Source organism: Coregonus lavaretus, assembly GCF_964263955.1.
Source record: "Coregonus lavaretus genome assembly, contig: HAP1_SCAFFOLD_756, whole genome shotgun sequence".
In the NCBI taxonomy this organism is placed as follows: Eukaryota; Metazoa; Chordata; class Actinopteri; order Salmoniformes; family Salmonidae; genus Coregonus; species Coregonus lavaretus.
Window position 1 is genome coordinate 46,132 of NW_028160146.1, and position 61,761 is coordinate 107,892.

The 61,761-nt window shown below is 43.8% G+C and overlaps 3 protein-coding genes across 3 annotated transcripts; 2 read left to right on the forward strand and 1 right to left on the reverse strand.

The window, feature by feature from the left end:
- Nucleotides 1-26,152: 26,152 nt before the first annotated feature.
- On the forward strand, nucleotides 26,153-27,269 carry LOC311122078 (arylamine N-acetyltransferase 2-like). Its single transcript, XM_084196490.1, has one exon. The coding sequence runs from the start codon at nucleotides 26,350-26,352 to the stop codon at nucleotides 27,196-27,198; it is 849 nt and encodes a 282-aa protein (XP_084052616.1). The 5' UTR covers nucleotides 26,153-26,349; the 3' UTR covers nucleotides 27,199-27,269.
- On the reverse strand, nucleotides 27,231-55,229 carry LOC311122077 (E3 ubiquitin-protein ligase MARCHF6-like). Its single transcript, XM_084196489.1, has 26 exons — nucleotides 54,908-55,229; nucleotides 54,192-54,291; nucleotides 52,057-52,130; nucleotides 51,620-51,763; nucleotides 50,134-50,206; nucleotides 49,752-49,923; nucleotides 49,468-49,636; nucleotides 49,256-49,317; nucleotides 49,107-49,139; nucleotides 48,140-48,191; nucleotides 47,955-48,013; nucleotides 47,674-47,754; nucleotides 47,493-47,561; nucleotides 47,190-47,264; nucleotides 46,922-47,056; nucleotides 44,989-45,108; nucleotides 41,522-41,622; nucleotides 38,961-39,098; nucleotides 38,350-38,566; nucleotides 36,757-36,826; nucleotides 35,499-35,680; nucleotides 31,751-31,885; nucleotides 31,539-31,628; nucleotides 31,178-31,310; nucleotides 28,411-28,564; nucleotides 27,231-28,165 (listed from the first exon to the last, which is right to left on the reverse strand). The coding sequence occupies exons 1-26, from the start codon at nucleotides 54,924-54,926 to the stop codon at nucleotides 28,078-28,080; spliced, it is 2,745 nt and encodes a 914-aa protein (XP_084052615.1). The 5' UTR covers nucleotides 54,927-55,229; the 3' UTR covers nucleotides 27,231-28,077.
- A 380-nt stretch (nucleotides 55,230-55,609) lies between these two features.
- cmbl (carboxymethylenebutenolidase homolog (Pseudomonas)) lies at nucleotides 55,610-60,534 on the forward strand. Its single transcript, XM_084196481.1, has 6 exons — nucleotides 55,610-55,997; nucleotides 57,887-58,101; nucleotides 58,236-58,343; nucleotides 58,785-58,927; nucleotides 59,359-59,450; nucleotides 59,696-60,534. Exons 2-6 carry the CDS (start codon nucleotides 57,887-57,889, stop codon nucleotides 59,876-59,878), a joined length of 741 nt encoding a protein of 246 aa, XP_084052607.1. The 5' UTR covers nucleotides 55,610-55,997; the 3' UTR covers nucleotides 59,879-60,534.
- The last annotated feature ends 1,227 nt before the right edge of the window (nucleotides 60,535-61,761 follow it).

Sequence of the window (61,761 nt, forward strand, 5' to 3'; positions counted from 1 at the left end):
AGAGTGACTGACCAATGTTGCAATACCAAGACTGACTCCTGTCTATCCCTTTCTCTCTCAAACTCTAGAACAGTTGTCAGCAACCCAGTTCCTTGAAAGCTGGTGTGCCCTTTTCTACTTATAGTATGCTAATTACCTGCAGTGCCATGCTAAATTGTGACTCACCCAAATATAAGACGTAGAACGGACGAGAATGAAGCCTGGAGATTTTAAAACAAAACATGTATTAATATTTCTAAACCATAATAGTTTATAGAGGCATGGACTTCATTCACAAAATAGGAACAGGAAAACATAATCAGACAAGAAAAATAGATAGGTGGATATTATTCTGTTTTCATTACATTGTAAAACATGATGTTAAAAAAAATTATAGATCCAAGCTTGCAATAAGCAGAGTACAAATACATGCAGTATGTTCTAAATATGTAGAAGGCTGTGGATTAGTAAAATCATCCCCCTAAAATAAGACAAGAATGATCCAAATCTTCCTCCATTTTGACAGGAGTTACTATTATGGCTTCATCAGGTATAATGGTGGGAACACGATGAAGGAGTCTTGTCGGGTAAAACTAAATGTGTATAGTTGTAGTTAAACAAATAATATGGCTGTTTTAACATCACAACCTCCCATGTATCCCATTTACAGCTGAGCACCATGCTGATGAGCATTAGCCACATGTTATGCACACAGAATATGCATCTAAATCTCATGAAAAGGCAATGTATATCGAATGAAGGGTTTTCTCCCAGAGATGAAAACATTAAAAAGAGCACTCATGTTAATGTCAAACAATGAGCTCTCAGTCTCTGGGTCAAGTAGCTCAGAGAAAAAAGACCAGGGCTCACCAACCCTGTTCCTTTAGAGCTACCATCCTGTATGGTTTTCCTCCAACCCTAATCTAGCGCACAGGATAAAAAAAAAAAAATTATATATATATATATATATATATATATATATATATATATATATATATATATATATCCAAACACACCAAGACAGTCGTGAAGAGGGCACGACAAAGCCTATTCCCCCTCAGGAGACTAAAAAGATTTGGCATGGGTCCTCAGATCCTCAAAAAATTCTACAGCTGCACCATCGAGAGCATCCTGACTGGTTGCATCACCGCCTGGTATGGCAACTGCTTGGCCTCTGACCGCAAGGCACTACAGAGGGTAGTGCGTACGGCCCAGTACATCACTGGGGCAAAGCTCCCTGCCATCCAGGACCTCTATACCAGGCGGTGTCAGAGGAAGGCCCTCAAAATTGTCAAAGACTCCAGCCACCCTAGTCATAGACTGTTCTCTCTGCTACCGCACGGCAAGCGGTACCGGAGTGCCAAGTCTAGGTCCAAAAGACTTCTCAACAGCTTCTACCCCCAAGCCATAAGACTCCTGAACAGCTAATCATGGCTACCCGGACTATTTGCACTGCCCCCCCACCCCATCCTTTTTACGCTGCTGCTACTCTGTTAAGTAAGTATTTATGCATAGTCACTTTAACTCTACCCACATGTACATATTACCTCAACTACCTCAACTAGCCGGTGCCCCCGCACATTGACTCTGCAACGGTACCCCCCTGTATATATAGCCTCCCTACTGTCACTTTATTTTACTGTATATATAGCCTCCCTACTGTCACTTTATTTTACTTCTGCTCTTTTTTTCTCAACACTTTTTTTGTTGTTGTTTTATTCTTACTTTTTTGTTTAAAATAAATGCACTGTTGGTTAAGGGCTGTAAGTAAGCATTTCACTGTAATGTCTGCACCTGTTGTATTCGGCGCATGTGACCAATAAAATTTGATTTGATTTGATTTGATATATATACAGCACCCGTCAAAAGTTTGGACACACTGTTGTGGAAAATAACCACTATACTTTATTACAAATAAGGTCTTACAGAGTTTTTGTTGCATCAAGAAATGACTTTATTAAAGTTTTCAACAAAGCCGATACCAGTCTGCAGAATGGCTCCCCCTTACAGTCTCCCTCCAGTTTATATAGTCCTCTTCAGTTTTAATAATATAATATGCCATTTAGCAGACGCTTTTATCCAAAGCGACTTACAGTCGTGCGTGCATACATTTTTTGTGTATGGGTGGTCCCGGGGATCGAACCCACTACCTTGGCGTTACAAGCGCCGTGCTCTACCAGCTGAGCTACAGAGGACCACAAGTTTTCCAGCTCTTTTATTGCTCCGCCCACTTCCTTTGTCTCTGAGAGCGGCTAAACTCAACTTTCATTAAGTTCAGAGTACTACAATTAATCAATCCTTATCTTGCAAAAACACTCATGTTTAGTTTAAACTCTGTTCAACCCTGGCTCTTTTCACTGTGTTTGAAGACAAAAACAAACGGCCCAATTCAGTTAGCCACAAAGAATGTTAACTATATGTTCATGATTAACTCAATTTTATCTGATAATCCATTAAAAATACACATCAACACCTACTCATTCAAGGTTTTCTCTTTATTTTTACTATTGTTTACATTGTAGAATAATAGTGAAGACATCAAAACTATGTAATAACACATATGGAATCATGTAGTAACCAAAAAAGTGTTAAACAAATCAAAATATATTTTCTATTTTAGATTCTTCAAAGTAGACACCCTTTGCCTTGATGACAGCTTTGCACACTCTTGGCATTCTCTCAACCAGCTTCATGAGGAATGCTTTTCCAACAGTCTTGAAGGAGTTCCCACATATGCTGAGCACTTGTTGGCTGCTTTTCCTTCACTCTGCGGTCCAACTCATCCCAAACCACCTCAATTGGGTTGAGGTCGGGTGATTGTGGCGGCCAGGTCATCTGATGCAGCACTCCATCACCCTCCTTCTTGGTCAAATAGCCCTTACACAGCCTGGAGGTGTGTTTTGGGTCATTGTCCTGTTGAAAAACAAATGATAGTCCCACTAAGCGCAAACCAGATGGGATGGCGTACCGCTGCAGAATGCTGTGGTATATATACACTATTAGAAATTAGAAATGTCCTTGTTTTCGAAAGAAAAACACTTTTTTTGTCCATTAAAATAACATAAAATTGATCCGAAATACAGTGTAGACATTGTTAATGTTGTAAATGGCTATTGTAGCTGGAAACGGCTGATTTTTAATCGAATATCTACATAGGCGTACAGAGGCCCATTATCAGCAACCATCAGTCCTGTGTTCCAATGGCACGTTGTGTTTGCTAATCCAACTTTATCATTTTAAAAGGTTAATTGATCATTAGAAAACCCTTTTGCAATTATGTTAGCACAGCCGAAAACTGTTGTGCTGATTAAAGAAGCAATAAAACTGGCCTTCTTGAGACTAGTTGAGTATCTGGAGCATCAGCAATTGTGGTTTTGATTACAGGCTCAAAATGGCCAGAAACAAATAACTTTCTTCTGAAACTCGTCAGTCTATTCTTGTTCTGAGAAATGAATTCCATGCGAGAAATTGCCAAGAAACTGAAGATCTCGTACAACGCTGTGTACTACTCCCTTCACAGAACAGCGCAAACTGGCTCTAGCCAGAATAGAAAGAGGAGTGGGAGGCCTCGGTGCACAACTGTGCAAGAGGACAAATACATTAGAGTGTCTAGTTTGAGAAACAGACGCCTCACAGGTCCTCAACTGGCAGCTTCATTAAATAGTACCCGCAAAACACCAGTCTCAACGTCAACAGTGAAGAGGCGACTCCGGGATGCTGACCTTCTAGGCAGAGTTGCAAAGAAAAAGCCATATCTCAGACTGGCCAATAAAAATAAAAGATGGGCAAAAGAACACAGACACTGGACAGAGGAAGATTGGAAAAAAGTGTTATGGACAGACGAATCGAAGTTTGAGGTGTTCGGATCACAAAGAAGGACATTTGTGTGATGCAGACCAAATGAAAAGATGCTGGAGGAGTGCTTGATGCCATCTGTCAAGCATGGTGGAGGCAATGTGATGGTCTGGGGGTGCTTTGGTGGTGGTAAAGTGGGAGATTTGTACAGGGTAAAAGGGATCTTGAAGAAAGAAGGCTATCACTCCATTTTGCAACGCCATGCCATACCCTGTGGACGGCGCTTGATTGAAGCCAATTTCCTCCTACAACAGGACAATGACCCAAAGCACAGCTCCAAACTATGCAATAACTATTTAGGGAAGAAGCAGTCAGCTGGTATTCTGTCTATAATGGAGTGGCCAGCACAGTCACTGGATCTCAACCCTTTGAGCTGTTGTAGGACCAGGTTGACCGTATGGTACGTAAAAAGTGCCCATCAAGCCAATCCAACTTGTGGGAGGTGCTTCAGGAAGCATGGGGTGAAATCTCTTCAGATTACCTCAACAAATTGACAACTAGAATGCCAAAGGTCTGCAAGGCTGTAATTGCTGCAAATGGAGGATTATTTGACGAAAGCAAAGTTTGAAGGACAAAATTATTATTTCAATAAAAAATCATTATTTTTAACCTTGTCAATGACTACATTTCCTATTCATTTTGCTATATTTCCTATTCAAACTCATTTCATGTATGTTTTCATGGAAAACAAGGACATTTCTAAGTGACCCCAAACTTTTGAACGGTAGAGTACAGTGGGGGAAAAAATTATTTAGTCAGCCACCAATTGTGCAAGTTCTCCCACTTAAAAAGATGAGAGAGGCCTGTAATTTTCATCATAGGTACACGTGAGTCCTGGAGTGGCCTAGCCAGTCTCCAGATCTCAACCCCATAGAAAATCTTTGGAGGGAGTTGAAAGTCCGTGTTGCCCAGCGACACCCCCAAAACATCACTGCTCTAGAGGAGATCTGCATGGAGGAATGGGCCAAAATACCAGCAACAGTGTGTGAAAACCTTGTGAAGACTTACAGAAAACATTTGACCTGTGTCATTGCCAACAAAGGGTATATAACAAAGTATTGAGAAACTTTTGTTATTGACCAAATACTTATTTTCCACCATAATTTGCAAATAAATTCATAAAAAATCCTACAATGTGATTTTCTGGATTTTTTTTCTCAATTTGTCTGTCATAGTTGACGTGTACCTATGATGAAAATTACAGGCCTCTCTCATCTTTTTAAGTGGGAGAACTTGCACAATTGGTGGCTGACTAAATACTTTTTTCCCCACTGTATATTCACCCTGGATGCCAGGTGGTTTTGGGAATGGAAACCCTTTATGAAACTTTCCAATTCGTTCAAATCATGTTTAAATGTAAATAAGACACGGTCCAAATTCCCATCTGTAGCCAATCTCTCCAGAATACCGGTCTGTGATTGGTTAATATGTGTGGATTTCTCCAGATGGTTGCTTGAAAAAGAGGTACATAAAAAGAGGTACACATTTATTTCCAACAATTTTGAGAACATTCCAAGAAGCAGATATTGTTGATTGGTCTTTTAGATATTCAGGTAGTGTTCTGTATGCTATAAATCTAAGTGGCATGGGGTGAAACATTTCTTCTTCAATTGCTACCCAAGAGGGGGGTTCTTTTGGTGGGTAGAGACAGTATATGGTTTATCTGGTTACATGTAATATGTTTTACTATCCGGAAGTGCCATGCCTCCTTTGTATTGTGGCATCATTCGTTTCTCTAAGGCAATGCGAGGTTGCTTTGAATTCCATATCAATTTAGTGATCATTTCATTGATCTTCTTAAAGGATTGCGGTACATTAAGAGGTAACATGCTTAGTTTGTAATTGATTGTTGGAGACACTGTCATTTTTATTAATTCAATTCTTGCTCTGAATGTTAAAACGAGGGAGGACCATCTCACAAAGTCTGCTTTCAAATAATTCACAGTAGCTTCCAAGTTCTCTTCAACCATTGACAACCAAAATACCCAGAGATTTCAGACCTTCTGGGGCCTAAACAAAATTGAAATCTGAAATTTCTTCTTCAGTACATAGATCCTTTATCGGAGTAACCTCTGACTTTTTCCAATTTATTCTGAAGCCAGCATTCTCTGTATACTAATTGACCGGTAATTGACGTTTTAGGATTCCTAACAAACAAAAACATGTAATCTGCGTACATTGACAGTTTATGCTCATGCATTTCCACCACAATACCTTCAATATCACTTTGTCGTCTTATTGCTTCTGCTAATGGTTCTAACGCTAAAACAAAGAACAAGGGAGACATCGGACATCCCTGCCTTGTGCCCCTCTCCAACGTAAAGAAAGGAGATATAATACAATGTGTTATAACTGCTGTTCCAGGGCTATTGTATATACTGGAAACTAGGGGTGTAACGATTCGTTTTAACAACGATTCGATTTGTATCACGATTCGTGGTTGTCGATACGATTCAAGGACGATATTGGTTCATTTAGAACGATACGATCCGAAACGATTCAGTGACTTGAAATCGATTCAGTAACCTTTTAGCCAAAAATTCAACCAGTGTGACTGAAATAAATACCTGGATACTGGACAGTGCAGGTGAAGTTTCCTAGATTCCTGTTTCTTGTAAGGACCGCAATGGTGGCTTGATAATTTCTCGCTCGTCGGCTTCTCCTCTGTCGTCCGCCATGCTATGTTTTGTTGTCTTTGCGCCTTTGCGCTGCTGCTGGCGCGGGGCGATGACGTCACGGATAGGCAGACTGAATCGAGTAATGTTTAAAGCCTTTATCATTAAAAGTGCTAAGAAAAAACATCCATATAAAGTCTGACGTGCTTAAATCCAATGGGTTATTTCCTAGTATCGATACAATCGATTTATTACATTTTAAAACGATGTTAGATTGATATATGTTGTCCAAAAGGCCAACTCGCCGAGCACAGATCGATGTAGTTGGATCATAGGAATATAAATCGATACATCGATGTAGTAGATGGATCGTTACACCCCTACTGGAAACCCATCTTCTAAAAAAAGGACCAAAGCCAAATCTTTCCATTGTATAGAATAAATATTTCCACTCTACTTGATCAAATGCTTTTTCAGCAACAAGTGATACATCTGGTACCTGCAACATCTTAGCTCTATGCACCATATTATAAAATGTCCTCGCATTATCGGAGCTATATCAATTTGAAATTAAACCAACCTGATCAGTTGAAATCAAAGGGTGAATAACTAAGTCTGTTTGCTAATAATTTTGAAAGTATCTTAAAATCAACATTTAGTAAAGTGATTGGTCTATGGTCAGAGCATTGAGACAGGTATTTTTCCCCTTTAGGAATGAGTGTGATAATTGCCTCAGCAGTAGTTCCATTCACAATACCATGATCCCCCCCAAAATATGATACAGTCTAAGCAGTATTGGTTAAAGTATAGTTACAAACTGCTTATACAATTCTGAGGTATAACCATCACTTCCTGCTGCCTTTAATTTTGTTATCTCGAAAATGGCATTGTGGATTTCCTGTATTGAGATTCGTTCATCCAATTGAGACTTAGGCTTATTGTGTAACTTAGTAACTTAAATGGAATAAAAGGTATTTCTCAGTACAATACGTTTTTGACTTGTTGGTACAAATTAAATAATGATTTGTTAATTTCAGCTGGTTCAGTTATTACAGTTCCAATGTTTATGGAAGGGATATATGTCACGCCCTGGCTCTGGGGACGCTTAATGTTGAGCCAGGGTGTGTAGTGTCTATGTTAAGTTTTCTATGTTTAGTTTCTAGATCGTGTAGATCTATGTTGGCCAGGGTGGTTTCCAATCAGAGGCAGCTGTAGCTTGTTGTCTCTGATTGGGGACCATACTTAGGCAGCTTGTTGGCACCAGTTAGTTGTGGGATCTTGTTCCGTGTGAGGTATGTTATTTTGTCTACCTTGGACTTCACGTTTCGTTTGTTGTTTTGTCGTGTGGTCAGTACGTAAATAAATATGAATACATATCACGCTGCGCCTTGGTCCTTCTCGTTAATGAACGATCGTGACAGAAGATCCCACCAAGCCTGGATCAAGCAGCGTGATGAGGAGAGAGGATGGACTTGGGAGGAGATGAGCGAGAGTCTGGCAAGAGGGATGGAGGCCATGATCACGGGGGAGAGACAAGCCCAAAACATTTTTAGGGGGGGGCTCACGCCGTGGACGACGAGGCAGCAGGAGGCCGCGATAGAGCGGTTCAGCCGTTTAGCAGAGGAGGCCGCCAGATTAAGGGGGTCATTGGTGCAGAGGGAGCAGAAGGAAAGTGTAGAGGCACGGCGAGAGGAGCTGGTTAGGCAGCAGAAGGAGCGGGAGTTAATGAAGGAACCCAGTCCCGCTCCTCGCACCAATCGAGTGGTGCGTGTCGCCAGTCCGGTCCGGCCCGTTCCTGATTCCTGCACTAAGCCAGTGGTGGGTGTTCCCAGTATGGTTCGGCCCGTTCCTGCTCCTCGCATCAAGCCAGTGGTGCGCATCGCCAGCCCGGTCCGGCCTGTTCCTGTCCCTCGCACCCAGCCAGTGGTGCGTGTCGACAGCCCGGCCCGGCCTGTTCCTGCTCCCCGCAGCAGGCCAGTGGTGCGCGTCGCCAGTCCGGTACGGCCCGTTCCTGCTCCCCGCACCAAGCCAGTGGTGCGCATCGTCAGCCCAGTTCGGCCCGTTCCTGCTCCCCGCATCAAGCCAGTGGTGCGCGTCGTCAGCCCAGTCCGGCCCGTTCCTGCTCCCCGTACCAGGCCAGTGGTGCGCGTCGTCAGCCCAGTCCGGCCCGTTCCTGCTCCCCGCACCAAGCCAGGGGTGTGCGTCGTCAGCCCAGTCCGGCCCGTTCCTGCTCCCCGCACCAAGCCAGTGGTGCGTGTGTCCAGTCCGGCATGGCCCGTGCCTTTTCCACCAGGCACCGGCCAGCTGCTCCACTCTGGAGCCAGAGCAATCCGCTCCACCGGGGTCCAGTCCAGCTCCGGTCAGCGGCTCCAGTCCGGAGCCTGTGCAGTTCGATCCACCGTCGTCGGGTCCAGCTCCAGTCAGCGGTGCCAGACCAGACCAGGGGCGCAACAGGGAGGTAGAGAGAAAGTGGTGGTCACGCCCGGAGCCGGATCCGCCTCCGAGGCGGAATGCCCACCCGGCCCCTACCCTGTTATGTTTATGGGGCGTGGTCGGAGTCCGCACCTTTGGGGGGGGTACTGTCACGCCCTGGCTCTGGGGACTCTTAAATGTTGAGCCAGGGTGTGTAGTGTCTATGTTAAGTTTTCTATGTTTAGTTTCTAGATCGTGTAGATCTATGTTGGCCAGGGTGGTTCCCAATCAGAGGCAGCTGTAGCTCGTTGTCTCTCATTGGGGACCATACTTAGGCAGCTTGTTGGCACCAGTTAGTTGTGGGATCTTGTTCCGTAAAGGTTTGTTTTGTGTAACCTAGGACTTCACGTATCGTTTGTTTGTTGTTTTTGTCGTGTGTTCTGTACTAAATAAATATGTACGCTTATCACGCTGCGCCTTGGTCCGTCTCATCAGTAAACGATCGTGACAATATATGATCACGTTGTGTTTTTCTTTATCGTTCTTGTCAGCAGTTTTCCAGCCTTGTCCCCCTCTTCATACTATGTCAACCTTGAATATGCTAATTCTGCTTAAATTGCTTTAGTTGTATTGATATTTAACTTGTAACGATCTTTGCTGATTAACATTTGGTGCATTCATAGTAGAATTACCTAATTCTAGCACCGTAGCCCTTACCTGCAGTCAATGACTAAAAGCGCCCTCTTTGGCCTCATGGGTGGAATGTCATTAATATTTTTCATGATTTCATAATTAATAACAAAAACACACATAAAATATGCAAATCCTGTGTTTCTATGTCAAACAGTTTTGTTATATTTCAGTCTTCTGTGATGTACTGTATATAAAGTGTAATATTGGGATGCAAACTCAAAATGTAATACATTTCAACTCTATATCTGACATGGTAATAATAATAATATGCCATTTAGCAGACACTTTTATCCAAAGCGACTTACAGTCATGCGTGCATACATTTTTGTGTATGGGTGGTCCCGGGGATTGAACCCACTACCTTGGCGTTACAAGCGCCGTGCTCTACCAGCTGAGCTACAGAGGACCACAGATGTCTTCTTTTTTTAAAGCCCATAACCATGTGTGTGAGGTGTATACTTTTGTTTCAAAGTAGATTTGTTTGAGACTACCAAGAAAAACTCTGTGTGCCCTGATTTAGCCCACTGCAGTAAAAAGGTTTTTAATTTTCCTTTCCAAAGTCGATTCCTCCTTTTCCAGCCAGAATAACCTTGAATTGTACCCCTCAAAACAGCCTTCAAGGCTTCCCAAACAAAAATAAAATAATCAGTTGACTTGTCATTCATGTCCATGAAATCTTCCATTACTTTGCAAAAAAAAATCATGCTCTGACAATAGAGAAGGGTTAAATCATGCTCTGACAATAGAGAAGGGTTAAATCATGCTCTGACAATAGAGAAGGGTTAAATCATGCTCTGACAATAGAGGAAGGTTAAATCATGCTCTGACAATAGAGAAGGGTTAAATCGCCACCTGTACATTTTTTGGGTGGGCTTCCCTCTATGTCTACAACCAGCTTTACCTGATCAGATATAATAAATGTTATCTATGGTCACTGATTGTATCTTGGGGATTGAGTTAGACAGCAACAAATAGTATAGTGTAAGTCTGGAGTAGACCTCAGAGAGTAAATTGTATACTCTGTCTTCTGGATGTAATGTTCGTCAGATGTCTACAAGCCCATAGATCATCTCTAATAGTGATGGTCTAGATTTTGGAGCTGGAAAGGCTTTCTTACTTGATCTGCCCTTCTAAACATTCTATATTTGAATGTGTGATAATATACGGTATTTCTGGGAAACTGTATATCGTTGATCCTGAATTCCAGAAATAAACGATGGCATATCCTCATTAGGACCATAAAAATTCACAATAAGCACTTCTGCATTGCCCAATATAACATGTAGCAAAATTAACCAAACCGTTGGGGTCAACATTCTGAGACTTTATCTTGTGCTTAGTAGTATTCTTGAACAGCACTGTCACTGTGATGGGTGATTTAAAGGAGTCAGGCGCAGGAGGGTAAATCACAGAAAACAGAGTTTATTCCGGAATACAGAGTTACGCATAATAGTGTCTAACTGTCCCGTGCGCAAAACAGGCGCACTGGAACAAAACAGGCACACGGGGAAAATATACCCCGGCAATACAAAATACACGGAGCTCAACCGAGCTACACTCTCCTCACAATAAACAATCACCCACAAGGACAAGGGGGCAGAGGGAACACTTATACACATACTAATGAGGGGATATGAACCAGGTGTGTGTAATAGACAAGACAAAACAAATGGAATGATGAGATGTGATGCGGCAGTGGCTAGAAGGCCGGTGACGACGAACGCCGAAGCCTGCCCGAACAAGGAGAGGATGCAGCTTCGGAGGAAGTCGTGACAGTCACTCCTCACGCTTTGGGTGAGTAAGATGTTAAATATATTTATCCATCCCAGTCTTTTTTAATTTGTTCCATATCTTGTCCCATTAAATGAGTTTCTTGCAACAGGGCTATGTCACATTTTAATTTCTTTAGGTAATTAACTATTTGTTTCCTTTTAATGTGATGTGCCATAGACTTCACATTCAATGAAACTATGTTCAATTCAGAACATTTCTTCTGTCTATTGACCATATTATTTTCTTCTAAAAGGACTAAATGAATATCATGCCTATAGTACCATAGGATGAAGTAGAATTTACTAAACATAGGAATAAAGTTCATCATATGCAATGCTGACAAAATGTACTTTATATAACGTTTGTGCCGTTAAAAATTCAGAACAAAAACAGGAAAGAGACAACATTTTCACAACATACAAAACACACAATACCCTCTACCATCCTCCCCCCTGCCCTATGATCCAATTCCTGAGCAAACAAAATCCCTCCTACATCTCCCAAACTTATTTACATATGAAAACGTATTTATAGTCTTATTTTAACGTTTTAAACCAGATTAATTCATCCACCTTTTATTTTTAAAGTATCATTGAGCCTAAAAGGCTCTCCCCCTGAAAGGGATTATAGATGGAAATTCTGGGATAGCGCACCTGATACTAATAATTAACTAGTTGATTAGCTGAATCAGGTTAGTTACAACTGGGGTTGGAGTGAAAACCTACAGGAGGGTAGCTCTCCAGGAACAGGGTTGGAGAACCCTGGTGTAGATGGTCAATCTAGCAAAATTAGGGGCTATATTGGAAAGCAACTGCTTTTCCTAAATGGGGTTCTTGAATGCAGGGAGAACTCTTCAGAGTTCCAGCAGGGTGATTCTAATCTAGAACCCTGGTAGCATGCACCCCACCTCAGTGTAACGAAGGTTACCATATTCTGAGTGACATTTCAGGTTAATTTGTTTATGAAGAGGGAGGAGATAAACAAACAATGACCATAGTCGGGGTCAGGAGGCCAAACCAGGAAATAACAACTAGAGGGAGTTCAAAGGTCGCCCACTCGAAGGCCCTATTCCAAATTAAACCCTTTGCCCATTAACCAAGGGCACTTCACCATATTGCTTATACCCAGTGCCGCCTTTAGCCTTTTGGGGGCCCCTAGGCGAGATTTGGTGCCCCCCCCCCCCCTCCCAGCCTGCGGGCAAAGGCTTGTTTTTTTGTTGTTGCAGTGTTAAAGTTAATGTGAGATGCAGCTATAACTCTGAGGTCGATGGGGACGGACTGTATAGCGCACCTAGACAGCCCTGCCGAGGGAGCCCTCGAGTGGATGTTGAACTGTATACAAGGAGAGACACTGCTCAACTGGATGCGGAAGTGACAAGATGGCGCCGATAGACATGGCCACTCTGTTTCTGGCTCCTCAGCAACTTTGAAGTATTTTTTTGCGTTATTACATACAGCCGGAAATAACTTTTGGATATCAGAGCGGCAGTAACTCACCAGCATATCGACAAGAAATAAGACTTTCCTGAATTGGATTCTTTATTCGTACCCCCCAAGCCGATTGAACTTATCCCAGAGGCTGCTCCAAGACGCCGCCGGCAGGGAAGAGGTATTCGGAGTAAACTGTTAGTCCGACTCAGGAGGTGTACACACCATCCACCGCTTCCGAGTATATTACTCGCTAATGTTCAGTCCCTGGACAATAAAGTATCTGCTAAATGGCATATTATTATTATTATTATGGTAACATACTCTGCTTCACGGAATCATGGCTCTCACTGGATATACTGTCCCCGTCCATACAGCCAGCTGGGTTCTCAGTACATCGCACAGAGAGGAATAAAGAACTCTCCGGGATGAAGAAATGCGGAAGTGTACGTTTCATGATTAACTACTCATGCTGTGATTGTGGTAACGTACAGGAACTCAAGTCCTTTTGTTCAGTCCTGGACTTCCTGGCGGTCCGCCCCGAGGTGGTGAAGGTAGGCGACAACACCTCCACTACGCTGATCCTCAACACAGAGGCCCCACAAGGGTGCGTGCTCAGCCCCAACTCAATCATCAAGTTTGCAGATGACAACAGCCTGATTAGCAACAATGATGAGACAGCCTACAGGGAGGAGGTGAGGGCCCTGATGGAGTGGTGCAAGGAAAATGACATCTCCCTCAACTTCAACAAAATGAAGGAGCTGGTCAAATCAAAATCAAAATGTATTTGTCACATACATCTGTTTAGCAGATGTTATTGCGGGTGTAGTGAAATGCTTGTGCTTCTAGCTCCGACAGACTTCAGGAGACAGCAGAGGGAGCACGCCCCTATCCACATCAATGTGGCCGCAGTGGAGAAGGTGAAAAGCTTGAAGTTCCTCTGCGTACTCATCACTGACAATCTGAAATGTTCCACCCACACAGACAGTGTGGTGAAGAAATTCATCTTTGCCCCTAAGACCACGCCTTCCGGATGAAGTTTAAGGGATCAGTACAGGTGCATCAAAGCCGGGACCAAGAGACTGAAAAACAACTTCTATCTCAAGGCCATCAGACTGTTAAATAGTCATCACTAGCCGGCCTCCACCCAGTATCCTGCCCTGAACTTAGTCACTGTCACTAGCCGGCTACCGCCCGGTTTCTCAACCCTACACCATAGAGGCTGCTGCCCTATGGACATGGGCATGGACCACTTTAATAATGGAGCACTGGTCACTTTAATAATGTTTACATACTGTTTTACCCATTTCATATGTATATACTGTATTCTAGTCAAGTCCATCCTATTCACCTATTACTGTACCTATACTATTCTATCCTACGTATTCTTCAGATATACTACATGTTCTATCCACATTCTGTCTATAATGTCTATAAATCCCATTACATACAGTATATATATATATATATTTATACTCCGGACTCCGCACGTCCTAATATTTCTATATTTCTTAATTCCATTCTTTTACTTTTAGATATGTGTGTATTGTTAGATATAACTGCACTGTTGGAGCTAGGAACACAAGCATTTCGCTACAACCGCAATAACATCTGCTAAATATGTGTATGTGACCAATGAAATTTGATATGAAGTGTAACAAGATCTGGACGAATTACATAGTAATTAGCATTTTGCCTGTACTTTTCATAATAAAAATGTTTTTCTAACAGGCTTATATATTGTTTTGGAATGTTGTTTAAGACATCCATTAAGATTGAACTTGACTGTTATTTTTGCAAACACAATTATTTTGGATATAGCAGTCAGGCTAGCTAGCATGCTAGCTAACAATCATAATGGCAAAGACAGTACAGTATGAAGATATGCAGAAACTGATTCTCCAATAGAAAACCCCGATCACACTTTCAGGCGATGCGATGGCTGCGATGGCGACGTTGGCTAGCTAAGCTCATGTGCAGAAACACGTCATTGGGTTTAACGGTGTCATATCAAAGGCACTCTGTCGACATAAAGTTGATTTAGATGAAAATGAAAACATATCAGTTTGTCACTTTCACATGGGTGGAGTAGCCTAATAACATGTTCAACTTCTTAAGACATTGGTTCCCAGAAGTATTGCGATGTTGCGCCTCTGGGTTGAAAAACTATGTGATAATGGGTTTGGTTAGCTAGCTAACTAAGCTAGCCACTGTCGTCAGCCAGATTAGCATCTGAATTTGAATTATTTGGAGTGTATTGCAGTTGTTTGGTGACAATGGTATCAACATGCACTGAGTGTACAAAACATTAGAAACACCTTCCTAATATTGAGTCGCACCCCATTTTGCTCTCAGAACAGACTCAATTCGTCGCGGCATGGACTACAAGGTGTCGAAAGCGTTCCACAGGGATGCTGGCCCATGTTGACTCCAATGCTTCCCACATCTGTTCAGCTGGGCTTGTTAACGTTAGCCCTTGGAGCATTGCATCCTGGGAGTTGTAGTATAAGGTTATATTATAAACTAGTGGTTCGAGCCCTGAATGCTGATTGGCTGAAAGACGTGAGATATCAGACCGTATACCATGGTATGACAACATATTACTAGTTACTGCTCTAATTAACTTGGTAACCAGTTTATAATAATAATAATAATAATAATAATATGCCATTTAGCAGACGCTTTTATCCAAAGCGACTTACAGTCATGCGTGCATACATTTTTTTGTGTATGGGTGGTCCCGGGGATCGAACCCACTACCTTGGCGTTACAAGCGCCGTGCTCTACCAGCTGAGCTACAGAGGACCACGATAGCAATTAGGCACCTCTGGGGTTTGTGGTATTCAACCAATATACCACGGTGAAGGGCTGTTGCATTGTGCCTAAGAACAGCCCTTAGCCGTGGTATATTGGCCATATACCACACCCCCTTGAGCATTATTGATTAATTATAAGAGGTGGAATTTTTAACACTTGACCTCAGAATGTAATGCTGCGCTTGTATGATGTAAACTCTGTGGTGGTATTGTATTTGTTAAGCTTGTGTTCCACACACTATCAAGAATAGTTTTGTTTAATTTACAAAGACTGAGTGGAGCTTTTTTTTACTGCTAATTCGTAGCCTACTGATTCAATATTTCTTTCAAAATGCACACACTAATTATACATTTATTCAATGTGATGCGTAGAATATTCATTATTATATATAGCCTATTGTTCTGTATAGCCTATTAAAGGCAATTAGCTATGTTTGTATGATTTGTTGATCAGAAGTAACAAAGTGTAAATTGGCTCATCAGGCTAGGTTCACCAAGTAGCTACTCTAGGAATCCACTGAGGCAAAGCATCCTGGCTACACAATTCATGAAGCCAACGCAGTAAATTACACTAATCTGATCCTGTCAATTCATTTTAGGTCTGTATCAGCAAGTATTTACATTTAAGTCATTTAGCAGACGCTCTTATCCAGAGCGACTTACAAATTGGTGCATTCAACTTAGGATAGCCAGTGGGACAACCACATCTTGATCACAGTAAGTACACTTCTTCAAACAAGCAGCTGTGAGCAAAGTTAGTGCAGTTGCAGGGACAACTACATCTCGATCACAATAAGTACATTTCTTTAAACAAGTCAGTGCTAGCAGGTGAAATAAGTCAGGTGTTAGATTAGACAAAAGACAGTGGTAGTAAAGGGGGGGTGGAAGAATGACTTTTATACTATTCCAGGTATTCCTTAAAGAGGTAGGGTTTCAAGTGTCTCCGGAAGGTGGTCAGTGACTCCGCTGTCCTGGCGTCGTGGGGGAGCTTGTTCCACCATTGGGGTGCCAGAGCAGCGAATAGCTTTGACTGGGCTGACCGGGAACTGTGCTTCCGTAGAGGTAGGGGGGCTAGCAGGCCAGAGGTGGATGAACGTAGTGCCCTCGTTTGGGTGTAGGGTCTGATCAGAGCCTGAAGGTAAGGAGGTGCCGTTCCCCTCACAGCTCCGTAGGCAAGCACCATGGTTTTGTAGTAGATGCGAGCCTCAACTGGAAGCCAGTGGAGTGTGCGGACGAGCGGGGTGACGTGAGAGAACTTGGGAAGGTTGAACACCAGACGGGCTGCAGCGTTCTGGAAAAGTTGCAGGGGTTTAATGGCACAGGCAGGGAGCCCAGCCAACAGCGAGTTGCAGTAATCCAGACGGGAGATGACAAGTGCCTGGAATAGGACCTGTGCCGCTTTCTGTGTAAGGTAGGGTCGTATTCTGCGAATGTTGTAGAGCATGAACCTGCAGGATCGGGTCACCGCTTTGATGTTAGCAGAGAACGACAGGGTGTTGTCCAGGGTCACGCCAAGCTTCTTTGCACTCTGGGAGGAGGACACAATGGAGTTGTCAACCGTGATGGCAAAATCATGGAGCGGGCAGTCCTTCCCCGGGAGGAAAAGCAGCTCCGTCTTGCCGATGTTCAGCTTGAGGTGGTGATCCGACATCCACACTGATATTGGCTAGAGACGGCACGCTCAAGAGTTTTGGAGAGAAAAGAAAGAAGGGATACTGGTCTGTAGTTGTTGACATTGGAGGGATCGAGTGTAGGTTTTTTGAGGAGGGGTGCAACTCTCGCTCTCTTGAAGACGGAAGGGACATGGCCAGCGGTCAAGGATGAGTTGATGAGCAAGGTGAGGTAAGGGAGAAGGTCCAACACACCCAATGAGCAGCAAATGGGCCAATTTCAGTAAAAGCCATTCATTCACCCAGTAGAAAATCAATCCCATCCAATAGCCACTACTTACTCTTCTCTGCTATGCTGGGGATGGTGACTGCAGGAGGCAAAGGGGTGAAAGAAAGGAGAGAAAATAAATGTTAGGGGTTGCATTTCGTGTTCGTTGTGGGTGTCAGACTTACTGTATGTAGCTAGCTACAACAAGACACATTGCTGTGAACATTGTTGAATGGCTCATTATTTTTCTTGCATCAACATCAATACAGACGGAGGCGAGAGGAGGAGAAGAAGCCCATGTCTAGTGCCATTAATGCATGAAGATTGAACAGTTTCACTCGATATAGGTGGTTGGCAGTAGCAAGCTATCTGCTTTAGTTTTCGAGATGATCGGACCCTGGCGAGGGAGCAGCCGTTTTTCACATATTGTGTATATTTATTTATTCTGAACACATTTCAGTTTGTTGTAAATTCCTGCAAATTGTTTCAAACTACTTACTTTTATGTTAGCTAGCTGTACAGGCAAACGCTGCCGAGTACTAAACTGTAAACCAATCAAAACTCATGCACTATCCATGGTACAATTCAATTCAATTTAAGGGCTTTATTGGCATGGGAAACTTATGTTAACATTGCCAAAGCAAGTGAAGTAGATAGTAAACAAAAGTGAAATAAACAATAATTATTAACAGTAAACATTACACTCAGAAGTTCCAAAAGAATAAAGACATTTCAAATGTCATATTATGTATATATAGTGTTGTAACAATGTGCAAATAGTTAAAGTACAAATGGGAAAATAAATAAACATAAACATGGGTTGTATTTACAATAGTGTTTGTTCTTCACTGGTTGCCCTTTTCTTGTGGCAACAGGTCACAAATATTGCTGCTGTGATGGCACACTGTGGTATTTCACCCAGTAGATAAGGGAGTTTATCAAAATTGGGTTTGTTTTCAAATTCTTTGTGGATCGCTGTAATCTGAGGGAAATATGTGTTTCTAATATGGTCATACATTTGGCAGGTTAGGAAGTGCAGCTCAGTTTCCACCTGTCTTCTCTTGAGAGCCAGGTCTGCCTACAGCGGCATTTCTCAATAGCAAGGCTATGCTCACTGAGTCTGTACATAGTCAAAGCTTTCCTTAAGTTTGGGTCAGTCACAGTGGTCAGGTATTCAGCCACTGTGTACTCTCTGTTTAGGGCCAAATAGCATTCTAGTTTGCTCTGTTTTTTTGTTAATTCTTTCCAAAGTGTCAAGTAATTCTCTTTTTGTTTTCTCATGATTTGGTTGGGTCTAATTGTGTTGTTGTTGTTGTCCTGGGGCTCTGTGGGGTCTGTTTGTGTTTGTGAACAGAGCCCCAGGACCAGCTTGCTTAGGGGACTCTCATCCAGGTTAATCTCTCTGTAGGTGATGGCTTTGTTACTATCTCTGTTGATCAGGTCTTTCAATCACGTTATCTGTATCTAGACAGCTGGTGACATCTCGAGAGAGATCTCCGGCAGACAAACTGCTATCAGGTAACATTTATATTATTATTATTGGTAATCGAACTAGTTACAGAAACGTGATAACATCAATGCAAGCTGTAAAATGACTCCCAACTTAGAACACAGCAACGTTAGTAATGTGGCTAGCTTGCTAGGTACAACAAGTAGATCTGTTGTTAGCTAACAGGAGCAGATAGCTTTATCACTAGCTAGCACAGCGGTTCCCAAACTAGGGGTCGCGGGAGAATTTTCAAAATCCTGGTTTAAAAAATATATATAATCTCGTCTTTGTCGCTCAAAATCATTCTAATGTGGTTAACCTTAATCTAAATGAATATTATTCTAATCTAAAAGTTAAAGTTCAACCAGAGAGCGCCCTTAGATCGTGTCAGAGGAAGGCCCTCAAAATTGTCAAAGACTCCAGCCACCCTAGTCATAGACTGTTCTCTCTGCTACCGCACGGCAAGCGGTACCGGAGTGCCAAGTCTAGGTCCAAAAGACTTCTCAACAGCTTCTACCCCCAAGCCATAAGACTCCTGAACAGCTAATCATGGCTACCCGGACTATTTGCACTGCCCCCCCACCCCATCCTTTTTACGCTGCTGCTACTCTGTTAAGTAAGTATTTATGCATAGTCACTTTAACTCTACCCACATGTACATATTACCTCAACTACCTCAACTAGCCGGTGCCCCCGCACATTGACTCTGCAACGGTACCCCCCTGTATATATAGCCTCCCTACTGTCACTTTATTTTACTGTATATATAGCCTCCCTATTGTCACTTTATTTTACTTCTGCTCTTTTTTTTCTATTTTTTTCTTTTTTTGTTGTTGTTTTATTCTTACTTTTTGTTTAAAATAAATGCACTGTTGGTTAAGGGCTGTAAGTAAGCATTTCACTGTAATGTCTGCACCTGTTGTATTCGGCGCATGTGACCAATAAAATTTGATTTGATTTGATTTGATTTGATTTGAAAAGTCTGCACTAGAACGTTACACTTGACTCATTCCCACGGTAAATGGCTAGGCCCGCTACGCTATGAAACCACACACTATTGCAGAGACTTCGATATTACCGGACCCAATTGTTATGGTGAAAACAATGTGTGGGGAGGCAGAGGCACAGAAACTCACATCAATACCTTTGTCAGATAACACTGTGAAACTAAGAATTGATGCTATAGCTAGCAATCAAAAGGAAACTGACTGAACGACAAAAAAAAAAAATCCCCTTATGCTCTCCAAATAGACGTTACCTGTGAGGGCTGAGACGACCATGCATTGACTTTTGCTCGCTACATGTCAGGGGATGCTATTCACGAGGACATATTGTTTTGTCTCACGATTCCCGCACCGGGGATGTTCAGTGTGCTGCGTGGCTATATTGATGACAAACAGATTCCATGGGATCGAATGGTGGGCTTTTGCACAGATGGGGCTCCATCTATCACGGGACGGCGTGCAGGCCTCTACACTCTAGTTATGAATCTGTCTCCCACTGCCATATGGACGCTTTGTATGATACACACACTGAGCTATAATGGATCCACCGAGAGCAACTGGCGGCAAAAGAGCTGAGCGCAGAACTTGGAGATATGCAGCAGGTAACTTTGATTGTATACTACATTGCGCATGCCTGTTCGCAAAACTATGTGGAGTATATGGGATCAGAGCATGACAATGTTCTATTTCACACCGAGGCTTGGTGGTTATCGAGGGGACGCGTTGGAAATATTTTTTTAATTGAGAGATGAACTGTTGTCATTCGCAATGGATGTAAAAGACAGATTTTGTTGACTTTCTGTGTAATGAAAAGAGAATGTGGTTCCTTGCCTATGTAACAGACATATTTGGGAAACTGAACGCAAGCATGAAGGGCAAATACAAAAAAAATAGTGACCGAATCAGCGAAATCCGTTTGACTGTGATCCTGGGTCAGTTGACATGCCGGTAAGTTAAATCGAACAGCTGATCGAGCTGACAAATAAGAAATGCCACATTATCCCTTCCAATAGTTGGAGTAGGACGGCTGTCAGGATGTTAATTTTCTAGCTCACAAACTACATGCCTTTGCTTTGATGATTTATTTTATTCATTCTTGTCTCCCAATTCTGTCTCCCATGATCTATTCAGTTCTCATCTCCCTCCTGCTCCCAGAGATCAACCAAGTGCTATTCACCAAGCATGGGCTGATTCACTCACCTGTGAAGAGAACCATCCTACTGCAGTTTGAACTAGCCCTGCCGTCACTATTTAGACAATGGGACCACATATGCATTTGCCTGTTGTCTTTTCTTCCTGGATTTTGTCTTACACAGTCTAGTGCATTTTAGAGTTGAAGAACAGCCACTACAGATACACGTGCTTGTTTGAGCATCTTTATTCATTATTGTCTCTCATGATCTAGTCACCAAGTCCTGTAGTTTGAACTAGCCCTGCCGTCATACTTTAAAGTACTTTTAGGGGGATCTGTACTTTACTATTTATATTTTTGACAACTTTTACATCACTACATTTAAAGAAAATAATGTACTTTTTACTCCATACATTTTCCCTGACACACAAAAGTAAATCGTTACATGTTTTATGCTTAGCAGGACAAGAAAATGGTCAAATTCATGCACTTATCAAGAGAACATCCCTGGTCATCCCTACTACATCTCATCTGGCGGATTCACTAAACACAGATGCTTCATTTGTAAATTATGTCCAAGTGTTGGAGAGTGCCCCTGGATAACAAGAAAATGGTGCCGCCTTTGAGGGTTTTATCTAACAGAGTCTAGTGCATTTTAGAGATAAAGCATACCAACTACAGATACACGTGCATGTTTGAGCACCTCGAAGACTAAATTCAATGTAGAATCAATTTAACAGGTTACTATTGTAACATGCACTGAGGAGAATTATATTGCCCCCATCAGGAGCCCAGGCTTTTACCATAGATGGAAGAGTTCTCATTTCTGGACCGCACAAGCATTTAGATTGCATTCTGCTAAGGCACTTTTCTCTCTACATCGGTCAGCTACATTGGTGACCGGGTGGGATCCTTTCAATAGGCCTATGGGTCCTGGGCACACAAATGCTCCTAGAGAGAAGGGGGAATACTGAAGCACGTGTTGATGACAGTTCTACAGTCTCCATCAGAGGCCCAGGCATTTGGCATAGCTCTCATTTCTGGACTGAAACATTGTAAGATTGTCCCGCCTTCACGGGAGCTTTCTGAGCCTGTGTAGGGACCTGATTAGAACAGAAAGGTAGGCTGATTTAGTTTAAATTTCGTTATTGATTGTTTGTATTATTAGGTTTTACCCTGCATGTTTAACTTTTTGTGAACTTTATTATTCACCTGTACGTTACCCCTCGTGATGAAGACAGCCAATGGCCTGTTTCTATGAGAGTTCTGATTGGTTCCAAGTTTAGCAGTTCGGCAAATTTGCCTGAGCAGACGTTGTTGAAATACACATTTTATGAGAGAATGTGCAATAATTTAAGGTCCCAACAAATGCTACAGTCATCATAAGAATGTTTTAATGTCATATACAAAAATCAGCTCATCCCTCTAAGGGGATCGATCAACATCACGTTTTTCGGCTTCGGCCCACCACATAACGTTACCTAATAGCTTTTGCTAGCTAGTGAGACAGTTGATTTTGGCTAGCTAGCTCTACCTAGGCAGGAGCTAATCCTTTGTTAGGTAACTCCATTCACTTGCTGTGCACAGCTGGCTAGCTAGCACAGATTCTAGTAACTTACATTTCAACATGTTGACTCAAAAGCTGCACTGACAGATAACGTTAAGCTAACTAACTAACGTGAGGACTACCCAGTCTAGCTAGCAGTGCTGCTTCATTAGCAACGTAGCACACATTTTGACAGTACATGTATTGATTAGCTATCTGGACACTGAATCCAACTGCTGAAGCTCTGTTCACCACCCGACAAAGTATCACTAACTAACCAATTCACGTTACTGTCTAATCAAGTACTGTCCAAATATGTTAAAAATCACTAATAAAGATAGCTAGCTAACTTAAGGCTAACATGACGTTAGCTACTTTTAGTAACGTCAGCTCAATTAGCTAGCTATCTGTTGAAAAAACAAAGCTAGATAGCAGAGTTAACATTTTTTCAAATTTATAGAATATGGACATACGGAATTAAAGATGCAGCTCATCTAACACAGAGACTGAATGCATTGTGTGTGTTTACAATACAATTATTTACCATCTAGCTACATAGATGGGTTGGCTGACAACGTCACGAAAACGATGTGAGCGTTTCCATGTGGCATAAATCAGCCTGTTGTGTTTCTGGATGGCCAGATTGCTAGCAAGAGTGACACTGCCATGTGGGGAATCATAAGTGGCTTTTTTCAGCATGTTTCATAATGTTATTGATACCATGTCTTGTTTTGAGGTGTTTTGACTGATTTAATGTCAATGCAAATATGGCTAAAATTCGCTAGCTAGCTAACCAACAACTGTAACAATGTATTTGAAACAACAAGTGGTCATTGTGCAAATGTATTTGTTTTCATTAAACATTGGAGACTAAATATAGCTTACATGTTAACAATCTAAGCCAACTTAATCTGTTTTGCCCCATGGTTGCACACATTTCGATTTTGTTGCTAATGCGACAGAGAGAACACAGGTATTGTGGTTAGTGAAGGGTAAAACAGTTGAACGTTAATCAGGTTTAAGATTGAGTGAACTGCTAATATGAAGGAACAGAAATTATCCCAGATTTTACCTTTAGCACAATTCAGGTAAACATTATTTGCCTGTTGTTCATATTGTGTGTGCGTATATTGCTTGTGTGTGTGTTTGTTCAGAATACTCCATATTGCTACGGCACTGATACTATGCCATCTGTAATAATATAGGAGATCCAGGAAAGCAGAACTTCAGACAGCAAGGAAGAGAGGGGAGCAGACAGGACAGAGAGAGAATACAGGAGAACATAGAGAGAGGGGAGGCCCACACAAGACAAACATGGCATATTCCTCTCAAGCCAGAGAAAGTAGTCCTCGCTAAACATTACCTCTCAAAAAAAGAAAGATGCCACTTCTGACATGTCCTGTTTGTATAAATTGTTAGACCCTGACATGTTCCCATCACTGAAGGCAATCATGCAGGCCGCGCTGACCATCCCAGTTAGCAGCTCTGAGAGATCTTTCAGTACATGAACACGTCTACATACCTGGCTTAGAAGCCCAATGACCCAAGATCGAATGCGTCATGGCAATTGACAATGATATACATACTAACACGCTTGGGAAAGAATGAAGTCATAGACAGGTTTGCACCTACAGTTTCATTTTGTTTAATTTCTCATCTTTATGGATGGACTAACATCCTAGTACTGTGTAATTTAACTTGCAAACATTGTGAATATTTAGTTGGAGAAAGGATTGTATGCTGGTATGTACATGTGTGTAAAATTATAAAGCGTTACTACAGGGGTGTATTTGTTTTTATTGTAATTAATTAGGTAGAAATATTGTCCTGTAGCTAATTGCGGTCCTCTGTAGCTCAGCTGGTAGAGCACGGCGCTTGTAACGCCAAGGTAGTGGGTTCGATCCCCGGGACCACCCATGCACAAAAATGTATGCACGCATGACTGTAAGTCGCTTTGGATAAAAGCGTCTGCTAAATGGCATATTATTATTAATTATATTATAATTGACCTTGGAATCTTTTATTTATTACCACAAATATTATAAGATCATGATTTTCAAGCATGTTTGGTGTGTGCGTTTGTGCGTTTGTACATATCTACATAAGTTCTCTCCCCCATCACCAACCACCCTACTCTACAGTTATAATGAGAGACTGGAAAACAGCCTCTATCTCAAGGCCATCAGACTGTTAAACAGCCTCTATCTCAAGGCCATCAGACTGTTAAACAGCCTCTATCTCAAGGCCATCAGACTGTTAAACAGCCATCACTAGCACATTAGAGGCTGCTGCCTATAGACAGACTAGAAATCACTGGCCACTTTAAGAAATAGAACACTAGCCACTTTAATAATGTTAACACCCGCAATAACATTTGCTAAACACGTGTATGTGACCAATACAATTTGATTTGATTGAATACAAGCCTACTGCTAATGTGAGTTTATGCCGTTCCAACATGATCCAGAGGATGGCAGCCTAAAATCCCAATCCTGCTATATTGCACGTAACGAGAACATGTTTTCATGCAAAGCATTAATTTGTGGTTTAGGCTGCCACCATTTGGGTTATTTTGGAACTGCACAGCGCGCGCAGCATGACTAGATCACATTAGTTAGCGGTAATGTGACCAACATCAACATGAGGCTTTTTTTTATGCCAATCCAATATTTGACAGTGTTTATGAATACATTGCAAGAAAATTAGAAATACTTTTTCCAACAATTTTTCTTCATGGAAAATTACGATATAGTTATGCACTTGTAATTTGTAGTTGCTAATAGATTAAAAAATATATCTTATTGACACCATATTCAATAATAATATGCCATTTAGCAGACGCTTTTATCCAAATTGACTTACAGTCATGTGTGCATACATTTTTACGTATGGGTGGTCCCGAGGATCGAACCCACTACCCTGGCTTTACAAGCGCCATGCTCTACCAATTGAGCTACAGAGGACCACGGTTCCATAGGTTTACTGACCACAATCCATTGAATTAATATCAAGAAGTGTACATTATTTGGCGTCAGGAGAGCCCCCCCCCCCCCCCCCCCCAAAAAAAAAATGTTTCTGTCTGTTGCAAAACACAACAGAAACCGGTTACTCCAAACGGAAAATGTTTTCCAACGGTAGGTCCCTCCCCGATTCGTCCCGTTCTCTGTTTGCTTCCGTTTGGTTCTTAAAAAACGATAAACTGTAATGAATACGCCCTGGCCCGAAAATAAAATTAGAGCAGAAGCGTTGGAGGTCCAGCTGTGTTGCATGATTTTGTTTATCTCTTGATTTTTAGTGTCGATTTTGGATGCCTTTGTAAAATTAGCCTTAATCAACACTAGACAGATTCTGCTAATCTAGGCTTCTCTTTTATTAGGATTGTGTATTATATTAGTTTTAGGCCTGGGCCTACAGTACCTGCTTGCTGAATGAACCTGCTTGGGCTATTCTCCTTCAATCACTACCGATTGGTGTCCACCAGGAGGCAGGACGTCCGCTTACAAGGGTAACATTATAAAACCTCTGGCAGGGCTGAAAAGAAACAAAGGAATATCCTCCACTCACGGGAACTGCAGATTTCTCCTATTCTAAATCCGAAGTCCGAGGCATAGCATGTCTTCCCTTCGCCATTTTGTTCTTTTAAGATAAATCGTATTTTGTTTCAAGTTAAACAAATTCATTAAAAATTTTTTTTTTTTTGAACTTTCGATTATAAAGTTCCCGATTAGAAATGGATGTTCAGAAGTATTTGCTACGCATTGGGTACGCGGGACCAGCTTTGCCAACGCCGACCCTGGACGCGCTCCAGCGTGTACACTGCTGTCAACTGAGGACTGTCCCGTTCGAGAACCTCACCATCCACAGCGGGGGCCGCGTCCGACTCGACCTCCCGCACCTCTATGATAAAATTGTTAACCACCGCCGCGGAGGGTTCTGCTTCGAGAATAACGGGCTGTTCTCCTGGTTTCTGTCAGAAATGGGATTCGAGGTCACCATCCTAGCGGGACAGGTGAGAAACGCCATCACAGGGCGGTATGGCCCCCCGAACGACCACTTAATCTCAATGGTGACGCTCGAGGGGCACCGGTGGCTGAGTGACGTGGGATTTGGTGGGTCAGGGTTCGAGTTCCCCATGTCCTTAGAGACTGAAGAACCCCAGAAGCAGGGCCACAGAGTGTACAGGATCAGACAAGAGGGAGAGATGCGCTTTCTGGAGTGGCAAGATGAAGAGAAGAGAGAAACTCGGCTCTGGACTGAGCTATACAAGTTCACTCTGGATACACGCTGCAGAGAAGACTTCATAGAGATGTGTGACTACCATCAGAGCTCCCCTAGCTCCATCTTCTTCTGTAAGTCTCTCTGCTCCATCCTGAAGCCCACCGGGAGGCTCACCTACATGGGCCACAGACTCATCACCACCAAGTTTCCCTCAGAGGAAGGAGGGAATGTGACTAAAACGACCAGAGAGCTGACTGAGGAAGAGATTCCTGACATACTAAAGGAGGAGTTCGGAATCGTGCTGGAATCTCCACTTGTCCCAAAGGATGAAGCTATCACACCACCCCCCATCATGTATTAACTATTTTTTCATGAAAAACAACAAGACAGAAACAAATTGTCCGTTTGATTTAATAAATTAATATACATACACTTAAGATGTACAATGGTCATTGCATTAATCAAAATCTGTCCAATTTCAGACAAGTCTGCGTCCAAAGTATTTACACATGTACAATTCTCAGGTTGCACTTAACACTTAGCAAGGCATGAACATGACTGAGAGGGGGGGAAGGAGAGAGAGAGAAGGAGAGCGGGAGGGAGGGAAGAAGGAGAGCGGGAGGGAGGGAGGAGAGCGGGAGGGAGGGAAGAAGGAGAGCGGACGGGAGGGAGGAGAGCGGACGGGAGGGAGGGAGGGAAGAAGGAGAGCGGGAGGGAGGGAAGAAGGAGAGCGGACGGGAGGGAGGAGAGCGGGAGGGAGGGAGGAGAGCGGGAGGGAGGGAGGAGAGCGGGAGGGAGGGAGGAGAGCGGGAGGGAGGGAGGGAGGGAGGGAGGAGAGCGGGAGGGAGGGAAGAAGGAGAGCGGGAGGGAGGGAAGGAGGAGAGCGGGAGGGAGGGAGGGAGGAGAGCGGGAGGGAGGGAAGAAGGAGAGCGGGAGGGAGGGAAGAAGGAGAGCGGGAGGGAGGGAAGAAGGAGAGCGGGAGGGAGGGAAGAAGGAGAGCGGGAGGGAGGGAGGGAGGAGAGCGGGAGGGAGGGAAGAAGGAGAGCGGGAGGGAGGGAAGAAGGAGAGCGGGAGGGAGGGAAGAAGGAGAGCGGGAGGGAGGGAAGAAGGAGAGCGGGAGGGAGGGAAGAAGGAGAGCGGGCGGGAGGGAGGGAGGAGAGCGGGAGGGAGGGAAGAAGGAGAGCGGGAGGGGGAGAGAGGGAGAGGGAGAGAGAGGGGTGGTTTCCAAAAGCAAACTTGACTACTCTGGGATTGAGTTAGGGGGCAGGACAGAGCTGGTTCCCCTAGCCTTGCGTTCGTAGTTGACAAGCCGCTGGCCAACCAGGTACCTGCAGGAAGGCAAAGAGGGCACATGGGAAAAAATAGTCACATGTCAATCACAATACTAGAGCATTTACCTAGTTTGTGTGTCAGCTGCAGATCAAGACCTTGAATAGTTAAATCAGGTGTGGTAGTGCTGGGCTGGAAAAAAAGCCTGCATATCCTGAAGCTCCCCAGGACCAGGGTTGTACTATCCCTGTACAAGGAGCTCTGAATGAACATGCCAGGTACGGAGATAGGGGTGGGTGCTTACTTATCGTTCTTGATGTGTTCGTAAAGGCGTTTGAACTGTCGTATCTGGAAGGACAGGATGCCAATGATGGACACCACCATCAGGAGGAATGGGTAGATCCTCCTCTGTATCAGAATCTGCATCTCTGGAGTCACACCTGACACACCTGACAGACCTGACACACCAGGAGGATATAGAGCTATTAACAGAGTTATCTCTGGAGTCACACCTCACACACCAGGAGGGATATAGAGCTATTAACAGAGTTATCTCTGGAGTCACACCTCACACACCAGGAGGATATAGAGCTATTAACAGAGTTATCTCTGGAGTCACACCTCACACACCAGGAGGATATAGAGCTATTAACAGAGTTATCTCTGGAGTCACACCTCACACACCAGGAGGATATAGAGCTATTAACAGAGTTATCTCTGGAGTCACACCTCACACACCAGGAGGATATAGAGCTATTAACAGAGTTATCTCTGGAGTCACACCAGGAGGGTTATACAGTGGGGGGAAAGTATTTAGTCAGCCACCAATTGTGCAAGTTCTCCCACTTAAAAAGATGAGAGAGGCCTGTAATTTTCATCATAGGTACACGTCAACTATGACAGACAAATTGAGAAGAAAAAAAAAAAACCAGAAAATCACATTGTAGGATTTTTAATGAATTTATTTGCAAATTATGGTGGAAAATAAGTATTTGGTCACCTACAAACAAGCAAGATTTCTGGCTCTCACAGACCTGTAACTTCTTTAAGAGGCTCCTCTGTCCTCCACGCGTTACCTGTATTAATGGCACCTGTTTGAACTTGTTATCAGTATAAAAGACACCTGTCCACAACCTCAAACAGTCACACTCCAAACTCCACTATGGCCAAGACCAAAGAGCTGTCAAAGGACACCAGAAACAAAATTGTAGACCTGCACCAGGCTGGGAAGACTGAATCTGCAATAGGTAAGCAGCTTGGTTTGAAGAAATCAACTGTGGGAGCAATTATTAGGAAATGGAAGACATACAAGACCACTGATAATCTCCCTCGATCTGGGGCTCCACGCAAGATCTCACCCCGTGGGGTCAAAATGATCACAAGAATATTAATGGTGAGCAAAAATCCCAGAACCACACGGGGGGACCTAGTGAATGACCTGCAGAGAGCTGGGACCAAAGTAACAAAGCCTACCATCAGTAACACACTACGCCGCCAGGGACTCAAATCCTGCAGTGCCAGACGTGTCCCCCTGCTTAAGCCAGTACATGTCCAGGCCCGTCTGAAGTTTGCTAGAGTGCATTTGGATGATCCAGAAGAGGATTGGGAGAATGTCATATGGTCAGATGAAACCAAAATAGAACTTTTTGGTAAAAACTCAACTCGTCGTGTTTGGAGGACAAAGAATGCTGAGTTGCATCCAAAGAACACCATACCTACTGTGAAGCAAGGGGGTGGAAACATCATGCTTTGGGGCTGTTTTTCTGCAAAGGGACCAGGACGACTGATCTGTGTAAAGGAAAGAATGAATGGGGCCATGTATCGTGAGATTTTGAGTGAAAACCTCCTTCCATCAGCAAGGGCATTGAAAATGAAACGTGGCTGGGTCTTTCAGCATGACAATGATCCCAAACACACCGCCCGGGCAACGAAGGAGTGGCTTCGTAAGAAGCATTTCAAGGTCCTGGAGTGGCCTACCCAGTCTCCAGATCTCAACCCCGTAGAAAATCTTTGGAGGGAGTTGAAAGTCCGTGTTGCCCAGCGACAGCCCCAAAACATCACTGCTCTAGAGGAGATCTGCATGGAGGAATGGGCCAAAATACCAGCAACAGTGTGTGAAAACCTTGTGAAGACTTACAGAAAACGTTTGACCTGTGTCATTGCCAACAAAGGGTATATAACAAAGTATTGAGAAACTTTTGTTATTGACCAAATACTTATTTTTCCACCATAATTTGCAAATAAATTCATTAGAAATCCTACAATGTGATTCTCTGGATTTTTTTTTCTCATTTTGTCGGTCATAGTTGACGTGTACCTATGATGAAAATTACAGGCCTCTCTCATCTTTTTAAGTGGGAGAACTTGCACAATTGGTGGCTGACTAAATACTTTTTTCCCCCACTGTAGAGCCATTAACAGAGTTATCTCTGGAGTCACACCAGGAGGGTTATAGAGCTATTAGCAGAGTTATCTCTGGAGTCACACCAGGAGGATATAGAGCTATTAGCAGAGTTATCTCTGGAGTCACACCAGGAGGGTTATAGAGCTATTAGCAGAGTTATCTCTGGAGTCTCACCAGGAGGATATAGAGCTATTAGCAGAGTTATCTCTGGAGTCACACCAGGAGGATATAGAGCTATTAGCAGAGTTATCTCTGGAGTCACACCAGGAGGGTTATAGAGCTATTAGCAGAGTTATCTCTGGAGTCTCACCAGGAGGATATAGAGCTATTAGCAGAGTTATCTCTGGAGTCACACCAGGAGGGTTATAGAGCTATTAGCAGAGTTATCTCTGGAGTCACACCAGGAGGGTTATAGAGCTATTAGCAGAGTTATCTCTGGAGTCTCACCAGGAGGATATAGAGCTATTAGCAGAGTTATCTCTGGAGTCACACCAGGAGGGTTATAGAGCTATTAGCAGAGTTATCTCTGGAGTCTCACCAGGAGGGTTATAGAGCTATTAGCAGAGCCAATAGAGCTAAACACGTCATACCACCCACACGTGTGCATGCAAACACTTCCCATAAACATGCACGCATGCAAACAAACACACGCACACTGCTGACTTACCTACGGCAGGTACGACCCCGGCTGCTATGACGTAGGGGACACAGAGGGACAGCAGCAGCACTGAGATGACAGGGGCAGCCAGCTTACAGATGATGAAATGGAGGTCGATGTTCCTGATGCCGTTAGCATACACCTGACAGGAGGAGAGGTGGCAATGTTATCCCTCACGGGTCACTTTACACAAGGTCAAACGCTGTATTGTTCACGTAGGGGGAAGAGAGAAATGTCTCATTCGCTTCCATTCCACAGGTTCAATTACCGGTAGTCAGAACGGAAAGAGTTGGTCAAACTTAAGTGTGAGATTGATAATAGTAGTTCTATATTAGGTTAAGGGATAATGACGTGGTGTAGGGTAACACACCTGTTCTATGACAGTCTTCAGCCACCACTGGGGACCCATGAGGGTGATGGCAGCGATGATTTTGGCATGGAGTACCCCCAGAGCCCAGTCCTACACACACACAAAAGATACCATATAAAAAAAACTGTGATCTTTACTATTGAACACGCACACGCACACACACACACACACACACACACACACACACACACACACACACACACACAGTGTACCTGCCAGGGGTAGAGGAGAGGCGTCTGGTCCAGAGGAACGCGTAGGGGAGCCACGATGACCAGTTCAAACAGCAGGCCCAGCAGTAGAGGGATAACACCAGCCACTAGCAACGCTACTACCAGTGTCTTCAGGATCTACACACACAAAAAGGTAAGACGTGACTGGATGTTGAAATATAAATGATCTTGGCATGGCCATCCACCTCCATAACTATTACAGCCTACTACAGTGTCGTCCATATACAGTTCCGGCAGAGTGGATTTGGTATTTATTAGGATCCCCATTAGCCGCTGCAAAAGCATCAGCTACTCTTCCTCGGGTCCACATGAAACATTACATAATACATAGTACAGAACATTATTAGTCAAGGACTGAAACACAATCTAAAACGTCACACAGTCTACATATGAGTACATACACGTAATATCTAGGTCTAATACATAGTTCAGTGCAAATTACAATATAGCATATATAAAATGGCTGTTTCTCTTCACAGTCCCCTTTGTGCAGTAAGGTAAATTTTGTGGGGGTTTTTAAACTGGTTTTATTGCTAGCTTGAGTTACCTGGGGTGGCAGAGTTCCATGTAGTCATGGCTCTATTTAAAACTGTGTTTCCCAGCCTCTGTTCTGGACCTGGGGACTGTGAAGAGACCTCTTGGTTGCATGTCTTGTGTTGTACCGATGAGTGTCCGAACGGTGTGCCAACTGCTTGAACAGACCGTTCGGTACCTTCAACACATCAATACCTTGCACAAAGACCAATAGTGATGCAGTCAATCTCTCCTCAACTTTGAGCCAGGAGAGACTGACATGAATGTTACTGATACAGTTGAAGTTGGAAGTTTACATATCCCTTAGCCAAATACATTTAAACTCAGTTTTTCACAATTCCTGACATTTAATCCTAGTACAAATTCCCTGTCTTAGGTCAGTTAGGGTCACCACTTTATTTTAAGAATGTGAAATGTCAGAATAATTGTAGAGAGAATGATTTATTTAAGCTTTTATTTATTTCATCACATTCCCAGTGGGTCACAAGTTTACATATACTCAATTAGTATTTGGTAGCATTGCCTTTAAATTGTTTAACTTGAGTCAAACGTTTCGGGTAGCCTTCCACAAGCTTCCTACAATAAGTTGGGTGAAATTTGGCCCATTCCTCCTGACAGAGCTGGTGTAACTGAGTCAGGTTTGTAGGCCTCCTTGCTTGCACACGCTTTTTCAGTTCTGCCCACAAATGTTCTATAGGACTGAGGTCAGGGCTTTGTGATGGCCACTCCAATACCTTGACTTTGTTGTCCTTAAGCCATTTTGCCACAACTTTGGAAGTATGCTTGGGGTCATTGTCCACTTGGAAGACCCATGAGACCAAGCTTTAACTTCCTGACTGATGTCTTGAGATGTTGCTTCAATATATCCATAATTAATCCTTCCTCATGATGCCATCTATTTTGTGAAATGCACCAGTCCCTCCTGCAGCAAAGCACCCCCACTGCATGATGCTGCCACCCCCGTGCTTCACGGTTGGGATGGTGTTCTTCGGCTTGCAAGCGACCCCCTTTTTCCTCCAAACATAATGATGGTCATTATGGCCAAACAGTTCTATTTTTGTTTCATCAGACCAGAGGACATTTCTCCAAAAAGTACGATCTTTGTCCCCATGTGCAGTTGCAAACCGTAGTCTGGCTTTTTTATGGCGGTTTTGGAGCAGTGGCTTCTTCCTTGCTGAGCGGCCTTTCAGGTTATGTCGATATAGGACTCTTTTTACTGTGGATATAGATACTTTTGTACCCGTTTCCTCCAGCATCTTCACAAGGTCCTTTGCTGTTGTTCTGGGATTGATTTGCACTTTTCGCACCAAAGTACGTTCATCTCTAGGAGACAGAACGCGTCTCCTTCCTGAGTGGTGTGACGGCTGCGTGGTCCTATGGTGTTTATACTTGCGTACTATTGTTTGTACAGATGAACGTGGTACCTTCAGGTGTTTGGAAATTGCTCTCAAGGATGAACCAGGCTTGTGGAGGTCTACAATTTGTTTTCTGAGGTCTTGGCTGATTTCTTTTGATTTTCCCATGATATCAAGCAAAGAGGCACTGAGTTTGAAGGTAGGCCTTGAAATACATCCAGTGTGTACACCTCCAATTGACTCAAATTATGTCAATTAGCCTATCAGAAGCTTCTAAAGCCATGATGTCATTTTCTGGAATTTTCCAAGCTATTTAAAGGCACAGTCAACTTAGTGTATGTAAAAACTTCTGACCCACTGGAATTGTGATAGATTGTTTCACATATAATTCACTGTGTCTGTAAACAATTGTTGGAAAAATGACTTGTGTCATGCACAAAGTAGATGTCCTAACCAACTTGCCAAAACTATAGTTTGTTAACATGAAATTTGTGGAGTGCTTGAAAAATGAGTTTTAATGACTCCAACCTAAGTGTATGTAAACTTCCGACTTCAACTAAACTTTCCCTCCGTGTACATCTAAGTGCGATACGTGCTGCTTTGTTCTGGAACAATTGCAATTGACCTATGTCCTTTGCCGCACATGACCACACAGCTAGGGCAGTAGTCCAGGTGCGACAAAACTACGGCCTGTAGGACCTGTCTGGTCGACTGAGATGTCAAAAAGGCAGAGCAACGCCCTATCATGGACAGACCTCTTCCCATTTGAGCAACCATTGAGCCTATACGTTTTGACCACGAAAGCTTGCTATCTAGGGTTACACCCAGCAGTTTAGTCTCCTAACTTGCTCAATAGCCACATTATTCAATAATAGATCTAAATTAGGTTTAGCGTTGAGCGAGTGATTTGTCCCAAAAATAATGCTTTTAGTTTGAGATATTTAGCACCAGCTTATTGCTAGTTTCCCATTCTAAAACTGACTGGAGCTCTATGTTAAATGTCTCAGTTATTTATTTTACTGTTGCAGCCGACATGTATACTGTTGAGTCGTCAGCCTACATAGACACACAGGCTTTATTCAAGTTCAGTGGAAGGTCATTTGTAAAAACAGAAAACAATAATGGCCCTAGCCGGCTGCCCTGCGGTACACCACACTCAACTGAATTTGCATGAGAGAGGCTTCCATTAACGAAAACCCTATACAGTAATCCCTCGTTTATCGCGGGGGTTACGTTCCGAAAATGACCCGCGATAAGTGAAATCCGCGAAATAGAAAACTTTTTTTTTTTTACAATTAGCAACTATTACATGTATACAAATACAGTGACTCACGTGTAGGCCGTTTCGTCGACATTATGGGTTTAGAAGATGTTCGAAATTACAAGATAATTTGGCCAACTTAATGTAAATTTGCCAAGCTGTTTTATGTACGTACACATAACTGCACGAGACGACAAAATGATAGCACAATTCGTAGCATGTTTTGATACAAGAAGCGGGAGTGAGTTTTTAGCGAATCAGAATGCAGAGCACAATGCACCAAAAAAAAAAAAAAATGCATTATGAAAATCCGCGAAATAGCGAATCCGCGATAAGTGAACCGCGAAGTGGCGAGGGATCACTGTATATATTTTTTTTGTCATTTAACAGAAGCTCTTATCCAGAGCGACTTACAGTTAAGTGAGTGCATACATTTTCATACTGGCCCCCGGTGGGAAAACGAACCCACAACCCTGGCGTTGCAAGCGCCATGCTCTACCAACTGAGCTACAGGGGACTACATAATACACAATAGTATAACTAATAGATAATATAGTATAACTAATACATCTACTCTTACCATGAGGCTCCACTCCTGGACTTTGATCATGATGATGGTGCGTCCCTGGGGCATCCAGGCCAGTAGAACGGTGGCACCGCGGATGGACAGCCAGCACACGTACAGACCACACGCAGCCGTATACAGCTCATGGATCTTAGAGCTGCCCGTCCAGAACGACATCAGCCAACGGCCCGCAAACACTTCAACACATTCAAAACATAACGATGGCCTTTAGTGTCCTTTCGAGACATTCAGGTTAGTCATTCCAGGTGAGATTCCTGAAGAAGTACTCCAGTATTGAGATCAACAAAGTCCACTTTTTTTCAGCTCAAGTTCAATTAGATTTAAAACAATACTGCGAAGGTGTGTCGATAGAAAAGAGAGAGAGTACGGTCAGTGTTGGGGAAGCTACTCTGAAAATATAGTTCACCAAGTTACCAATTACTTCACACTGGAAGAAGTTAAGCTACCCTTAAGAAAAATATAGTTTACTTAACCAAAGTTAATTTGAAAAAGTAGTTCACTACATCCAAACTACTTCGTGATAAATTATCATATCTAAACATATCACTATGGAGTCAGATGTTAACAGAATGTGTAATTTAGCCTATTAAAACACAAAAAATATGTTTCAAGTGAGAATTAGGCCGGTCTAATGCAAAAATGAAATTCTTGACTATTTTACCCATATTTTATTTCAGCAAAAAAAGTAGTGTATAGTTCCAGTAGTTAGCTACACTGCTATATGGCAAGTTAGTTAAGAACAATTTCTTATTCACAATGACGGCCTACACCGACCAAACCCGGACGACGCTGGGCCAATTGTGCGCCGCCCCATGGGACTCCCAATCACGGCCAGTTGTGATACAGCCTGGAATCGAACCAGGGGGTCTGTAGTGACGCCTCAAGCACGGAGATGCAGCCTTAGACCGCTGCGCCACTCGGGAGCCAATTACTGAAAACACTACCAATATTTCAGTGGAGGCTGGTGGGAGGAGCTATAGGAGGACAGGGTCATTGTAATGGCTGGAATGCGATCAATGGAATGGAGTCAAACATGTGGTTTCCATTTCTTTGCTGTGTTTGATAATGTTCCATTTATTCAATTCCAGCCATTACAGTGAGCCCGTCCTCCTATAGCTCCTTCCACCAGCCTCCACTGCAATATTTGAATTTAGTTCAACGACCACCAAGCTACTGCAAAATCTAGTTAAATGACCAGTTGAACTACATGTAGTTCACTACTCCCCAACAGTGACTAAGGTTGATGTCTCACCTGGTAACGTCAGACACACCAGACTGGACACCAGCAGGGTGACACACATGAACCCTATCAGCAGGACGATCTACAAACAAGAGAGAGAGACATTCAAGTGGTGACTTGTCCTGAGGGGAAAGTGGAAGGGTCGGTGGTAGGGTGTAGTGCAGGGCTGTCCAACCCTCTTCCTGGCAATCTACCGTCCTGTGGGTTTTCAGTCCAACCCTAATTTAACACACCTGATTCTACTTATTAGCTGCTCAACAAGACCTTAACTAGCTGAATCAGATATGCTAAGTTAGGGTTGGACTGAAAACCTACAGGACAGTAGTTCTCCAGGAAGAGGGTTGGACTGAAAACCTACAGGACAGTAGATCTCCAGGAAGAGGGTTGGACTGAAAACCTACAGGACAGTAGATCTCCAGGAAGAGGGTTGGACTGAAAACCTACAGGACAGTAGATCTCCAGGAAGAGGGTTGGACTGAAAACCTACAGGACAGTAGATCTCCAGGAAGACGGTTGGACTGAAAACCTACAGGACAGTAGATCTCCAGGAAGAGGGTTGGACTGAAAACCTACAGGACAGTAGATCTCCAGTAAGAGGGTTGGACTGAAAACCTACAGGACAGTAGATCTCCAGGAAGAGGGTTGGACTGAAAACCTACAGGACAGTAGATCTCCAGGAAGAGGGTTGGACTGAAAACCTACAGGACAGTAGATCTCCAGGAAGAGGGTTGGACTGAAAACCTACAGGACAGTAGATCTCCAGGAAGAGGGTTGGACTGAAAACCTACAGGACAGTAGATCTCCAGGAAGAGGGTTGGACTGAAAACCTACAGGACAGTAGATCTCCAGGAAGAGGGTTGGACTGAAAACCTACAGGACAGTAGATCTCCAGGAAGAGGGTTGGACTGAAAACCTACAGGACAGTAGATCTCCAGGAAGAGGGTTGGACTGAAAACCTACAGGACAGTAGTTCTCCAGGAAGAGGGTTGGACTGAAAACCTACAGGACAGTAGATCTCCAGGAAGAGGGTTGGACTGAAAACCTACAGGACAGTAGATCTCCAGGAAGAGGGTTGGACTGAACCTACAGGACAGTAGATCTCCGGGAAGAGGGTTGGACTGAAAACCTACAGGACAGTAGATCTCCAGGAAGAGGGTTGGACTGAAAACCTACAGGACAGTAGATCTCCAGGAAGAGGGTTGGACTGAAAACCTACAGGACAGTAGATCTCCAGGAAGAGGGTTGGACTGAAAACCTACAGGACAGTAGATCTCCAGGAAGAGGGTTGGACTGAAAACCTACAGGACAGTAGATCTCCAGGAAGAGGGTTGGACTGAAAACCTACAGGACAGTAGATCTCCAGGAAGAGGGTTGGACTGAAAACCTACAGGACAGTAGATCTCCAGGAAGAGGGTTGGACTGAAAACCTACAGGACAGTAGATCTCCAGGAAGAGGGTTGGACTGAAAACCTACAGGACAGTAGATCTCCAGGAAGAGGGTTGGACTGAAAACCTACAGGACAGTAGATCTCCAGGAAGAGGGTTGGGCAGCCCTGGTTAAGGGTATACGGGTTAAGTGTTAAGGTAGTGTGTAGTGTAACTGACCCTAAAGGGGAAGCGTAGGGGCCGGTGGTAGGGTTGGAAGCCTATAGGTCCTCCCTGCTGTAGTATGGCCTGATGGGCTGCATGAAGCCCCTCCCCCACAGCAGGGGCGGGGTTAGCGTTGTTGTTATGGTGACCGGGAGCAGGGTTGTTGTTGTTGTTGACAGGCTGGTTAGCCTCGTCGTCTTCCTGTTCTCCCAGCAGGTAAGAGTGGAGGTCTCTGAAAGGGGAGAGGGGAGGAGGAGGGGGAGGGGGGAGGGGGGAGGAGGAGGAGGAGGATAGGGGAGAGGAGGAGGATTAGGAGAGGGGGTAGAGGGGCAGGAGGAGGAGTATAGGGGGGAGGAGGAGTGGGGAGAGGAGGAGAAGAGGAGGATTAGGAGAGGAGGAAGAGGATAGGGGGGAGGAGTGGGGGGAGGAGAAGAGGAGGATTAGGAGAGGGGGCAGAGGGGGAGATAGGAGAGCAGAATGAAGGTATAGAGAGTTAGCTAACAAATATATACTTCATGTTACGGGTCTGTAGTTACAATGAAAGAACACTTTGGGAGTGTGTATAAGTGTGTACAGGTGTAGTGTATAGTGTGCATAGGTGTAATGTATAGTGTGTATAGACTTACAGTAGGTATCCAGCGGTTACGGTCCAGGCTCTGACCAGACCTTTGAGCCACTGGCGTGTGTGACCCTGTTCCAGGAGAGCTGGCAGAACCACCTGCAGCAGCAACAGCTCCAGAGACAGCTCACTGACTGGAGCATCACTGGAGGAAAGGAGAGAGGAGGGGGGAGAGAGAGAGGAGGGGGGAGAGAGAGAGAGGAGGGGGGAGAGCGGAGAGAGGAGGGGGAAGGTACATCACTTACCGGGTATAAACATCTACAGTACATTCCTAGGTATTTAGATGCTGGGCTGGAAAAAAACCTGCACACAATGCAGCTCTCCAGGACCAGGGTTGGTGACCATTGCTGGCCACAGTTGAGCCATGTTAGTGTCCCTGTAAAGCATGATGTTGTAGGGAAGGAAAGAATGAGTGTCCCTGTAAAGCATGATGTTGTAGGGAAGGAAGGAGTGTACCTGTAAAGCATGACGTTGTAGGGAAGGAAGGAGTGAGTGTACCTGTAAAGCATGATGTTGTAGGGAAGGAAGGAGTGTCCCTGTAAAGCATGATGTTGTAGGGAAGGAAGGAGTGAGTGTACCTGTAAAGCATGATGTTGTAGGGAAGGAAGGAGTGTCCCTGTAAAGCATGATGTTGTAGGGAAGGAAGGAGTGTCCCTGTAAAGCATGATGTTGTAGGGAAGGAAGGAGTGAGTGTCCCTGTAAAGCATGATGTTGTAGGGAAGGAAGGAGTGAGTGTACCTGTAAAGCATGATGTTGTAGGGAAGGAAGGAGTGAGTGTACCTGTAAAGCATGATGTTGTAGGGAAGGAAGGAGTGAGTGTCTCTGTAAAGCCTGATGTTGTAGGGAAGGAAGGAGTGAGTGTCCCTGTAAAGCATGATGTTGTAGGGAAGGAAGGAGTGTCCCTGTAAAGCATGACGTTGTAGGGAAGGAAGGAGTGAGTGTACCTGTAAAGCATGATGTTGTAGGGAAGGAAGGAGTGTCCCTGTAAAGCATGATGTTGTAGGGAAGGAAGGAGTGAGTGTACCTGTAAAGCATGATGTTGTAGGGAAGGAAGGAGTGAGTGTCCCTGTAAAGCATGATGTTGTAGGGAAGGAAGGAGTGAGTGTCCCTGTAAAGCATGATGTTGTAGGGAAGGAAGGAGTGAGTGTACCTGTAAAGCATGATGTTGTAGGGAAGGAAGGAGTGTCCCTGTAAAGCATGATGTTGTAGGGAAGGAAGGAGTGAGTGTCCCTGTAAAGCATGATGTTGTAGGGAAGGAAGGAGTGAGTGTACCTGTAAAGCATGATGTTGTAGGGAAGGAAGGAGTGTCCCTGTAAAGCATGATGTTGTAGGGAAGGAAGGAGTGTCCCTGTAAAGCATGATGTTGTAGGGAAGGAAGGAGTGAGTGTACCTGTAAAGCATGATGTTGTAGGGAAGGAAGGAGTGTCCCTGTAAAGCATGATGTTGTAGGGAAGGAAGGAGTGAGTGTACCTGTAAAGCATGATGTTGTTGGGAAGGAAGGAGTGTCCCTGTAAAGCATGACGTTGTAGGGAAGGAAGGAGTGTGTACCTGTAAAGCATGACGTTGTAGGGAAGGAAGGAGTGAGTGTCCCTGTAAAGCATGACGTTGTAGGGAAGGAAGGAGTGAGTGTCCCTATAAAGCATGATGTTGTAGGGAAGGAAGGAGTATCTCTGTAAAGCATGATGTTGTAGGGAAGGAAGGAGTGAGTGTACCTGTAAAGCATGACGTTGTAGGGAAGGAAGGAGTGAGTGTCCCTGTAAAGCATGACGTTGTAGGGAAGGAAGGAGTGAGTGTCCCTATAAAGCATGATGTTGTAGGGAAGGAAGGAGTATCTCTGTAAAGCATGATGTTGTAGGGAAGGAAGGAGTGAGTGTACCTGTAAAGCATGATGTTGTAGGGAAGGAAGGAGTGTCCCTGTAAAGCATGATGTTGTAGGGAAGGAAGGAGTGTCCCTGTAAAGCATGATGTTGTAGGGAAGGAAGGAGTGAGTGTCCCTGTAAAGCATGATGTTGTAGGGAAGGAAGGAGTGAGTGTACCTGTAAAGCATGATGTTGTTGGGAAGGAAGGAGTGTCCCTGTAAAGCATGACGTTGTAGGGAAGGAAGGAGTGTGTACCTGTAAAGCATGACGTTGTAGGGAAGGAAGGAGTGAGTGTCCCTGTAAAGCATGACGTTGTAGGGAAGGAAGGAGTGAGTGTCCCTATAAAGCATGATGTTGTAGGGAAGGAAGGAGTATCTCTGTAAAGCATGATGTTGTAGGGAAGGAAGGAGTGAGTGTACCTGTAAAGCATGACGTTGTAGGGAAGGAAGGAGTGAGTGTCCCTGTAAAGCATGACGTTGTAGGGAAGGAAGGAGTGAGTGTCCCTATAAAGCATGATGTTGTAGGGAAGGAAGGAGTATCTCTGTAAAGCATGATGTTGTAGGGAAGGAAGGAGTGAGTGTACCTGTAAAGCATGATGTTGTAGGGAAGGAAGGAGTGAGTGTCCCTGTAAAGCATGATGTTGTAGGGAAGGAAGGAGTGAGTGTCCCTGTAAAGCATGATGTTGTAGGGAAGGAAGGAGTGAGTGTACCTGTAAAGCATGACGTTGTAGGGAAGGAAAGCAGGGAGGAGTAGCTTGATCATCCTGATGGGCAGCCACAACATCAGGAGAACGATAGAACCAAACACCACCTAGGAGAGGAGAGATCATACATCATACACCTTTAATGATCAGAGCCATAGCTGCATATAACTACTTTTGACCAACACATCTGTCTGTAGATGAACGGACCACAGACTGGATGAACCTGCGGAGGCAGCATTTTTATTTACCGGACATTTAAGAAATTTACCGGACCCATATGCATTGGTTGCGTAACCTGATTAGGCCGTCCACCCACGTTTCTCAGAATGACAGAAATCACATTTAGTTTATGGTAATTCATCTTAACAGAACATGCAAGTCGGATGCAAATGGCGTGCATAATTCTTACCGAATTCCGATGAGATGTTAGAATGCATGTCCATAAGGCTAGGGGAAGCTTTCCCTAAAGTAAATTTAAATTGCCAAAATTATATAGCCTAATTAGCTTACCCCTGTCTATACAGAAATAAAAAAAATCATTCAAAATAGCCTAATACACCAAAAAGCATAATTTGGTCACAGAGGATCATTAACTTCTTTTTTAAATGTTTACATGTGGATTGTTTTAAATGGCATAGCCTACAGTCGGAAAGGCCTGCAATTTGGGCAGCGTGCAGTAAATACCAAATAGATGATTGTTGAGTTGCGACTGTCAGTGAAAAGCAGAGAGACCCAGCCAGGCATATCGCAATATTTATAAATACAATCGCGGAAAAACAGTTTGGGAAACAAATGGCTATTGCTGTAAAGAGAAGACTCCAATCTGTCTTTTAGTTATCAAAATTATCAACTTCATTGAGCGAAAAGTAGCCTATCCTATTGGCAACAGCGGAGAACATCAGCCATATCCCCGGTGAGTGTGCATATTCACTGTCTTTATCATTGGGTCTGTGCCACTTGTTTGTTTTTGGACAATAATTTCCTCCTTCAGGTTAGATGGACGTCATGTTGTATTTGTGTCTCCCCTGTTTGCAACGTCGTCTTTATTGATCTGTTTGTCAGTGTCAGCAGAGTAGGCTACCAAGTCATTTTTGTCGTATTAAAAAAAGATTCTGCTAATGTCTCCAGTCATATAAAGTGTAGTAGAATTGCATAAAATGCGTTTATTAAAGGCCAATATTTTCCTGTGCAAAGAAAGGAGAAGAAGTGTAGCCTAGGTCTACTCTAAGTCACTACGCACTGCACTGAACAGTCTTTTTTGTGCACAGTGATTTAGTTATATTATTAGCCTAAATTATGACTATCCAATCTAAATTGTCACATTAGGAATAGTAGGCTATCTTACATAAGTCTGCAAATGCTTTATTATACAGGTGCATTTCTATGGTGAAACTTAGCTTCCCCAAACTTGAAACCCACATGCCGCCTATATTAGAATAACTGCCCACATTTACTTTTCCTCATCCAACAAGTAACGAACAGCAAAATTACTAGCCTATGTCAATCTTCTACCCCCTTACCCACCCACAGTAGCCTTTGGCTACTGGACAATGAAAGAAAGTTGATTAGAAAAATCAATAGAACATGAGAAAAATAGGTTATTGGTTTCAATGGTATAGGGAAGTCTTCATAAAATAATTGCCTGCATAGTTGGTTTGATTTTGGCTAAGTTACTTTGAAGCAAGGTAAGACATGCTTCATTTGTAGTAAAACGTTCAGGTTTAAAACACAAGTACGTTTTTAAAAAATGCATACCGCCTCCAGCTCATTGTAAAGTGGTGAGTGACACGCTGAAGCCTGGTTAGTTGCCGTTGTACTTGAATGGCGAATGGGAAGAGTGTTTCAATTACCAGTTGAGAAATAAAAATAGCAGCTCTTTTTAATGTTGGCCATTGTTGTTGTTTTGTTACATGCGATTGCCTGGTATTTCCATCATTCAACAGGCTAAAATTCATTATTTCGCAATGGGATTACTTTTTCTTCTTCTCCCGAACAATTGCCGGCACCAATTTTATCAGCTTTTCATTTTTCAGGCCAAAAGTCGGCTATTCCCGGCTAACGGAAACCCTGCTGCGGAGGGGTCTGTAGATGTCCAGTGCATTGTACATTTAGTTACATTACAGCCCTTTTCCCAAAATGGATTAAATAAAATAAAAACCCTCATCTACACACAATACCCCATAATGACAAAGCAAAAACTGGTTTTTAGACATGTTTGCAAATGTATAAACAAAAAACAGAATACCTTATTTCCATCAGTATTCAGACCTTTTGCTATGAGACTCGAAATTGAGCTCAGGTGCATCCTGTTTCCAGTGATCTGGGGAAGGGTACCAAAAAATGTCTGCAGCATTGAAGGTCCCCAAGAACACAGTGGCCTCCATCATTCTTAAATGGAAGAAGTTTGGAACCACCAAGACTCTTCCTAGAGCTGGCCGCCCGGCCAAACTGAGACAATCGGGGGAGAAGGGCCTTGGTCAGGGAGGTGATCAAGAACCCGATGGTCACTCTGACAGAGCTCCAGAGTTCCTCTGTGGAGATGGGAGAACCTTCCAGAAGGACAACCATCTCTGCAGCACTCCACCAATTATGGTAGAGTGGCCAGACGGAAGCCGCTCCTCAGTAAAAGGCACGACAGCCCGCTTGGAGTTTGCCAAAAGGCACTTAAAGACTCTCAGACCATGAGAAACAAGATTCTCTGGTCTGATGACACCAAGATTGAACTCTTTGGCCTGAATGCCAAGCATCATGTCTGGAGGAAACCTGTGGGGATGGTTTTCAGCGGCAGGGACTGGGAGACTAGTTAGGATCGAGGGAAAGATGAACGGAGCAAAGTACACAGAGATCCTTAATGTAAACCTGCTCCAGAGCACTCAGGACGTCAGACTGAGGCATAGGTTCACCTTCCAACAGGACAACGACCCTAAGCACACAGCCAAGACAACGCAGGAGTGGCTTCAGGAAAAGTCTCTGAATGTCCTTGAGTGGCCCAGCCAGAGCCCGGACTTGAACCCGATCGAACATCTCTGGGGAGACCTGAAAGTAGCTGTACAGCGACGCTCCCCATCCAACCTGACAGAGCTTGAGAGAATCTGCAGAGAAGAATGGGAGAAACACCCCAAATAGCTTGTAGCGTCATACCCATGAAGACTCGAGGCTGTAAATCGCTGCCAAAGGTGCTTCAACAAAGTACTGAGTAAAGGGTCTGAATACTTTATTTTTATTTTTAATAAATTAGCAAAACATCTGTTTTTGCTTTGTCATTATGGGGTATTGTGTGATGAGGATTATTATTTTTAAAATCCATTTTAGAATAAGGCTGTAATGTAACAAAATGTGGAAAAAGTCAAGGGGTCTGAATACTTTCCAAATGCACTGTACGTACCACAGACAGGATGAACCTGCGGAGGTGTCTGTAGATGTACTGACCACAGACAGGATGAACCTGCGGAGGTGTTTGTAGATGTACTGACCACAGACAGGATGAACCTGCGGAGGTGTCTGTAGATTGGTAGGTGGATCATCTCCTGGACTGGGTTGAAGTCTGGATCGTTCAGGTTTCTCAGAAACCACAGGACCCCAGGCCTCAGTACCTGACCCAACACAGCACCACAATATAGTCAGGAATTAATCAACAGCACACTACAACAAACCAGTCAATAACTACGTTTCCATCCAATTGGCAACAGAATTTCATGTGAATATTCAGAAATATGCATAAGGGAAATATGCAATTTTTTTGGGATAAAAATCAGTGAGTGATGACGTAATGCACATAAATTACTTTTTTCGCACGCATTTTCATGTACCGAATAAAAGCCTAAAGTTTAATATGTTTCCATCGCATTTCAACAAAAACTGTTGCATTAAATAGCAAAGGTTTGTGGCACGTACGCTCTAGTCAACAGCTCACGGATACTGTGCAGGTCGGCTAGTGAAGAATCAATCATCATGTCACCAGAATGAGACCCTCAATATTTATTGGAAAGGAGCATCAAAGCTCATCACTGTGCACTTGCACCACCTTGTGAAGTTCATCATAACATTTTATCTGTAGCCGAATAAACTGCATGCTTTCCCGAGTCCTAGTGGGAGGACCACACAACATACACCACATGGCCAAAAGTATGTATCAGCCACAAGAGCATTAGTGAGGTCGGGCACTTATGTTGGGCGATTAGACCTGGCTCGCAGTCGGTGTTCCAATTCATCCCAAAGGTGTTCGATGGGGTTGAGGTCAGGGCACTGTGCAGGCCAGTTAAGTCCTTCCACTCCGATCTCAACAAACCATTTCTGTATGGACCTCGCTTTGTGCACGGGGGCATTGTCATGCTGAAACAGGGAAGGGCCTTCCCCAAACTGTTGCCACAAAGTTGGAAACACAGAATCATCTAGAATGTAATTGTATGCAGTAGCGTTGACATTTCCCTTCACTGGAACTAAGGTGCCTAGCCCGAATTATGAAAAACAGCCCCAGACCATTACCTTTACAGTTGGCACTATGCATTCGGGCAGGTAGCGTTCTCCTGGCATGAAGCTCCCGATGAAAAGCTATTGTGCTGACATTGCTTCCAGATGCAGTTTGGAACTCAGTAGTGAGTGTTGCAACTGAGGACACGCGCTTCAGCACTCGCCGGTCCCGTTCTGTGAGCCCTACCACTTTGCGGCTGAGCCGTTGTTGCTCCTAGATGTTTCCTCTTCACAATAACAGCACTTACAGTTGACCGGGGCAGCTCTAGCAGGGCAGAAATTTGCCGAACTGACTTGTTGGAAAGGTGGCATCCTATGACGGTGCCACGTTGACAGTCACTGAGCTCTTCAGTAAGGCCGTTCTACTGCCAATGTTTTTGCTATGGAGATTGCATGGCTGTGTGCTCAATTTTATACACCTGTCAGCAAAGCAACGGGTGTGGCTGAAATAGCCTAATCCACTAATTTGATGGGGTGTCCACATACCTTTGGCCACGTGAATCCAAGTTTATTTCGATATGATGTTTATTATATCAATATTTGCGCATAAAGGCGGTTCCCTTCGACATTCCACACATCATTAATTTGAGACACAAAAACAATCCCACCATATCAAACAAACAAATCGTCTGACATTTATTGAAATTGTACCGACATTTCCTGTTTCCATCAGCTCGGTCGCATCTTTTTAAATTTTTTATGTGTCAGTTAATTCACCCTCATGAATTGGCTGTATGGAAACCTGGTTATTGAGCATGTCCCAAATCACACCTTATATAATGCACTACATTAACTCTACATCACAAATGGCACCCTATTCACTATTTAGTGCACTAGTTTTGACCAGGGCCATATGGGCTCTGGTCCAAAGTAGTGCACTATAAATGGAATAGGGTACCATTTGTGTCTGGGCCCGAAGTGTGATCCGTCCCCTACCTCTCTCAGCAGGAGGATGAAGGATGCGAAATAGAAGACGTAGACCATTCCCACCAGCCAGTGCAGGAACATGGTGGTGCCTGGAGCAGACTTAAAACTCTGCTCTCTGTCCTTCAGAGACGCATCAAACATCTCCTGCAGAACGGACGGAAGAAAAGGTGGAAACTGTTAAAGGAAAGAAAAGGAGAGGGGTGGGGGAAATGGAGAGCACGGTTGGAAGAGAAGAGGGGGAGAGAGAAGAGGGATAGAACTAAATATTTGTACGTACTAAAGAGCAGATGTCGAGCCACCAGCCACAGATGAGGGGGAAAACTCCTATCTCCACGACAACAAGCAGTGAGACCTGGAACACAGACACACCACGTTAAACACCATCGACAGACACATGACCTCAGGGACTATGAAGACCCAGGGGAAACTCAGGCAATTCAGAAATCATGCATTTATGTCAATGGGAGATTTACATTAAAAACGTTGACCTACGTCATTTATTTAGATTTGTTCTTATAGTCGAGTCATTCTAGGGGTTTACAGTAATATGAAAAGCCTAGATTTAAAACCGAAACGTTACCTTGACAACGATGTAGCAGACCCCTAGTAGACGGCGGGACCTCTGAAACCTGACCAGAGCAGCGAACCCCTGAGAGACACCAGTTAAGGACAAACACACACTTTTGTACACAGTGGAAAGGTCTCCATGGAAACACTGCATGGTCACAGGAAGGGATCTCGGTCAGTAGGCGGAAGGATACGTGACAGAGGATGAGCGTCATGGCCAGCAGGATGTACCCTACGATGGTTGTGATCAGGCCCTCGAATTGGGAAGCTTGGACCTAGAGGACAAGACATAAGCATTCAACCATATTTGCTTTGTTGGTGAGGCCAACTTTGTTGAATGCAGAACGTAAACAGACTATTCTTGACTATATCGATTAAATATGCAATCATCTTTGTAAATACAATATATTTGTACTGTATATCATTATGTTTTGCACAGAGAGTCAGGAGTGGTATATTAGAGAATTTTTCTTACATATTCCTCAAAGCCAAGTCCCATGACAGAGAAGTGACCAATGTGGTATGGACAGAACGCTGGAAGAGAAAACAGAGAAGCGTCAAACCTCACAGCCTTCTACTGAGCACTATTACCATACCTGGCTAGTTGCTTTTAAGAAGGGTACTACTTTAGAGGGAGTTAGTGTTAGTTTGTGTACTCACCGAAGACCAGAATGAAGAGAGTGTTCAGAGACACAACCCAGAACACATGCTCCTGGAATACAAGACACAAAGCAAAACATCACCTCACTACTTTCTAGTGCTACTGCTCACAGAACAGAAAACCCCTTCATTGCAATAATACCCCATACTAGGTATATAAATACTACTCCATACTAGGTATATAAATACTACTCCGTACTAGGTGTATAAATACTACCCCATACTAGGTATATAAATACTACTCCATACTAGGTATAAATAATACCCCATACTAGGTGTATAAATACTACCCCATACTAGGTGTATAAATACTACTCCATACTAGGTGTATAAATACTACTCCATACTAGGTGTATAAATACTACTCCATACTAGGTGTATAAATACTACTCCATACTAGGTGTATAAATACTACTCCATACTAGGTGTATAAATACTACTCCATACTAGGTGTATAAATACTACTCCATACTAGGTGTATAAATACTACACCATACTATGTGTATAAATACTACACCATACTAGGTGTATAAATACTACTCCATACTAGGTGTATAAATACTACTCCATAATATGTGTATAAATACTACTCCATACTAGGTGTATAAATACTACACCATACCAGGTGTATAAATACTACTCCATACTAGGCTAATAAATACTACTCCATACTAGGCGAATAAATACTACTCCATACTAGGTGAATAAATACTACACCATACTAGGTGTATAAATACTACACCATACTAGGTGTATAAATACTACTGCATACTAAGTGTATAAATACTACTCCGTACTAGGTGTATAAATACTACTCCATACTAGGTGTATAAATACTACTGCATACTAAGTGTATAAATACTACTCCATACTAGATGTATAAATACTACTCCATACTAGGTGTATAAATACTACTCCATTCTATGTGTGTTAATAACTATTCATACTAGTGTAAATAAATACGTACTAAGAACACCAAGGAGCCATCTAGTCCAAGCATCTGAGAGGTAAAGAGAGAGACATTAAGAGGTGATGATATAGTCATGGACAGTGGGGTGTCATGCGCTTGATTCAGCACAGATGTGTTGGAGATTGCTGAAACTAAACCAGTCTTACCCTCTCCCAGGTGAGCTCCTCTGCTGCTCTGTCCCATTCTAGAGCATTCCAGTTCATATCATCTACAGACAGAGAGAGAAAGATAGAGAAAAATAGAGAGAGAGAAAGATAGAGAGAAATAATATGCAGAGAGAGAGATCTCATACTATATAACTTAGTATTGCTGTTGCCATATGTTGGTCATCAGCTGAGTGCTGGCCCTAGTCTCCTACCCTGAGCTCCGTTGTTGGCATCCGCATCTTCGGCAGCCGCCCCCTCCTCTTCCTCGTTGTCTTGTTCTGGCTCCTCCCCCTGTTCTGGGGGGCCGTCTGGGGGCTCTGGCTCTGCCTCGTGAGCTGGCGGGTTGGCAGGGGGTTCATCAGCTGCTCCCTGACCTGCAGCCTGCAGGGGAGCAATGTGGATGGAGGGGCTGGAAATGTGTGCGTGTGTGCGTGCGTGCGTGCGTGTATGTGTGTGCGTGTGTGCATGCGTGTGTGTGTGCGTGCGTGTGCGTTACCTCATTGGGCTGCTGTCCGGCTGCGTTGGGCTGGGGCTGCTGGTGGTGCTCCAGCCACAGGGGGGGGCCACCATGGACTATCTGCTCCCTGAGCCACACCAGGCTAATGAACGCACACAGTGTACACGTCACCACGAAACAGCCCTGCAGACAGTCTGCCAGCAGGTTATCTCTACAGGGAGGATGTGAAAATGTCAAAGAACTACAAAAAAGCACTCACACATCTTGTTGCGAAACTGGGAATAATGCCATAATATCTATGAGCTCTGACGAAGGCCAAGAGGCCGACACGTAAGCTTGAATAAACAGTGATACCATCTGATACAGGAAAGAGGTACAGAGTCTGATTGGTGAAGGAGGAGGATATGACGTCATGACTCACGTGGAGAGCATGTCCAATGGCAGCGTCAGGAGCGAGGTCACAGAGCCGGTAAACAGACACTTGTAGATTCGACCTGGAGAGAGAGAGAGAGAGGTGCTATGGGCGTCATCTCACCAAGGTAGGACACGCTGAAGAAAGAGGTAGGCCTTCAGGAAGGAAGATCTTGGTTAGTACTGAGGCCAAATGTATTTTCGACGGGGGCAGTCTAAGTAATTGTTTGGTTCATCCTGGTATTGTAATCCTCCCTGTCCTAATAGAGTGGACAAACAAATCAACACACCAGTAGGATTAACTAAACTGGGAAAATCCCAACAGATTATTATAGAAGGTCCATTTCTGATCCTATAAAACCATGTACACAGCGCTAGTGAACTTAGTGCAGGGCTGCCCAACCCTCTTCCTGGAGATCTACCGTCCTGTGGGTTTTCAGTCCAACCCTAATTTAACACACCTGATTCTACTTATTAGCTGCTCAACAAGACCTTAACTAGCTGAATCAGATACGCTAAGTTAGGGTTGGACTGAAAACCTACAGGACGGTAGATCTCCAGGAAGAGGGTTGGACTGAAAACCTACAGGACAGTAGATCTCCAGGAAGAGGGTTGGACTGAAAACCTACAGGACAGTAGATCTCCAGGAAGAGGGTTGGACTGAAAACCTACAGGACAGTAGATCTCCAGGAAGAGGGTTGGACTGAAAACCTACAGGACAGTAGATCTCCAGGAAGAGGGTTGGACTGAAAACCTACAGGACAGTAGATCTCCAGGAAGAGGGTTGGACTGAAAACCTACAGGACAGTAGATCTCCAGGAAGAGGGTTGGACTGAAAACCTACAGGACAGTAGATCTCCAGGAAGAGGGTTGGACTGAAAACCTACAGGACAGTAGATCTCCAGGAAGAGGGTTGGACTGAAAACCTACAGGACAGTAGATCTCCAGGAAGAGGGTTGGACTGAAAACCTACAGGACAGTAGATCTCCAGGAAGAGGGTTGGACTGAAAACCTACAGGACAGTAGATCTCCAGGAAGAGGGTTGGACTGAAAACCTACAGGACAGTAGATCTCCAGGAAGAGGGTTGGACTGAAAACCTACAGGACAGTAGATCTCCAGGAAGAGGGTTGGACTGAAAACCTACAGGACAGTAGATCTCCAGGAAGAGGGTTGGACTGAAAACCTACAGGACAGTAGATCTCCAGGAAGAGGGTTGGACTGAAAACCTACAGGACAGTAGATCTCCAGGAAGAGGGTTGGACTGAAAACCTACAGGACAGTAGATCTCCAGGAAGAGGGTTGGACTGAAAACCTACAGGACAGTAGATCTCCAGGAAGAGGGTTGGACTGAAAACCTACAGGACAGTAGATCTCCAGGAAGAGGGTTGGGCAGCCCTGGTTAAGGGTATGTACAGGTTCTTATGTGAGTGATATTGTACCTAAGAGTAAAGAGTTGACGCATTAAGGAGTGTGTGTACATCATCACTCTACTCACATGCAGTGAGGGGGACCACCCCCAGCCATGCGAAGGCCACCAGTGTGTAGTGGAACCAGTATCGTATGGCCGTGCCCACACTGGCCAGCAGGCCAGCACAGATGTCCTGAATGGGCAGGCGGGTGGGCATGTCTGGGGAGTAGACTGGAGCAGAGCAGACAGAGAGAGAGAGGGATGAAACAATCATTTATGTTCAAAGTTTTAAACGTATTGAATAACAGAGAGAAAATAAAGGTTGAGACGTTTCTTATCTATGTCTAGAACCTAAAAAGGGTTCTTTGGCTGTCCCCACAGGAGAACCCTTTGAAGAACCCTTTTGGGTTCCAGGTAGAACCCTTTTTTCTAGGAGTGTATTCAATGACAGAGCATCCCAGTCTGAAGTAAACCTCTTGCACATTTCTGAGACTGACAGGTCAATGCCATGGATGGGTACTTACTTGGTGTGAAAGCAAATCTGTGCTTGCATAATTCACAGTACTCCTTCCTGCTGTGCTTCAGCCACTGGACCAAACTGTAAACGACAACAACAACAACAAAGGTAAGAGAGGTGAATGTTAGGTGAGGAACTAACGTATGCAACAGCAGGCATGAAATACCATCTTTCTCACTCAAGGAGAGAAATTCAGTCCAACTCACATGGGGCGATGAGTGAGTGAGTGTGTGTGAGTGAGAGAGAGAGAGAGAGAGAGTATGTCACACACACACCTGGTGAATGAGAACTGGTCCACACAGAGGATCATAAAACACGGATTTTAATCATCATGAAAGTGTTCTTACTGCCCAGTTAGTCCTACATGTTAATAACACCAAAACATCCAAGTTAAATGTAACTAACTAGTCCTAGGTTACATGGTATCCATCTGTACATCTTAATGAATCATGTGTGACACACTACTCTGACCCAACAGGGGCTATTAAAGATGTAATATAATAATATAATATGCCATTTAGCAGACGCTTTTATCCAAAGCGACTTACAGTCATGCGTGCATACATTTTTGTGTATGGGTGGTCCCGGGGATCGAACCCTTGGCGTTACAAGCGCCGTGCTCTACCAGCTGAGCTACAGAGGACCACACAAAGATCAGTGATATTGTGCCAGAGCAGATGTTCCCAGAAATGGAATGATGACACAGTGCTCCAATGCACTACTCTACCCGGATCAGCAGACCACGTACAGTTGAAGTCGGAAGTTTACATACACCTTAGCCAAATACATTTAAACTCAGTTTTTGTCCATTTAGAAGACCCATTTGCGACCAAGCTTTAACTTCCACGTATGTGTAACCACGCCTGTAGTAACCTGAAGGCTTTTATCATGTTTCAAAATCTGGGCCTGCGGTAGTAAACCATGACGGTAAACCACATTATAGTAGTTCAATAGTGTTCAGACTGCTTCTCATCACGATTCTGAGTTCTAGCACAGTAAATGACAGATCAGAAATGTTCAGTCTTTTATCCTTCGCGTTATTTTGGCACACCTAGCTAATCGTTTTCCCCTTTGTTAGATCCACAGAGAAAACAGCTGTGATAGCAGAGACATCAGAGGGATGATCACTTGGACGCAGGCCAACGTCATCGCCTCAGGACAGTCTTTTATCATCGTCTTACATGTTGACCAGACCGCGCGCGCGTGTTGCTTTTGTCCACCCACACCAGACGCGATCAGGACACGCAGGTTGAAATATCAAAAGGAACTCTGAACCAACTATATTAATTTGGGGACAGGTCGAAAACCATTAAACATTTATGGCAATTTAGTTAGCTAGCTTGCTGTTGCTAGCTAATTTGTCCTGGGATATAAACATTTAGTTGTTATTTTACCTGAAATGCACAAGGTCCTCTACTCTAACAATTAATACACAGATAAAAGGGGTTTCGTTTCTAGTAAGATCGTTTCTAGTAATCTTTCCTCCTTCTTTAGACTTTATATGGCGGTTTGCAACCAACTTTAAGGTGCATTACCACAACCAACTGGACTGGAGTGTGGACCTCAGTTCATCTTTCAATCACCCACGTGGTTATATGCTCCTAAAAACCAATGAGAAGATGGGAGAAGCGGGACTTGCAGCACGTCACAAATAGAACCAAGTTCTATTTAAGCACCTGGCTACGCAGACGCTCATTGCCGCATGCGAGCAGTGTGGATGCAATGATTGAATAACATGTGTGTACATGTATTTTGCAGCGCTCGCGCACGCGACACGAGCGGTGGGGGTCAGCATGTTAGGCAATAGCCAACCCCTATGCTGTGTCTTTATATCAACATTACTTCCTCAAATGTTATTCTCCTACGGCCATTATATCAGAGGAGTGAGTAGGTTTCTCTATGGCTAGTATTGGGAGCGGGTGTAGGGGGCTAGGTATAGTCTGACTATAAATACTAGGCCTACATACAGTATATAGTTGACTCCTGATAATAAGTGCACTTAAGTGTAAAACAATCTTGAGGTCCCAATTCATTGACAATCTTTGAAATTGTTCCTGACGACTGCATGGTCCCAAGCCATGTCAATCATTCTTCAGGACAGGAGTTGACAGTGATTGAGTCAAGACAGAGAGAGACACTCACCATTCCTGGTGGATGAACTTGATACTTCCGGTACAGACACAGGGGTGGTACAGGGGTTTGTCTGGGGTCCCCTCGGAACGACACACGCGACATATATCCCCTACACATAAGAGTAGAGGAAGATGTTTGTCCATTGGTTCAGAGAGACAGACACAAGGACACACACACACAGCCATACCGCCTACACATAGGAATAACAGCCTCCTGTAGTTGCAATCGATTTGAAGCTACCAAATTCATTGTTCCAGCGCTTAATCAAATAATATTGTACTTAGCCCCACACTGAAAAGATAAATGGCAACATCATTGATGTCATGAGAGCAGACATCAGTTAATAGCTAGCTAGCTATGGGGTTAGCTACGTTTCATTGATTACCTTGTTATTGTACCTAACGTTAGCTCCAGTTAGCTTAACTAGCTTCCATGCCAGTGCTAGCAGCCGCATCCATCTCTGTACTGGGGAAATATGCTAGAGTATATGACTAACTAGCATTGGTCTAGCTAGCTAGCTACTTGTAGCCTATTGATTATCGATTGCTTCTAGCCAGGCCCTAACTGATGTCACTGTTTGGATGTCAGTCGACGAACAATGTGCTAGCAACTAACGTTGGAAAGGTAGCTTAGTTAAACTAGTTAGTTACTGTACCCAGTCTCCAAAGCAAAATGTGGTCGCTAGCTAGCTAGCTAACGTTAGTGGACTGTAAAATGACATTTACCTTCGTCTGCAGTGTCCATCTTCCTAGATGAGGCTCTGCCCCCTCTTCTGTAGATATACAGTAGTTTGCTATCCCACACCCATCCACAACGAGAATGGCAATGTTTTTATCCGATTTGGATCAGACTATCCTTGAAGTCAGATACATTGACTATCATAAAATGGTGTCCACTTTGAACACCAGAATCACTCCTGTTTCGTGACACGCTCGGACCATGTATGTTGGACCGGTAGCGACTCTCAAACGGAGATCGCTAGCAGACCTCTTCCTTGCAAATTCAACACGACCAAGGCGACGAATGAGAAATGTACCCGACACAAGTGACACCTTGCGACAGTGCGCCGTTTTCCGTCAACGGTAACAGCTTCCGGATTGTGCGTCACAGGTTACCATTTTGTGGTTTCTGGCACGTGTAGATAGTGACATCCTGAGGTATTTAGCTGTTACTACATCATACCGATATGTCTGTGACTGAACCCCATTTCTTTATATTGATGTCTGATCCACCGCTTTACCCCGTTTTGGAATTTAAAGTTAATCTCCGAATGTAATTGAAATCTGAACACAGCTGACTTTACAACAAGCTGTCTTTACAACAAATACTCACATTACCAAAGCTAGGTCAAGTACTGTTAACATATTTCATTCCTATGCTGTCAGAGGCGCTGTGGCTTAGTTGGTTAAAGCGCCTGTCTAGTAAACAGGAGATCCTGAGTTCGAATCTCAGCAGTGCCTTTTTCAGACGGTATGTTAGTAAAGTTCGAACGTCAGGACTAAGGCGACTTGATTGATTATTACACGTTTGCATTTTCACACTCAAAATGCAGATTATAAAATGATCCATTTTGGTTGGTTTTGACTTTGGACTGGGAAGCGCGCCCATGATCCATTTCGGTTGGTTTTGACTTTGGACTGGGAAGCGCGCCCATGATCCATTTTGGTTGGTTTTGACTTTGGACTGGGAACCGCGCCCACACTATTGAAGAGGGCGTTCCTTGCAGTCAGCCATTCACATGATTATTTTCACTTTTCCACCGCAGAAGAATAGACCCTTTCCAGAGTTTGAGTTTTAGCCAGAATAACAATAAAGGTAAGTGGTCAAATACGTGTTGTGTGGTATTGTAGTTTAGTTGCATCAAGAGCAGAAGTAGAACAATGTTTTTTTCCCTTCAGATTTATGCAAGAAGCTCTGCTAAATTGCTAATCCACATAGGCTACATTGATAAGTAACATTGTTGTGGTCTAATGTAATAAAAAGCAGGACTAAAATCCCATGCAAGTAGCAATCTCAATATTCCCTGCAGATTACTGGTTATACAGTTGAAGTCGGAAGTTTACATACACTTAGGTTGTAGTCATTAAAACTAGTTTTTCAACCACGCCACAAATGTCTTGTTAACAAACTATAGTGTTGGCAAGTCGGTTAGGACATCTACATTGTGCATGACACAAGTCGTTTTTCCAACAATTGTTTAAAGACAGATTATTTCACTTATAATTCACTGTATCACAATTCCAGTGGGTCAGAAGTTTACATACACTAAATTGACTGTGCCTTTAAACAGCTTGGAAAATTCCAGAAAATGATGTCATGGCTTTAGAAGCTTTTGATAGGCTAATTGACATCATTTGAGTCAATTGGAGGTGTACCTGTGGATGTATTTCAAGGCCTACCTTCAAACTCAGTGCCTCTTTGCTTGACATCATGGGAAAATCAAAAGAAATCAGCCAAGACCTCAGAAAAAAAATGGTAGACCTCCACAAGTCTGGTTCATCCTTGGGAGCAATTTCCAAACGCCTGAAGGTACCACGTTCATCTGTACAAACAATAGTACACAAGTATAAACACCATGGGACCACACAGCCGTCATACCACTCAGGAAGGAGACGCGTTCTGTCTCCTAGAGATGAACGTACTTTGGTGCGAAAAGTGCTAATCAATCCCAGAACAACAGCAAAGGACCTTGTGAAGATGCTGGAGGAAACCGGTACAAAAGTATCTATATCCAAAGTAAAAATGAGTCTTATATCGACATAACCTGAAAGGCCGCTCAGCAAGGAAGAAGCCACTGCTCCAAAACCGCCACAAAAAAGCCAGACTACGTTTTGCAACTGCACATGGGGACAAAGATCGTACTTTTTGGAGAAATGTCCTCTGGTCTGATGAAACAAAAATAGAACTGTTTGGCCATAATGACCATCGTTATGTTTGGAGGAAAAAGGGGTTTGCTTGCAAGCCGAAGAACAACATCCCAACCGTGAAGCACGGGGGTGGCAGCATCATGCTGTGGGGGTGTTTTGCTGCAGGAGGGACTGGTGCACTTCACAAAATAGATGGCATCATGAGGAAGGAAAATTATGTGGATATATTGGAGCAACATCTCAAGACATCAGTGAGGAAGTTAAAGCTTGGTCGCAAATGGGTCTTCCAAATGGACAATGACCACAAGCATACTTCCAAAGTTGTGGCAAAATGGCTTAAGGACAACAAAGTCAAGGTATTGGAGTGGCCATCACAAAGCTCTGACCTCAATCCTATAGAAAATGTGTGGGCAGAACTGAAAAAGCGTGTGCGAGCAAGGAGGCCTACAAACCTGACTCAGTTACACCAGCTCTGTCAGGAGGAATGGGCCAAAATTCACCCAACTTATTGTGGGAAGCTTGTGGAAGGCTACCCAAAACGTTTGACTGAGTTTAAATGTATTTGGCTAAGGTGTATGTAAACTTCCGACTTCAACTTTATATCCCATTGTATGGGGAAATAACTGAGGCTTGTAGGCTATAATGTTGCCCTCTAGAGCAGAGTCAGCATGACTTGCACTCAGTAAAGTGGTAACATTGTAATTACCCACTTATGTCGAAGGATTCTGTATTCCTGTATCGATTAATAGAATCCATGTGTGTCAGTGTACCGGTATGCGTGTCTCTATACATGTTTGTATGGTTATGTGTGTAATTCTCAATGTTATCTCTTTCCAGATGGCCAATGAAGCGAAGCCGTGTCCTTGTGACATCGGAGACAAGATGGAGTATGGAGGTGTTGGCCAGGAGGTCCAGATAGAACACATCAAGGCCTACGTGGTCAAGCCTCCCTCTGATTCAGACAAGGCCGTCATCGTCATCCAGGACATCTATGGCTGGCAGCTACCCAACACCAGATACATGGCTGACATGCTGGCCTCCAATGGATACATGTACGTAACAATGCATACTTAACAATGCTGTTACTTACCATGTACTGTAATTCGTCAGTAAATGTCAGGTAAATAGTGAAAGAGACAGTAAAGTGTTACCAGTGTTCTCATGCTGACTGTCTATCTCCCCCCAGTGCAGTGTGCCCTGACTTCTACGTTGGAAAGGAGCCATGGAGTCCATCACATGACTGGTCTACCTTTCAGCAGTGGCTGGAGGACAAGAAGCCCACCAATATCAACAAGTAATGCAAACATTCCCTTTGGCAAAGAGTAGTCTCAGAGAGCCAGACTCCACTCCATTGGCCAGAGAGTAGTCTCAGAAAGCCAGACTCCACTCCATTGGCCAGAGAGTAGTCTCAGAAAGCCAGACTCCACTCCATTGGCCAGCAGAGAGTACTATCACAAAGCCAGACTCCACTCCATTGGCCAGCAGAGAGTACTATCACAAAGCCAGACTCCACTCCATTGGCCAGCAGAGAGTACTATCACAAAGCCAGACTCCACTCCATTGGCCAGCAGAGAGTACTATCACAAAGCCAGACTCGTTAGTTTTATATTCTGGCAATAGAATGGAAACTAACTTTATCCCTCTGTTAACTTACAACTGAAATGTGCTTCCTGTACTCCGCCAGTAACCCAACCCCTTCCTCCCCTCTCCCCCTGCTGTCTGTCTGTCTGTCCAGGGAGGTGGATGCAGTCCTGAGGTTCCTGAAGAGCCAGTGTGGGGCCCAGCGTATTGGGGCAGTGGGCTTCTGCTGGGGGGGTGTGGCCACCCACTACCTGGCTCTGCAGTACCCTGAGGTCAGGGCAGGGGTATCAGTCTATGGTAAGGGCAGGGGTCAGAGGGCTGTCCAATCAGAATACAGTAATAACCATGAGGTAGAGTGTCTACCAATGGTTGCAATCTAGGCTGACTACATTGCAGACGCCTGCCAGATCTCACAACGTCTAGCTAACCACATCGTATGATGTGGTCCCGTGTAGCTCAGTTGGCAGAGCATGGCGCTTGTACGACAGTACGAAAAAATATGAAAATGTATGCACTCACTACTGTAAGTCGCTCTGGATAAGAGTATCTGCTAAATGACAAAAATGTCAATATATGATTTAGCAGACTGCGCAGTCGATAATATGAAACGCAACCATTGGTTGATGCAATGCAACAGCTGCAATGTAGTCGGTCTGGAACTCGACCGTTGTGCTTGCCGAGTAGGCTAGTAACGCTAATGGTGATTGGATGTGACGGCGTGTCTGCAGGAATCATCAGAGAGAGGGAGGACAGGTATGAACTGAAGAGCCCGACACTGTTTATCTTCGGAGAGAAGGATGAAGTCATCCCACTGGATCAGGTCTGGTATTATTATCAGTATATAAGAAAAAAGTCCATGTAGATCGTACATATATTGGGAAACTATATTGAGCACCATTTATTGCAAGCCAGTGTGATCTCGAGTGAAATGAACCGTCATCATCAGCATCTGTCGGCTACTGGCCTTATATCACCATTTTAATGTCAGATCCAACCCCAAATGCTTTGAGTTGTGCTTCAACCATCCTATCACAATGTCATTCATTCCCTGCTGTTTTCTTCCAGGTGAGTGTCCTGGAGAAGAACCTGCAGGAGAAGTGTACACGTGTAGACTACCAGGTGAAGGTCTTCCCAGGCCAGACTCATGGCTTTGTTCACCGGAAGAGAGAGGACGTCAACTCCACAGACCAGCCCTGCATCCAGGAGGCGAGGACAGACATGTTCAACTGGTTACAGAAATACATGTAGAATATCTACAGTGCGGTAGTCTTATCATCGGCCGTCCATGGTTAAGTGAACGGAAAGGATAAAAAACACAAATCCAATTTTCATCACTACACCACTAACGTTATTAAAAAGAAATAGCTCATGTAATTGCTCATCAGCTCTGAGGTTATTTCCACTTTTGTCCTTTCTGAATAGCAGCCTATCTGGTGATTATCATGTCCTTGATTTATCATGATCAAATTCAAGCTGATGGGGTGTTTTAATGTGGAATCTGCAGTTGCCATATTTGTAGTAGACGTTAGTTTTGTACCTTTTTCTTGCAGTACACTTATACCTTATCTATTCATTGTATACATTATCTGTACATTTTGTATACGTGATCTCTTCATTGTATACATGATCTCTTAGTTTTATACATTATCTGTACATTTTGTACACATTATCTGTACATTTTGTATACATGATCTCTTTGTTGTATACATTATCTGTACATTTTGTATACGTTATCTGTACATTTTGTATACATTGTATACACTATCAAATCAGACATTACATTTAACTGCAAAGTATCAATGTGCCTGCCATTATATAAATGCATGTATATTTTATTTATGATATGTTGTTTGTGTATAATATCATGTAATACCCAATGATATCAATAAAGATAGTATGCTTCATGTTAATGTATCATTGTAATCTCATGTGCATCATCAGAGGTTCCATCCGTGTGCTCAGAATCAGCAGTGTCATATCAGAACCACTAGAGGGCAACCTTATCCTGTATTCAGACTGGCTCTCAGTCTGCTCTCCAGACACAGGCGTTGTAGAGGTGTTTACTTTGGCTGACTAAGGCCACCACAAACAAAAACACAGGCCGAGCAGGAAGGGAGAGAGCTTCAACTAAAGCACAGGTTCACTTCTCCCACGGTCTTAAAGAACATCAGATAGTAACCTGCTATGACAATCTTTGGCACTTTGTTTTTTGTTCTTCTGTCAGAAACATGTTAAATTCCCATCTATTTAGGGCTGACCCCATTTAGTAGACAATGTCAGTAGGCTGTTGGTTGACCGATATTTTTTTTGTAGGGCAGTTGCAATTTTTTGGGGCGAAAAAGGATGGCACGTCTTGATTGATGGCACACCAGTAGTACATTTACCATTAATTCCCATAATTTCTAATCTACAGTCGTGGTCAAAAGTTTTGAGAATGACACCGGCAAGGATATTGCTGCTAGTAAGATTGCACCTAAATCAACCATTTATCGGATAATCAAGAACTTCAAAGAGAGAGGTTCAATTGTTGTGAAGAAGGCATCAGGGCGCCCAGGAAAGTCCAGCAAGCGCCAGGACCGTCTCCTAAAGTTGATTCAGCTGCGGGATCGGGGCACCACCAGTGCAGAGCTTGCTCAGGAATGGCAGCAGGCAGATGTGAGTGCATCTGCACGCACAGTGAGGTGAAGACTTTTGGAGGATGGCCTGGTGTCAAGAAGGGCAGCAAAGAAGCCACTTCTCTCTAGGAAATACATCAGGGACAGACTGATATTCTGCAAAAGGTACAGGGATTGGACTGCTGAGGACTGGGGTAAAGTCATTTTCTCTGATGAATCCCCTTTCCGATTGTTTGGGGCATCCGGAAAACACCTTGTCCGGAGAAGACAAGGTGAGCGCTACCATCAGTCCTGTGTCATGCCAACAGTAAAGCATCGTGAGACCATTCATGTGTGGGGTTGCTTCTCAGCCAAGGGAGTGGGCTCACTCACAATATTGCCTAAGAACACAGCCATGAATAAAGAATGGTACCAACACATCCTCCGAGAGCAACTTCTTCCAACCATCCAAGAACAGTTTGGTGATGACCAATGCCTTTTCCAGCATGATGGAACACCTTGCCACAAGGCAAAAGT

Excerpts from the sequence above, each read along its gene's own strand:
- LOC311122078 (XM_084196490.1), top strand. The coding sequence starts at position 26,350 with ATGGATGTTCAGAAGTATTTGCTACGCATTGGGTACGCGGGACCAGCT.
- LOC311122077 (XM_084196489.1), bottom strand. Across the intron at positions 49,140-49,255 it reads AGGAGCTCACCTGGGAGAGG|ATGCTTGGACTAGATGGCTC; the intron begins GTAAGACTGGTT and ends TTTACCTCTCAG. Across the intron at positions 39,099-41,521 it reads TACAACGTCATGCTTTACAG|TGATGCTCCAGTCAGTGAGC; the intron begins GTACACTCACTC and ends CCTTTCCTCCAG.
- cmbl (XM_084196481.1), top strand. The coding sequence starts at position 57,887 with ATGGCCAATGAAGCGAAGCCGTGTCCTTGTGACATCGGAGACAAGATG. Across the intron at positions 58,102-58,235 it reads CTGGCCTCCAATGGATACAT|TGCAGTGTGCCCTGACTTCT; the intron begins GTACGTAACAAT and ends ATCTCCCCCCAG. Across the intron at positions 59,451-59,695 it reads AAGTCATCCCACTGGATCAG|GTGAGTGTCCTGGAGAAGAA; the intron begins GTCTGGTATTAT and ends GTTTTCTTCCAG.